Source organism: Chiloscyllium plagiosum, unplaced genomic scaffold, assembly GCF_037043375.1.
Source record: "Chiloscyllium plagiosum isolate Xiang-an unplaced genomic scaffold, Cpla_swu_hap1 HiC_scaffold_9, whole genome shotgun sequence".
NCBI lineage: Eukaryota > Metazoa > Chordata > Chondrichthyes > Orectolobiformes > Hemiscylliidae > Chiloscyllium > Chiloscyllium plagiosum.
In genome coordinates this window covers 109699617-109771705 of record NW_028270147.1, presented here as the reverse complement: position 1 = coordinate 109771705, position 72089 = coordinate 109699617, and the positions used below count along the sequence as shown (strand labels likewise).

The following is a 72089-nucleotide window of genomic DNA, read 5'->3' as shown; positions in this document are numbered from 1 at the left end:
TACAATGCAGCTGTGTGCACAATCTGCAGAGACTACGCTATAAACTTTTCCTGTTCTAAATAGTATTTTTGTTAGAACGCTGCATCTAACTGAATATTTATTCATTAAATAATCATGAGAGAGTAAAAGGTTTTGTCATTTTGCAGCAATGGAATAGTATTTCGTGATAATCCAGTTTAATTGAAGATCTCTTTGTCTTATACAATGTGATGTGAACGTTTAGATTACATGTCGGCTGTACTACATTTCTGAATGAAATTCACCCAGAATTAGTGAAATCGTTGAAAAATATTGCAGAATTTGAAGTGTGAATTATGTTTGTTGTGTGAATGTTGTAATATTGGAAAGCTAATAGAAACTAGCACGTTCTCCCAGGGTGAATTAAATACCACTGGAACTTTGTAATAATTATGCTTGTGTAAACCTTTAAAGAGGCTGTAAAAAAGAATAAGCTTTTTCTTTTGTGATCCAGATAAGCAATTAACATGTTTTAGAAGTATTTGTATATTTTTGCTGTTAGTGACATGAAAAACAAGATAATAATAAGCCCCTTGAGCCTGCTCTGTCATTCAGTATGATCATGACTGATCATCCAACTCCATACCCTGGTCCCACTTTCTCCCCATACCATTTGATCTCTTTAGCCCTAAGAACTATATCTAACCCTTGAAAATATTCAATGTGTTGTCCTGAAATACATTTTGTGGCAGAGAATTTTGTTGATTCAACACTGTCTGTATGAAGAAATTTCTCCTTATCTCAGTTCTGAATAGCCTAACCTATATCCTTTAGACTATGACCACTGGTTCTGGCCTACCCCACCATGAAGGTCAACATACCATTTGCCTTCACCACCTGCTGCACCTGCATGCTGACTCTCAGTGACTGGTGTACAAAGACACCCTTTGTTGTAACTCTTCCTTTCCTAATCTATTCAGATAATCTCGCTGTCTGTTTTTGCAACCAAAAATCTCGCATTTATCAAAATTATCTTTCATCTGCCATTCATTTTCTCAATCACTCAACTTATGTAAATCACTCTTGAAGCATCTCTGCATCCTCCTCACAGTTTCCCCTTCCACCCAGCTTTGTGTCGCCCACAAACTTAGAAATAGTAATAGTTCCCTCATCTAAATCATTCGTATATATTGTGAATAACTGGGTTTGAACCACTGATCCCTGTAGGACCTCACTGGTCACTGGCTGCCACTCAGAAAATGGCCTGTTTATTCCAGCTCTTTGTTTCCTGTCTGCCAACTGGCTCTCTGTCCATGCAAATACACTCCCCCCCCCAATCTCTCACATTATATGCTAATTTCTTATGTGGGACCTGATCAAAAGCATTCTGAAGTCAAAGTAACACCCACTGGTTGCCCCTGATCAATTCTACTCATTAGATCCTCAATTTCTGTAGATTTGCTAAATATGATTCCCCTCTTTTAAATCCATGCCGACTCTGTCCAATCCTGTCACTGTTCAGTAAGAAACTTGACTGTACGCCAATATAGCTTGTAAATGTATCTGCTTCCAGAATTTGGAAAGCAGGCACACTGCCCTCCAAAGAAAAATCTGCTGTCGCAGGCTTCACTCTTATTGCATACATTTATTGTCCACTTCTTTCATGTGATCATTGATTTTACAAACAATTTCCAAAATTCTTTAAATCCTGAAGAAATGGGATGCTCGCCCTTTGTAGAAGTGAAGGGAAAGTGTGATGCTTGCTTGACCTTTGTCTCTATGGATCAGACCTAACCAAACCTTGAGCAAGATGTGGGATGTGTCCCACAAACATTTTTTAAAAAGCAAAGATTTTTCTCTGAGATTTAAGTGTTCAATTAGGTATGATCAAAAAACCTCGCAAAAATTGAGATTTTATTTTCAGCTCCTTTAAAGAGACATGCTCTAGGCTGACAATTTTGTGACATGTGATCATTCTTTGATAAAGGTGGCTGTGTCCAACACTGCAGGATGTTGTGCTGAAGTGCGTAATTGGGTGGGTGAGCTTTATTACTGGTGTAACTTGGCACATTTTGAGATGGAATGCTACTGTGAGTTAAATCTTGTTTTTAAACTGAGGTGTCCTTGTGTAACTCAAGTGTGGAAACTGTGCTCACGTTTACGCTTTTGACTCACTTTTGCGGATTAGTATTTTTCCGTTCTGTTTTATAAATAAAGTTTTATAGAAAATGCAGTGCTGGCGAAACTCAGGTCCAGCAGCATCAGTGAAGTGAAAAAGGCGTTATATGTTTCAAGTCCAGTGACCTGTTGTTCGTTCAGACAGAGAGTTAGTGAACTTATAACATAACCTTTCTTTCTCTGCACAGATGCTGTCAGACCTGCTGAGTTTCTCCAGCGCTTTGTTTCTTTGGTTCAGATGTTCAGCATCTGTTTTGTTACATATCCTAATTGACTTGGGGAGCGAGAGGCAGCAACTGTGATAAACTAGGATAAAAATCCCCCACCATGGCAAAAAAACACATAATTCTTTACACTTTGCAAAACACTGTACTGTAAATAGGAAATGCAATTGAGCTAAATGCAAGAAGGTATAGCATCTGACTTGTCTCAAACCTCTTTCTAAACTTTGAGGACCAGGCTATCAGAATTTTGTTTGCTCGCTTCCTTTGAGATCACAGTTCACTAATGTCCCAGTACCAATCCCTGGGCCGGGCCAGGTTACCAATTGCAGTGGGTGGGGAAATCTGTGTCAGACTGAAGTTTTTTTTAAGAGCAGCATTGCAGATTGAAGTTGATGGTTTTGACTAATATTGCATCAGCAAACTTGGAGGAAATCCTTTTGAATGTGTTGATTAACTGCTCTGAGCCTATTTACATGCAGTAGTGCTGCAATGTTCACGATGTGTGAAGTGTACAAGGAGACCTTGCCCTGAATTTTGTTTGTGTTGTGAAACTATAACCCAAACAGTGTTGAATTTAAAAAGTAAGAATTATACATTTTGAGCTGCAGGTTAATGTCAGATTTTAGAAATGAATATCGGCAGCTAGCTGACACTTCCTTTCTCTCTCTCCCCCGTCCTGCTTGCATGTCCATCAGGTTCCTCACTAAACGGGAGCAGAAACTGATGCATCGGCGACGGCATGCAGAGGAGCTGCTGGAGTGGAAGCGGTGGCTCGATGCTGAGGAAGCTGCGATCCAGCAAATGGAAAAACAGGTTCTGGCTGCTTGGGACAAGGAGCTCATGGTAAAGAGAGAGGCAAGGAAGAAGATTCCCGAATCGAAAGGTAATGTTAGCCTCTGTTTCTTGTTTGTTTGTTTTCTCTTCGAGACAGTGATGCATTTACTGTGGTTCTGACCGCTTTCAAGTGCACTTTGTGATCGCTGATTGTCATGGCACATGTGAGGTGATGTATTGATGTGGAAATGTCATCAGTCTGGATTAATGCAGAAGAAGCAAGGTGTAAACCTGGCCTTTTACTTTGCCTGTCTCATTCATTCAAGGAAATCACATTTCCCAACCATCTGCCGTGATCCATTTAATCAGCATAGCTCAGATGTTGGAATTATCATCTTTCTCAATGGTACCTTGACACAATAGCCCAGTGTAGTTTCCCACTCACCCTCTCGAGGGAGGCTGAAGTTTCAGATTTTAATTCCTTTCACTGCTGGTGGTTGCATATCACTTGCAGAGTTGAGAAGCAGCAAAAGTTATAATCAGTGAGAGAGCTTGGACGTTGTTTACACAAGACTATGTGGCCACTTTGTTAACACGGAAGAATCTAATTTTCTTTGCAAGTTCCACCATCTTGCATGGTGGGATGATGACATGAGTTCTGTCACAGGAGGTTTTCCCTCTCGTTTGGCTTATTACTGTATTGTCACTGTAATTGAGGCCGACAGCCCAGAGTTAAGTCAGCATCGGTGTGGTAGATTGTCTGTTAACATCTCGTTCTGTCAGTTTCCTTTGGAATCTCTGAAGTTGAACAGTAAGAGCTGAATGCCTGTGCAAGTTTGATTTCATTGGTCTGTAACTTCAGTCATGTTGCACCTGTCTAAATTGGAGAAAGAATGTCACCAGCTTTTCAGATAAAATTGCACACCACTGAAGTATACAACAAAGGAAAGTCAACTCCAACAGGTTTGCCTGTTTCTGACTCTCCAGCTGTGTTCCTTTGCCACTCCAGCCTCTCATTTGCTATCCTCAGCTGGTCCACACCCTTTATATCTCAGCAGCATGTTCCAGCATTGAGTAAACCCAGCATTTACTAATCACAAACCTGTCTCTGTAAAGTTACATGCCTCCTGCCTCATCATCCACAACTCTCACCCAGAGACTTGACCATTCCATCCTCTTCTGGTCAGATTTCTGTCCTTATACTCCATGAATGTCAGCACTTCCAAACATCTGGAAAGAGCGCTTATTCTGAAAATTATCAGACTGTCCTTAATTGACCTTTGCCTCCCAATTTTTCAACATCTCCAATCTAATTTGCACATTTAAGAAAGCCCTTCATGATGAATCCCTGTCTCTCTTTGTGACTTTTAGTCTAACATCATCCTTCAACCTCTTGTGGTCTTCATTTCCCTTCCAGAGTTAACCTAAATCATGGCCATGGAGAGTAGCCGATGGCAGAATTCATTTCCAAATCCCATTCCTCTCCTGTCCTTCAAATGCACATCTTTTGCAAGCTTTTAGTCTCTAGCTTCTCATTTTGGCTTTTTCCTCAATATGGTTCTAACCATGCTCACCGTTACTGACTGCCCACATAGTTCTGCTGTGTGATCGACCGGTGTGTCCGGTGGTACTGCAGGTCTGAGGAATTGATGTGTTTGGTGACACTGTGGCCCCCAAGTGGTCAGCGTGTCCATTGCGTGAGGCTTTGTCAGTGGAACAGCAGGTTTGATTAAAGTTGTTGAACAGGTTGTGAGAAGTGTCGCCAAGAGTTATGCAGGTTTGCATATATCTCTTATCCGCTAATGTTAGTGTCCAAGTTGAATTTGATTGTAACGAGACCTGTTAACATCCATTGGGTGGATCTTCAACAGAAACTACGTCAGACCAGAAAAATCCAAGGGGAAATTAACTTTGCTTTTGCTGAAGATGCTGTCGAGATTTAGACACTGGTTCATGGAGTGGCTGAGGAGCTGTGCAAATGGCAGGAACTTGGCCATGATCTGGGGGATTTGTAAATACCCCCAGACTTTGGGAATTATAAATGGAAGGATGACGAGGGTGTCAGCAGAAGAGCTTATTGTGAGGTGAGACCCAGATTTTGCATTTGAAAACAAAATTATTTTTTCTTAGTTCAGCAAGAAAGGTATGGGTGAAGAATGCTCCACAGCAGCTCTGATTGATGATATGTATAACAGAGCATGTTAAAAACATTATCTCGATCCTGATGACTGTATTGAGTTCAATTCACCATTTTGCCCCTTCCCTAAAAATCCAAAGTCCCTTTCTCCTCCACTGTTTGTACTCTCCCATTATTAATTTATCATCCTCATCATCATCATACTGTTATCCATTAAACCCCATCTGTCATAACTTTGCCCAGTCTGAGAATCTGCAGATTCTGTTTCTATTTACATAATATATGGTGTCCCTTCCAGCCACTCAGTACTTTTTTTCAAATTCTTCTCTATCATTTCATTCTTTCTATTGCTGTTTCCATTGGTTGATAATACAAGATTTGATTATTATTCACCTTCTTAAAACTCTCTAGAATCTTGATCTGGAATCTAGAATTTAGAATCATGGGTCATTCCATAACTTTCAGATAAAGAAAGCCTTAAAGGTTGAACTTCTCAATCTGTGATCATGTTTGTACCTCTTTTCCTGATAATATCTTGAGAATTTGCATGATGTTGAGATTCCCAAAATTGACCAAAGTATTCTAAGATCTTTTGCAACTTAACGTGGCTTAAATTGTTTTTGTTTATGTGGCCTTTGTTCTTATCTGATTAGGCAAGAGTTTTTTAAAAAAGACTTTTAGTGCTAGTTTGAAGAGGAGTGGAGTTCTCCCTCATGGTCCTGGTCAATCTACGACATGAGTCTGTATGACTAAACGTTTACTGAACCATTTCTCTAATTTGTGGTAACTTGCTGTGTGAAAGTTTGTTGCAGCTTTTGACGATATTATAATTAGTGGCTATACTTCAAAGGTTGGGAACAACATGGTACAAGTGTGAAAAGTTATATATGTTTGCAAGTTGTTTTTGACAATTTGAGGTTAAGGTGGGTGACTTGAGCATTGGTTACAAAGTATTGTCCAGCACGCAGACCAAGTTCTTTACTATTACAACAATGCAACTTCTATTTTACTGTGGCACTGACATTGAAGTGTACACTGGATCACTCCTCCCAGTAACTCAGACTTGAAACACTGCAATGTGAACTTTTTACCACGGTCTCAAGTCAACATCAAGCTGCTCATTGTCTAGCCTGACTTCCCTTTGAGCACAGTTTGTGAAGCGTTGCACTTTGCCAGGGACTGAGAATGGGCATGTGTAAATCAGCTTTTCATTCACAGAGCAAATTTGGGACTGTTCATTTACTTTGCTTTGTCTTTATAACTCGACTCTAATGTATCTTCAGTCTGAGCTGTTTCACACAGCAACATTTCTGGGCATGTTACTTGCCTTTGACAGTGTTAGCCGAGAAACCTATCAAAATCTTCCTGCTTGGAGCCATGTGAGGCAGTGGTCAGTGGTTAGGTCATATAGCTTTGAAGCACTCATCTGTTAAATTGAGAATGATTTGACCTTCTTGAAATGCTGGGTGCGCTGTATGAATCCATGTCAGCCCCAATATTTATTGTGAGACTTCCCACAGCGCTGATCTTCAGTTAGCTGCCTACATTCAATTAAAGGCAGAACATTTTTGGAATTTGACAAAGCAGAGGTTTCTTCGAAGATGCTGTAGGCAAAGTGCTGAACTATGAAATGCAGTAAATCAATCAGTGAATAATTAATCATTTCTCAGCCAAGGTCTTAAGCAAGGGAAAATGTCAAACCTTCTCTCAATTTGGGAGCATCGCATGTTACCTTAAAGTAGTATTGTCTGTGCTTTTGGATCTCACTACTGATATTCATTTCAATTATAATTAAGTTTTAAAGCATTTCGCAGATTTTTGTTTCATTGAACATGCTTTGAGTTCCATCCAATTTTACATAATTCAGAATGGGTGAAGAATCAGAAGGTCTAAGCATCAAAGTCTTCATTGAGTAGTTTTAGGGAAGGCTAATGGATTGGGGGTGGTTTGGTCTGTACTTACGGTGTGTGCAACAGCTGCCATTTCTCCTGTGCTTCTACCCACAGATCTTCATTTCTAATGAAGTTTTAAAGTTATTTGGGTTGAACGAAGAGCAACATCAGAAGACGGCTTGGCAGAAGTTGAAGAAATTTGGCAACAAACAACGTGATCGGGTGGACCATATTTTGGTAAGTGCTTCAGTTTAGGAACTGTTCAGTTTTATATTGTACCATTGCATCACAATTATGAACACCTCATCGTACATCTAAATTTTCTATTATTTCAAATGACAAAGGCTTTATCTGTCTTTGGCTTACCTGTCTGGCTATCCTGCATTTGTCCAGAAAATGCTTCAACTTTCTGACTGAATTGAAAACTTGGCCCTCGCTGGAGTAATTTGCTGAAACTCAATACCAGCTTTTCATTAGTTGCCACAAAAGTTTCAAAGAAATTCAGAAGTACATTGAATTCCTTACTTACCTAATAAAAGAAAATTACTGCAGATGCAGGAATCGGAAACCAAAAGAGAAAATGCTGGAAAATCTCAGAGGTTTGGCAGCATCTGGAAGGAGAGAAAAGAGTCAGTTAGACTCGAAAGGTCAGCTCTTTTCTCTCCTTACAGATGTTGCCAGACCTGCTGAGATTTTCCAGCATTTTCTCTTTTGGTTCCTCACTTACCTGTCTTTTAGACCCAGTTTTACAGTAAGTACAGGTCAGGGTTCTTTGCTTAACAAGAGTTACAGTTTGTTACAAAAAATGCAAATAATTACCAACCACTGACATATAACTACTAACTAAAACTAACAACCCCTCCCACATGCATTCCTCATTACACATACACAGACAGAAAGACAGGGACAAAGTGCACTGGGTGTTTTGCAGAAAGGGAAAGACTGGGAACGTACTTCCAATGTTACTTATTGATGGCTTTTCCTGAGATAATCCTTGTGCTGATCAGAATGCTGTTCCTTGATCTTCCTTCTCCAGATGCTTCCATTGGTTTTTAGGAGGCACAGGGTGACTAGTTCAAACGTGTACAAGTCTGTAACTTATTAATTAATAGCCACAGCTTACAGCAATTGCTGAAGGGAAAAGAAGCTGGTTTTCTTCAGGCTTTTTACTGCAGAGACAGATCCTTAACTTGTGGAGATCTGGTGATTTCTCAATTCACTTGTATACAGCCCGAGCTGATCAGTTGTCTGGGAGTCAATCTCCGTTTTTGTCCAAAGGATATTTGTCTGTGGCCTGGTGACTAGTTAGCTACTTACTATTGACTGAAGCTCCCGTTGAACACAGCCCTTGGCTGCAGCTTGTCTGAAAGCCATCCAATACTGCTTGAACTGTGTGAGTAGCACTTAGTGCATGTCAGGGAACTTGCTACTGTGAAGTGCCAGCAATCCCTGAACAATCCTTGGGTTTTAAAATTGCTTTATTCCCATTTGAGTCCAAAATCAAAAGTATAGAAAAATTAGAAGGCAGTTTTTGCAGACCTTTCCAGTCCTTCCCATGTGTTAGTGTGTCACAGCACAACATGTGTCAGCAGATTGATGAGTTTAACAGGTCTGTAAGAACACCGTTATCTTCAGGCCACACCACCACCTTGACTTGGTCAGATATCACCTTTCCTTTTATGTTTACATGTTTAATCTCCTGGAATCCCTGAGTTTGCAGTGCTGTGGGAGTACCTTCAACACGTAGGCTGCAGCACTTCAAGAAAAATATCTTTCCGTGGAGAAATGGGGGGGCAACATGCATCCCAACACTGAAGTTTTAAAAAATTGGGTGCTTTATATGCCAAAAAAAATCAAATCATTGCTTTTCTTCCCTCTTTGGATCAAACACTTTCAGCTGATAGTGCATGTCCATTAGGCAAGGGTTGAAAGTCTCTGCTCTGCATCAGCTCAAGTAGTGATACCGTCAGGCCACAGCTACACAAGGGCAGAGGGCCAGCCTAAAATTAAAATGTGTAATTCAGTTACACTCACCAGCTCTTTCCTTGTGGTGGGTATTCCTTTCTGGTTGTGCGTGCTGAGTAAAACATCTCCACTCGTTTGTTATGTTACTGGCAATATTGATGATTGATCTCACTGGTTTGAGGATTTGTGGCATTGGAATCAAATTCAAAACCAGGTGGGAACAGGATTAAGCTGAAAATGTGTTGCTGGAGAAGCGCAGCAGGTCAGGCAGCATCCAGGGAACAGGAGAATCGACGTTTCGGGCATAAGCCCTTCTTCAGGAACAGGATTAAGCCAGCAGCACCCTTCAGTCTGTTCTCGTACTCCTAATCATAGCTGATTTGTATCTTAACTCTGTATATTGATTTCCTAATTGTCCCTAACTGTTACTTGATCTTACAAATATCTCTCAACGCTTGTATTGAAATGCTGTAACAGTCACAATAGTTTTTAAGGCTGGAGGGAACCCGATTATTTTAGTATTGTTTGTGTGACAAAAGGCTTCTTCACATCACCCCCTAACCAACCTAAGTCTTATTTTCCTGCATGCCCTATTTCTGGCTAAAGGAACCAGTTTCTCACTTTCTTCGCTGTCAAATCGTTTAATCATCTCAGTCACTTCTATCTATCCATCCCCTAGTCATCTTTACTCAAGAGAACGCAGGCCTCGTTTATCAAATAAAAGTAAAAAATGCTGGAAATATTCAGGTCAGACCTAATTTATGTAGCCAGTCCTTAACCTTCCCAGCCTTGGTATTGTTTTGTACAAGAATAACTAGTGACTCTCCATTGATCTTACAGTGAGCCCTCCAGAACTCCTGTCCAAGCTCTACTGCTGTGTGGGAATGGCCACTTGTGTGATACTGGACTCAAGGAAAGTGGGAGGCCTGAAGTCTGAGTGATTTCAGGGCAAACGCTGCTCAGTATGAGAGGAAAGAGCTGTAACAAATAAATCTTGATATACAAACAATAACACCCCCTCTGTTTTTCTGGCAGGTTCAAGAGCTTTATGAGGAGGAAGCCCAATGGGTGAATTATGGTCAGGATGAGCTTTGTGTGAAGATGCAGTTGGCAGATGAGATTTTTGAAGCTCTGATAAAAGACACAATAAATGTACTGAATCAGATTCACAGGCAACAGTTAAAACTCATGTTATCCTAACACAGGCCATGCCATCGGCCAACTTGTGGACTCCAGAAGGAAACCAAACCTCATGCCCCGAGCAGAAGAGAATCCACCTCGGCCTCTGAACTCCTCTCTCTGATTGAGTTTTGACATCTGGCATAGAATTTCCTCAATAAGTAGCTGGTTTGGGATATCGATCCTTACTGGCGTCAGCCGACTGGCAGGATGTGGATACTAGAAGTGCCAATCTTTCTCCCTACCTATTTATATACAACCTGATCCCATTTATTTATCCAAACTGTGTCATAGACTTGAATTCAAAGAAGTTTGCACATTCAATTTTGTTTTTTTGTATTCACACCTATGTTTACCTTTTTAAAAAGTATATCTAGTGGTGCGATGATATGTGTTTGGAGTATGCTAGCTCTGAGAGTTGAAACAATGGCTGATATCAGACACTGAATACTCCCTCTGAGTGAGGAGGACTATATCTGCATGACTGAAGTGGAAGGCAGACGTATTGAGGATTTTAAATACTTGCACTTCATTATGATAAGTCTTGATTTTATTTTTTGGTTTTAAATTATTTCAACAAGGACAATTGATTTTTATTCATGTAAATGTACTGTATTTGTGATATTCATTTTCAGGAAAAAGTTACAAATTTTGAGCAGCTTTTGAGATCACTTGCACTGATTCAGAACTTTAGAACTCTCTCTCTCTGTCTCTCTCTCTCTCCTTCAGAACTCTCTCTCTCTGTCTCTCCGTCTCTCTCTCTCTCTCCTTCAGAACTCTCTTTCTCTCTCTGTGTCTCTCTCTCTCTCTCTCTCTCTCTCTCTCTCTCTCCATACGACAGGAATCTCTTTTTCTCCCTCCTTTCTCACCACTCCTGATCATTTCTGTTGCATGGTGCTTCTGTCTGTTAATTTTCCCTAATGTTCCTCTTTTTTTAGTAAATATTTATTGAAAAAATATTATGTTATAAAACAGCAATGTTGTCAATAAACCGCCGACTGTTGTTCAAGATACAGTTATCTCTTATTTGCTTAACTTAAACCAAATCAGCACAAACTCAAATTAAATAAAATAACATTAAATTTAATTACAATCCACTAAAATTAAATTGCACTACATTGTACTATATTACATGACTCCACTCGTCGCACCCTCCATCAAGGCTCCTGTCCACAAGAGCAACAGTGATTATACCCGGATGAACTAGACCTCTCCCCACCGTCGACCCACCAACTCCCCCAGGGTCCCCGGACCATCACATACAGCCCTCGTGCCTGTATAAAGGCCCTAATCAGTACTGCTGACAGATCCATGTTGATGTAAGTTAGAAAGGGCCACCATGTCTTATAAAATTGCTCCGTTCCGTGGTGCCCCATAATCAGGTAATCTTGTAGGACAAGTCTGTGCTACCCTGCAAGACCTGGAGGCTTTGCTGAAATTCAATTCATTAGGATGTCCTTCCTCACACAATGTGTTCGAATGTTGAATAACCTCCTCCCGTGTTCACCCAAAGAGGGAAGTTTCAGTCATCCCAAAAGGAGGGAGACCAGATCCTCCCAAACTTCCATTCCCAGGATTGTCTCCAGCTCATTCACTATGGCCCCCCCCCAGGATCCGTGGATCTTGTAACAGGACCAAAAGCAATGTGTAAACTGGAAATATCGGAAATGGTTCCGATTAGTGATTCCGTATTTCTGACCTAATTGGCTAAAAGACATCAAAACCTCTCCCTCAAATAAACCTCCCAGACAGGGGATTCCTTTAAGCTCCCATGCTCTGACGCCAGAGTCCTTTGACCCCAGTCTCAATCCTGGGGCTCCCACTAACGGGGTGAACGGCAAATTGCCCCCACCCTGCCGCATTATCCTCCATGCTTTACTGTATTTATGATAATCAGACTTTTATAATGCGCACCTACCAATCTCATCTTATCCATGAACAGTAAGCTTCTGAAGGGACACCTCGCCCGGGAGGCCTCTACATCAAGCCACATCGACTTTGAGTCATTACGCACCCATTCACCTACATATGGCAACAGGGTGACGATTTGATATCTCTTCAGATCTGGGAGGTGCACCACCCCACCGTATCCTGCGGAAGTTGCAACTTGGTAAATTTAATTAGGTTGCGCCTGCAGCTCCCAATAAATGATCCAAGCCATCCCGCAAACCTCCGCAGCAGACCTGATTGGGTAATAACAAAGGGAGCATCCTCACAGGATATAACAACCAATGAAGAACATTCATTTTAATCAAGGCTATACAGCCGAGCCATGATCTGGGAATTCCCTCCCATCGCTGCAAGTCCTGCTTTACCCTCTCAAACAGCGACACAAAGTTAGCTCCATACAGTTGCTGGGAGTGAGGGGTAATAAAAATTCCCAGATAGAGGAAACCTTTCTATGACCATCTAAAAGGAAACTTCATTCCGTCCTCCATCTTCAGTACCTCCACCAATCCCCCCACAGGCAGGACTTCCGATTTTGGAAAATTTATTCTGTATCACAAAAAGCTGCTGAATAATTTAATGTTTTGTATTGGCCGGGGTATGGACTTTTTGGGATTAGCTAAAAAACAGTAGGACATTGTCCATATAGAGAGTGATTTTGTATTCCCCAACTCCCACCTTCGGTGCCATTATTTCAGGGTCTTTTCAGACAGTCCCTGCCAGTCGTTCAAGTACCAAGGTAAACAGTAGGGGCAACAGGGAACATCCCTGTCGGCTGCCCCTCCCCACACCAAAATTACTCAATTTAACCCCATTCACGATAACCGCCGCCTTGGGATCTTTATATAACACTGCTACCAACCTGGCGAAGGCCCCTCCCACACCAAAATGATCTAGAACAGCAAAGAGATACGACCATTCCACCCGATCAAAAGCCTTTTCTGCCTCCAGGGAGACCACCAAACCCGGAATCATTCTCTGCTGACATAGTTGCACTATGTTCAATACCTGCCTGATGTTGTTGGAGGAGCTGCGGCCCTTGATAAAACCCGTCTGCTTCTCTTTTATAATAACGGGCAACACCTTCTCCAGTCTCAGAGCTAACACCTTTGGTAGAATTTTAAAATCCACATTCAACAACGAGATGGGTCTATACAATCCTCAGGGTCTTTCCCTTTCTTTAAAATAAGAGCGATATTAGCCTCCATTAGAGAGGGCGGAAGACAGTCCTGGTGATATGAATGACTATACAGCTCCAGCAGTGGGTCAGTTGACATGTGTATGAGCTCCTTGTAAAATCCACATGGGAATCTGTCTGGACCAGGTGCCTTACCACCTTGGAGCTGCCTTACCGCCTCTTGCACCCCCTGTACTGTCAGAGGCACATTTAAAAGAAAGGCCTGATCTGCATTTATACCAGGGGTGTTTAGGACCATTCGGCGCAGCCATTTTGGCACGAGCGATTTTGCACAGCCCATTTTGCCGCAGAATGGCTGCGCCGAATGTTCCCACTCCGAGGCTGACAGATCACATGGAACCCTTCAGACAAGGTACACAAGGGCACAGGCCAAGCTTGCTGCAAACATTAGCCTTCCTCCTATTGAAGGGCTGGGAGCTTGTCTATGGCGGTTTCCAGTGCACATCCTCTGTGGAAACATCACAGACTTTACTGAAATGGAATGAACTGAAAGAAGAGAAGGAAACAGGAAGAATTAACCAGACAAGGGTGAGCATCAAGAGAGGTGGGAGTGTGTGGGAGATTCAATGTCATTAAAAATTCCCAACTGGGTTTAACAAGAAAAGCTCAAATCGTAATCAGGAGGTAACAAGGAGAATACTCACTGACATAAACAGAGATCCCGAGCGTCCGGTGCCTGACTCTCTATGAGGCATTGCAGTCAAGGACTGTTCATGTGTCATTAAAGGGAGACTTGGTGACATGGGGTTTTATCATGATTAATGTCCGGTGGCGGCGGGGGGCGGGGTGGGGGGGGGGGGGGGGTGTTGTCGGTGTCAGTTAAAGGTAAATGGCCAAAGGTGAAGAGGAACATAAACATACACATTTTCACCCAGAGGGTGGGGGCAGTCTTGGACTCACTGTCTGTAAGGGTGGTTGAGGCAGAAGCTCTCCCATAACATTGAAGTATTTCGATGTGCAGCTGTAATGCCAAGGTGTACAGGGCTACGGGGCCGAGTGCTGGAGCATGGAATTAGAATAGTGAGGTGGATGTTTTGACTGGCTTTGGCTCATTGGGCCGAAGGGCCTTGTTCTTGTAGACCTGTTGTAGATGTCTGACTCTGCCAGGACTCCAGCAATGTGGCTGACCCTTACCTGCCGTTTGAAAGGCTAAACAAGCCACTCAGTTTCGGGGCAGTTAGGGATGGGGAACAAATGCTGGTCTTGTCAGTGACACCCACATCCCAGAAAAGAATAGACAGCCTCAGTGTTAACACTGTCACCTGAACCTGCAGGTTTCAAGCCCCACTCCAGACTACTGGAGCACTATCCTGAGGCTGGCAAAGGCAAAGATGTCATCTGCTGGATGATCGGTTAAACCACTGCTCTCTCAGGTCGATGTGAATATAAGGATTTGAGACCATCTCAGGGAAAATCTCCCCAGTGTGCTGTCCAATGCTTCTCTTATAACCAGTGGCATTAAAACAGATATAAAACCAAAATACTGCAAATCTCTAATAGAAGCGCAATGCTGGAGAAAGGGAACAGGTGCAACCTCTGTGGGGAGAGGAGGATTAACTTTTTGGGTTCAGTGATGTTTTATCAAAAAGGCAGCAACATTTTAGTTTATTTCATTTATGTTGTCTTATATTATTGTATTTAAATCATGTTGAAAAGAACTTAGCGCACTTGATTAGCACCAAATCCATACACATCCATTCCCTCCACACTGACGCTCAGGAACAGCTCTGTGTACTATCTACAAAATGCACTGCAGAAATTCAGCAAAGGTCCTGAGAAAACACCTTCCAAACTCATGACCACTTAAATCAAGGACAAGGGCAGCAAATACATGGGAACATCACCCCAGCAAGTTCTCCTCTGAATCATTTGACTTGGAAATGTAAGGCTGTTCCTACATCAATACTGGATCAGAATCCTGGAATTCCCTTCCTAAAGGCATTGTGGGTCTGCCTACAGCACACAGTCTGCAGCGGTTCAAGAAGGCAGCTAATCACCACCTTGTCCAGGGCAATTTAAGATGGACAAAGTAAGAGTTGGCGTGCTTAAGTGAGGCTGTGATGTTTCAGTTATTCCTGGACATTGCTGTGACCACATCTCAAATACTGTGTATAGTTTTGGTCACCTTATTGAAGAAAGAATATAAATGCATTGGAGGTGTTTCAGAGGAGTTTTACCTGATTGATTTCCCCCCCCCCCCCCAGTCCTGAAGAAGGGTTACACCCAAAACATAGACTTCTCCACCTCCTGATGCTGCCTGGCTTGCTGTGTTCTCCCAGCCTCCTGCTTGTCAACCTTAGATTCCAGCATTTACAGTTTCGTCTTCTCTAATCTCTTTGGGGGCCAGGGTGAGTGTGAGAAGATTGGGTTTTGATGAAATACCCACAGACTGAAGTCAAAAGAAGCATAGCAAGAAAGGCAAGTGAATCGAATACAAGGGAGCAAATTGTGAGGGAAAACCAATTATTACCAGTCCAGCAATTGCAAAGGAGAGAGCGACAACATTAAATTGCTTCTGGTGTCATCCTCTGTGCCCTAACATTTCACAGTGCAAGCTTCACAACCTTCCATTGGCTTTGTCATTGAGAGGCAACAGTTCCCTTCCCCCTCACAGCCCTTTTTAAAAAGTCCTGTCCCAGGGAATCACTTAGGCTGGGAATATTTCACCTTTTGTGGGAAAGTTGGACAATTATTGGATGCCAATGAGTTGCTTTCTCAGCCTTCAGGGTCTGACAGAAGGATGTGTGTAGTCTGTGGATTCTGGAGATAGATCACGGAGATAGTCCTCATTCCCAACAACATCTGACTTTATTCCGACAAGAGTTTCAATTCTTCATTATAAAGTGCCCCCACCACTTTCAGACTGGACATTTCACACCAAGCTCCCATTTCCTCGCATTGGAACCAAGAACCAAATTTGCCCCATCTCAGGATTGTCCTCTGAATGTGGTGTCAGTGTGCTGATGCTGTGTTTGAATGAAAGAACAACAGTGGAAGCTGGGACTGAATCCAAGGGGTTTCTGAGCCACCAGAAGCCTCCCCGCTGTGTGAGGGTCTGTTTGGATAAGATTTCAGCCGCATTGGTTCCCACTGATACTAAAGCCCTAGAGTGAGATTATTGGAGTCACATGTGGACTGAGGAACACAACAGTCAGCATAATGAGTTGCTCTGGAATCCACCCTGAGCCCTGGATGATCCTCACTGAGATGGCCCAGGGGCTACAGAAAATGACAGCAGAAAGTGGAACCAGTTTATCATTGACTGTCCTCCCCAGCCGTGACTCGAAGATCCCCCTGGACTGAACATTCTCAATCTGACTCCAGGGACACACGGGACAATTTCATCTCATTTGAAGAGTAAAGAAAATCCAAGTCTAATTTATGGAATATTTATTTCCCAAATCCTGTGCAATTGTTATTCTGAGTAACAAGATCCTGCTGGTCATATTCATCAATGCAGGGTTCCCAGTGGCTCTTGCTCCTAAACATCTGAGTTGAATTTCTTGGCTTGGGATTTTGCTGTGCCTGAGGGATGTGTGAGCGTTGACAGGGAATTCCCATCAGATTATTGTGTTCCCCATTGTCTCCTCCAGTCTTCCTACTTTTCCCCATTTATTGGGAAAGATTTCCTTGGGGCCCTGCATTCCTGCTGTAAGTGCCCCTTCTGGACACAATGGTAGCATTGCCCTCCTGCTCCCGGGATTCCATTGCCCCCTCGATTCTCCCCCTCTTTCTCCAGGTCATGATGATAGAGGTTAACACTTCACACACCCTTTCTCTTCGGCTTCAGCTCTGGCCACTTCCAAAGCACACACGAGACAGAGACTGAATCTTCTTCATCTTTATTCCCTTTTCCAGATTGACATTGAGAGAATAAACACTGCAATTAATAGCCCAGACAGAGGAAGCTGCACAAATTCACAGCCACAATGGAGCTTGAGGAAAACACTTGTGGAGATTCTCTCAATAACATGAGAATCCTGTCCCTTTAAACAGTGACAGAACCTTAAATTGGAACTGATGGCTAAGCAGGAAGGAGATCTGGTTTACTGAAGCAGAGACTTCTGAGGTTCACATTGTTTTGTACAGCTAACAGTTTTCAGCATCTTTGAGAGGTTTTACTTGGTATCACAAGTCATCACTGCCCCAATCAAACACTCCCAGAACAAGGACAGCATGGAGTTTGATACAGAGTAAAACTTTATTTTGATTATCCCAATGATTTGCCTTAACCCTTGAACCTCAGAAGTATCGCCGAGCCAGTCCCAAGGACAGGGATTTTTAAAATTGCTGCTTAGGATGTGAGTGTCACTGACAGGGCCAACATTTATTACCCATCCCTAATTGCCCTGGACCATTGTATAGGGAATGAATTTGGCAGCTGGAAGGACTATCAATGGGGGAGCATTTTAGTGACAGTGATCAGAATTAAGTGAGATTGAGAGCAGGAATGGAAATGGAGAACCATTGGGCAAGTGTAAAAGTTTTCATTTGGGAATGAACTATTTTACTAAACTGTACAATGATTTGGTAAAAGTGAGCTGAAAGACAAAATGCAGAGGTGAAGTTAAGCAGGACCTGAGGAAAGCAAAGAGCTGACAGAATGAAATACGTCAAATGAAGTCAAGGAAATCCCAGTGATGTTTTATAATCACAGAAGGAACAAGTAAAGAATGAATGTATGAGGCCCATTCGAGAGCAGGAAGGGAACTTGTGTGCAGTGGTGCAAGATGGAGTAATGGTGCCTCATGAAATCTTTTGGTCTGTTTTCACAAAAGAGAGGAACAAAGCAGAAACTGTAGTTCAGGAGGACTGTGCGATATTAGAACAGCATCTTTCACATCTGAAAGACTCCCAGTTCATCCAAAGGAAAGAAAGATCCATGCTGTCCCAAAGCCATTTGCAAACAGTGTGGGACTTGTTTGAAATGTGGTCATTGTAGGAATGTAGGAAATGTGGAAGCCAGATTATACACAGCAAAATCCCACAAGCAACAATGAACCGAGGAACATTTTGAGAGATGTTTGTTCAGGGATAAATATCAGCCTGACTATGATTCAAAGAGAAAGTAACTGGAACAGTTGGATGGAAAATGAGGGTTTGAAAGTTAAAGGAGAAAGTAGGATTACTGGGTAGTGATGGGATTGATTGTTCCCAGAAAATAAAAGGAAAGGGACAGAGTATTGTGAATGTCATATTCTACAGAGGAAAAGTAAAAGTGCAGGGAAGCTCAATACTAGAACAAGCTTAAAGGCTTTGTATCTTAACGCATGAACCATTCGGAATAATGTAGACAAAGTGGTACCACACAAACCAAGGTAAATCAAGTTTCTGAGGAAGTTAAACTCATTAAAGAAGGTAGGGGCTCAGGAGACGTTATTAACGTATCCAGACCGAATAATAGGATAGAGAGTATGGAAAGGATTAGGAATTTCTCACAGCTCCGGAGACACAGACTCAATTCCAACTGACTGTGTGGGATTTACACATTCTCCCCGTGTCTACTTGGGTTTCCTCCCATTGTCACAAAGATGTGTAGGTTAGGAGGATTATCCATGGGAATATTAGGATGGGCGGGATGCTTTTTGAGGGTTGGTCTGTGCTGAATGGCCTGCTTCCACACTGTTGGGATACTATGATTTCTGAAGGAGATAACTATGAGAAGGAGACAGTCAATGCATGACTGAGGGTGTTGTACTTCGATGCATCGAGTATATGAAACAAGGTAAATGAGCCTGTAGTGCAGGGACGTGGCTGCAAGGGGATCAGGGCTGGGAACTAATTATCCAAGGATGCACAGCCTATTGAAAGGAAATGCAAGGGGATAGAGGGTCAAGTGTGAAGGAGGAACTGAAGGTAATCCTTGTTAGTCAGGAATGGTCTTGGGGAGACTGATGGTATCAAAACTTGATAAGTCCCCAGGGCCTGATGCTCTGCATCCCAGAGTCCTTGAGAAAGTGAGTGTAGAAATAGTGGACACATTGGTGATCATTTTCCAGCATTCTATGTACTCTGGCATAATGTATTATTTTAAAATCTTCTCTCTCTTTGTTCTTTCCCCCTTTGGGGTCTCCTGCTTTATCGGCTCGGTATTGCTTTAGTGTGAGATCCGGTATGTTTTATATTCTATTTGTTTGGTGGTTATTAGTTATTCTATTGTTCTGATTTGTTGGGTGAAAGGTTGGTTACTTCTTTTATGTAAAGATGTGTGGAGTTGAGATGAGAATGTGGGGGGTGGGGTGGTGTGGGTGTCCATTGTTCACCTGTCAGAGTGGAAATAATATGTTTTTTTTCCCAATGCTTGGGTTTGTGGCACGGCCTTAACTGGAAGGTGCTGGGATGGTTGTGAGTTTGTGAGTGAATGGCCCCTATGGGTGGATCTCTGGAAATGTGTGTTTTTGTGTGTTTATTTGGAGTAGAGGCTTTTTTTTTAGTTTTAGTAGTTTTGGTGGTGTTTGTAGGAATAGTCTTTAGATTTGATAAAGTCTGTTTTTTTCCCATTCGTCGCACATTGAATGGGCTTGTTCCTGTCGGGGGACTGCGGGCTGTAGTGTGCGGTCATGGCTAGTGATCTGTTCAGGTGGTGCACCTGGATTATAAAGGGGAGCCATTCCCCCATTAAAAGGAAAATGGTGCTCTCAATCTTAAGAAGGAAAGGGTTGACATCGCTCTACTGCAAGAAATGCATTTGACTGACAGGGAACATCTGAAGTTACAGTAGGGGGGATGTAATAGGGTATTCTTCTCCTCCTTCAACTCCAAAAGCAGAGGAGTGGCCATACTGGTACGAAGGAACCTCCCATTTCAGGTGATAGATCAAACCAAGGATGAGCATGGATGGTTCATTATTCTCAAGGTTCTGGGACATAGAGAAGTGTATGGCATCCTGAATGTTTACTGTCCCCCGGCGCATCCTCTCAAATTTTTAGTTGATGCAGTCTCTACGTTACTGGCTCTTCAGGTGCACCGTATGATTATAGGAGGAGAGTTTAATTGTCTCATGGGCTCTGGAGTGGACAGGATGCCAAGAGGTTACACCTCTGCAGTCTAGACAGTTAGTGAACTTGTGTGAGGAGTTGGGGCTAGTGGATGTGTGGAGGTGCCTCCACCCGAATGGGAGGGACTTTACCTTTTACTCCAACCCACACAAGTGCCACACAAGAATTGAAATGTTCTTTGTTCCATAAGTTTGTTTGGACTTGGTGTTAGCCTGCAGATTGGGAACATAACTATTTCGGACCATGTGTCAGTATATTTAGATGTTAAGACCACAGGTAGTGAAGGAGACACATGACAATGGTGCACGGATCCATTTCTGTTGAAGGTTGACAACTTTGTACAGTGTATCAGAAGGGAGTTTAGGGTTTTTTGGGATATCAATCAGTCACCCATCAGTGCTCTGGGAGACCACCAAAGCATTCTTAAGGAGTATGATTATTTCACAGTTGACAATGAGGAGAGCAGCAGCTGATACTTGACGCTAGACTGAAGGCAGCTGAATCAGCATATTATACCAGACCATCCAGGGTCAAATTACAACGGGTCACGGCTCTCTGGGCTGTTCTGGACTCAGTGCTCACACAAGTGGCAAAGAGAGGGGTCTGCTCAGCAAAGCACAGGCTGTTTGAATATGGGGATAAGCCAGGTAGATCCCTGGCTTACCTGGCTAGGAAGGAAAGTGCGCCATTGTCTATTGTGTCTATTAGGGAGGGAACTGGCAATGTCAGTCGTGAACTGAGGAAGTTCAATGCCAGATTTTGGGAGTTCTATGCAGAGTTATACCGGTCAGAGGGCTGTGGAGATGGAGAAGTGTGAATGGAATCCTTTTTTGAAAACTTGGACCTCCCTCGTATCGGAGCAGCCATTTTGGCGCAAGCGACTTGGGGTGGCCTGTTTGGCGCAGCCTATTTTGTTGCAGACCCATGTAGGCGCAGAACTGTTTTGGCTCAGATATATGGTTTCCAGTAGTTTGTAATTATTATTAAAATAAAATATAACCCATTAAAATGCCATCAACAATTTTGTCAAAATGTGGAAAGGAAAAGTACTCATACGATGGCTATATATACGTACTTGATAGATATGCTGCTGATAAGATAACAAAGTTTTGGAGATGTGAAAGGAAGGACATTTGCAAAGCGCGATTTCATGTTATAAATGGTGACCTCGTGAAACAAATTAATGAGCATCGGCATCTCAGGTGGAAAGAGATACCGTCATTTCAAAGATAAAATTACGAGCTGCTGAAACTGTAGAGGGAATTTTCCAAGTGATTAACGAGTGCCTAGAAAATTTGTCGGAAGCTTGCCAAGGGACGATGCCTAACAACAGAGCGTTGAAGAAAATGGTTCGTAGGACAAGGAAAGAAATTGCTCTTCCACAGTAAATCCAAGAAATTTAGAAGAACTTGTAATTACAGAAAGCTTTAAAACATATTCTGTTAATGCATGCAATGAAGAACAATTTTTACTCGCCAACAGCGGTAGCACCACCTGCAGAATTCTTATGTTGAGAAGAAAAAGGAATGCCGAGTTTCTGAAGCAATCAAAAAATTTATATGTTGATGGAACATTCAAAATTTCCCCACCTCTATTTTCACATAAGTTTGTTATTTTAGGGGAAATACATAAAGGTGTGTTCCCATTGTTGTATGCTTTACTCCCAAATAATTTACGAACAACATATGACAAATTATTTGAAATGGTTCTGGAAATACAGCCTGAATGCCGCCCTGACATTATCAACTGTGACTTTGAACTTGCAAATTTCAAAAGTTTGCAGCAGCATTTTCCTTCTGCAGAAATCCGGGGATTTTTTTTCACCTGGCTCAAAATATGAGAAAACATCTTGCCAGTTTGGGACACTTGAGTAAGTAAAACATTGACTCGGAGTTTTCTTTGAGAGCTAAAACGATAATTGGTCTTGCATTTATTCCGATTGAAAACATTGATGAAGCTATTGAACATTTGGCTGATGCACTTCCATATAAACTGCAACCACTGTTGGACTGGTTCAAGGATAACTATGTAGGTAGAAGATTACGCAGAGGAAATGGTAGGTGTCCACCGCCTTTTCCAGTTGGAATGTGGAATTTATATTAAAGAACTTTAAACAATGAGGACAGAACAAACAATCAAGCAGAAGCTGCCCACAGGAGATTACAATGTGAACTTGGAGTGGAACAGCCAGCTATTTGGAAATTTATTGACAGTTTGCGAAAAGTTCAGACAGGAAGGGACATTTACTATGAGCATCTCGTAGCAGGGCACGATATTCTGTTGAAATTAAAGAAATTCAGGGAAGCAGACACTAGAATACAAACGCTCTTAAGAAGATTTAGTGAGAGAAATGATGTTGCGTATTTACGAGGGATTGCCCATAATTTCGAATAAAAGTCATATTTTACATTTTTCGCAATTAACGTATTTCTTTTATTTTTTTTTCTTTTTACCATTTTTACTAAAAAGAATGAACATTATTTTTATTCTTATTGCTTTCATTAAGGTTTTTAACTAAGCCTGAAAAGGAATAAATATGAGCTGTGCCAAAATAGTCCTGCACCTAAATGGGTCTGCGGCAAAATGGGCTGCGCCAAACTGGCTGCGCCAAAGGGTCCTAAACCCTGTCAGCCTCAATTACAACCTGATAACATCTCAGACATTGGAAGGAAATGCTCAGGGCGCAGGTTAACATGGTGCAAAAAGCCTTTCAGCTGAAGTTTCAGTATTTGCATTCAGTGTGCATTTTCACTTGCTCACTGCTCCCCTTTTACATGACAATGAAGAAAGAACTCTTGTTGGTGCATTTTGTTTTATTGTGTCAGGATATTCAAAGCCGTGAACACAGAGCAGTCTCATTCACGGACAAGATGGTGAGGTCCCACAGACAGTAAACGAATGACGAGGCAAATCTGTTTTGGTGGCACTAGCTGATTATTGAGCAGGACACCCAAGGGAATCTCTTCAGAATGGGATCTTGTTGTGCCCCCTGAGTTGGGGGTGGGGGTGGTCGGGGTGTGGTGGTCGTGGAGCCTCAAATGATGGTGCCAAAGACTGTGCAACTTTCAGCAGTGCACCGCAGTCTCAGTCTGGATTCGCTGCTCTCGTTTCTGAGTTGGCTTTCAATCCGATGACCATTCTTCTGAGGGATAGTTGTGCTCAGAGTCGAAAAGTGTGGGGCTGGAAAAGCACAGCAGGTCAGGCAGTTGTGCTCAGGCGGAGGACATGACTTTGTCCAACTGTCAGATCTTCTTCGAGAAACTCATGGCTCACCACCGCCCTCTCCAGGACAACTAGGGAAGGGCAACAAGCAAGGATGGAGATGGGGATGGCGGGGCGAAGCCTCAAGTGCAGTTTGGGGGCACGCTTTAAGAGCCGTTTGTTAGATTTTTGAGTACAATTCATTTTTGCTGATCCCAGTGTCAATCCGAAGGACACTCCACCTTGCAGTCCGACAAACCAGCTTCACCCATGTCATGGCTCTGTTTCTGACCGAGGCTCCAGTCTTTCAAAGAGATGAAATCAAGCCTCACCAGCTTGATTATTTGAATTATATGCCATTTATTTTGATTTCTCCTGGGATGGAGCGGGCGTTGACGCGTCGGTTATTTGTTACACTTCCCGAATTGTCTTGGAGAGGGCGGTGATGAGCCATATAATATCTGAGAAGCAAATGATAGGTCATTCCCTTTGGAATCCATGGGAGTGACTGTGGGTTTATTCACGGCTAATGGAAGGAGTCATTACCCATAATCCTCAGTTGTATTGCAAGTACTCTATAGTTACTAGAAGGCAGTTGTTTCACTGTGCCCAAACAATACAAAGTCAGAAGTCACACCAGGCTCTAGAACAACATTTGAAATCACAAGTTTCCGAAGCACTGCTCCTTCATCAGGTGTATCCCAGTCCACCATCGGCATTTCCACATTACAGAACAGTCTAAGTAAACTGGGGCTCTGCGAGGATCTGACCGGCTCCATCTGGAGAATCGGGGGAGGGAGGGAGAGTACAGCTTTCAGACCAGGATACTTATCGCATCACAATGAAAATGCCCTGCGTGAAATGATATATCAATAAGATGTACTTTGGTGTGATTTTTGATTGTCTTCACAGTATGCTGTTTTGTTCATTCTGTGATACACGGAGACTGTCATTATTGGGTATCACAAGGTATGTTTCCTCCATTAAACAATTTCAAAAACATCCTCTCCATCTTGCTTTACTCCTCATTGACAGATGTAGTGAAAGAGCAGATGTGGTTCAATCCAGACAAATGTGAGGTGATGCATTTTGAAAGGTGATGTCCAGGTGGGAATTATACAGTGAAAATGACAGAATCCTTTGGAGCATTGATATACAGAGGGATCTGGGTGTGTATGTTCACAGATCACTGAAGGTGGCAGCACAGGAAGGTAAGGCAGTAAAAAAGGCTTATGGCATGCTTGCCTTCATTGGAAGGGGTATTGAGGGTAAGGATAGACACGTTATGCTGCAGCTTTATCGAACATTAGTTAGGCCACACGTGGAATATTGTATACAGTTCCGGTCACCACACTTTCGAAGGATGTGGATGTTTTGAAGGTGGTGCAGAAAATGTTGACCTGAATATTGTCGGGTATGGGAGATTGTAGCTCTGAAGAAAGGTTGGATAGACTCGGTTTGTTTTCTCTGGAATGCAGAAAAATGAGGCATGACTTGATAGAAGTTTGTAAAGTTGTGAATGTTATAGATCGTGTGGAAAATATGAGGCTTTTTCCCAGGGTCAATTATTGGGGAACAGAGATTCAAGGTGCAGGGTGGGGGTGGGGGGTGAATTTAAAAGAGATGTGGGAGGCAAGTATTTTACACAAAAGGAGTTGAGTACCTGGAACACACTGGCAGAGAAGGGGGTGGAAGCAGACACAATAGAATTACTCAAGAAATACCTGCACTAATGCATGAATAGGAAGGGAATAGAGGGATATGAATCCTGTAAGTGAAGACAGTTTCAGTATGGAAGGGCAAAATGTGTCAGCACAGGCTGGGAGGGCCGAAGGGCCTGTTCCTGTGCTGTATTGTTCCTTGTTCTTTGGTCCCTGCTGTTGAATTGGATTCTCGGGAGCCAGCTCCGTATGAAGAGCCTGTTCTCATTCTTTTGTTGGAGTTCATGGGGCAGCTGCTGCTTCCTTGCTCCGTCACTGATCAAACCAACAATGTGGAAAGCCTCTTGATATTTTAAATACGCTGTCTGCAGGAAAATATTTGGCCGAGGTTTTAATATTGTTTAATAAGATAATGACGTCAATACACCAGTGTTGTTTACGGCTCGGAACATTTCACATCATGGTCCAAGATTTAAATGGACCCGAACTCGTAATAATACAGTTTTCAATGTTTCTCTCCCCTGACGTGTTATGAAGAGGTTTTGACAACGTGTTTTGATGAAGACAGTGCATCATCAACACCGTTTGGTGGAGTGGGTGTCTGTTTGAATTCTCGCTTGTGATAATACAGTTTTAAATGTGTCAGTGTTACTTTCCTCACTCTCTGGGCGGTGTCGCTGTCACTATCCCCACCCCACCCTTCCCTCTGGGAGTGATAGCATTTTAGCATCCTTTCTGTCTGAGAATGTCCCTGTTCTTGTCCCCCCTCTCTCAGGGACTGGGTGGGTGTTTCACATGCACCTGGTTTGTTAGTTCCATTTACTCTCTTGTGAAATGGATAATCCCTGTTTTACTCTGGTAACAGTGAGTTAAAGCCCGGCACAGTTCACCCTTCATCTCTATCATATCTCAGGGCCTAAGGTTGGTCAGTACTGTCTGGGCCCAGAAAAATCCCACCACTTCTCGCAGTTTTCCCTCTTCCCTATCTTTACTGAACACCTTGTATCCAGGAATCCCCAGTCCCGCCCGATCTCTGTTAGAGCCACAGCATCAGATTTCCACTTGGCAATCTGTGTCTGTAACTCCCCAACACTATTATTGACCCATTTCAGTCTGTTTTCCATCAGTCAGGGTCCTTAATTGGCAAAGGCTGCATTTAACGAATCTTAATGATTGTGGAGACCTGGTGAGGTTGGGGAAAATCAGAAGGATCAGTTGCACTATTTGCATTATGTACAGGGTCCGGGACGCAACAAGCGGTACCTGGGATGCCAGGGGGCCCGTTGTGCTCGGGTCTGGGACTGAGGAGCCTGTAATCTCTGGTCGCTGTCCCTGATTTGTGGGTCCTCTCTGATGGAGACCATTGTGAAATCCATTGTCAAGATCGCCACCTCGTGGACTGGAGAAGCAAGAACATGCAGTGCCCGTGGGCACAACCTGAATGTGATCAGAGGACAAGGTCAAAAATCATACGACACCAGATTTATTAGAACAACAGGTTTAGTCGAAAACATAATCTTTCAGAGCCTCGCTCTTTCTTCAGATGCTCAGAGGAGCAAACAAGGTGAATTTAATCAACAGAGAAAACAAACTCTGCTGTTCATTTCCTTCTCAGTTGACTCCGTTCTCCTAAATGACATGAACAAGAGACAAGGCAGGAATAAAGAATATAAGGACACCACCAGTGACCTCCTGAAATTCATAAGAAATCTCATCCAGCACTTTGATGAAAAGTAAGAGTATGTGAACAATACTTAGTGACAATATTTTCCTGTTTTTTTTTTCAGTTTTTAGCATCGATTCAAAGCAGAACGAGTCTTTCTTTCTCCTTCCCTCCTTGAAACTCTTACTGAGATGATCAAACCCAGCCACAGTTCATGTGACGGGTTGAGGGATTGCCTAATGATTGAGAGAGGGGACTGGGTCAGGATTCCCTAGAATTCAGAAGGCTGGGATGAGATTTCACTGAAACATTTCAAATTCTCCAGGGTCCTGACAGGGTAGATTTTGGAAGGATGAACCCCTATCTGGGGATTCTAAAGCAGAGTCCCAGTCTGGGAATAAGGGGTTAGATATTTCGAGCAGAGATGAGGAATGGGTGGCACAGTGGCTGGCGCCACTTCCTTACAGCGCCAAGGACCTGGGTTTGATTCCATCTTCAGGCAACTGTCTGTGTTGAATTTGTATGTTCTCCCTGTGTCTGAATGGGTTTCCTCTGGGTGCCTCAGTTTCCTCTCTTAGTCCAGAGATGTGCAGGTTAGTTGGATTGGCCATGGAAGTGTAGGGTTAGGAGAGGGGGCTGGTTCTGGGTGAGATGCTGCTTGTACTTGATGGGCTGAATGGCCTTCTTCCACACAGTAGGGATTTTATGATTCTATGTTGCTGTGGGTCTGGAGTCATATGTCAGTCAGTATGGGCAAGGACAGCAATCTGATGGACATTAGTGGGCCCGACAGGGTTCTCCCCCAACAATGGTCGTCATTAGACTCTTAACTCCAGAGTCTTTTTGAATTTAAAATTCCACTCCATGCATTGCCAGGATTTAGATTAGATTCCCCATAGTATGGAAACAGGCCCTTCGGTCCAACAAGTCCACACCGACCCTCCGAAGAGTAACCCACCCAGACTCATTCTCCATATTCACCCCTGACTATGGGCAATTTAGCGTGACCAATTCACCTAACCTGCACATATTTGGATTGTGGGAGGAGACCGGAGCACCCGGAGGAAACCCATGCAGACACAGGGAGAATGTGCAAACTCCATAAAAGGCAGTCACCCGAGGCTAAAATCGAACCTGGGATTCTGGTGCTATGAGGCAGCAGTGCTAACCACTGTACCACCGTGCTTCCCCACGGTGATCCCAGGGCCCCCAGAACATTACTTGGCTCTTTGGATTAAGAATCTAGTGAGACTACCATTAACTCATTGCCTCCCCACATGTGTATTATCGCTATCTTGAATTTATTCAAACGCCTAAGCATCGATGAGTATCCCAAAGATTCAAAACCCTCTGAGTCAAGAAATTCATAGAATCCCTACAATGTGGAAACAGGCCATTCAGCCCGTACCGCCTCTCCAAAGAGCATCCCACCCAAACTCACTCCCCTATAACCTTGCATTTCCCATGGCCATTCCACATAAACCGCACGTTTGTGGACTGTGGGAGGAAACCAGATCACCGGGAGGGAACCCAGGCAGACACAGGGAGAACGTGCAAACTCCACACAGTTGCCCAAGGGTGGAATTAAACCTTGGTCCCAGTGCTGTGCCACCCCATTTGATTCTGGGCAATAAATGCTGACATAGCAAGTGATGCCTAATCCAATAAATTAATTAAGAAAAGATCAGTCAAGTTTTGGATCGGACTTTGGTGGGTTACTCCCCACTTGCCTGGATGGATGCAGCTCCAAAAACAATCAAGAAGCTTGTTATCATCCAGTACAAAGCAGCCTGCTTGATTGGCACCACATCGATAAACATATACTCCCTCCACCACTGATGCTCAGTAACAGCCGTGTGCACCATCTACAAGATGAACTGTGGGAATTCACACCAAGTCTCTTGAGACAGCACCTTCCAAACCCACGATCATTTCCATGTAGAAGGACACAGAACACCACCAAAAACAAGTTCACCTCCAATCCACATAGAATCTTGATTTGAAAATGTATTACTGTTCCTCCAGTGTCGCTGGATGAAAATCCTGAAATTCCCTCCCGAAGGGCATTGTGGGTTTATCTACAGCACATGGACTGCAGCAGTTCAAGAAGGCAGCTCACCACCACCTTGCAAAAGGCAGAATTGTGGCTCAGTGGTCAGTGCTGCTACCTCACAGCACCAGGGACCTGGTTCAATTTCACCCTGGGACGACTGTCTGTGTGGAGGTTGCACATTTTCCCATGTCTGTGTGGGTTTCTTCCATACAGTCCATAGATATGTTGGTTTGGTGGATTAGCCATGCCAAATTGCGCATAGTGTCGAGGGATGTGTTGGCTGGGTGGGTTGGCCGTGGGAAATGCAGCAGTATAGGAATGGGGTAAGTCCAGATGGGATGCTGTTCGTTGGGTTGGTATGGATTGGATGGGCTGAATGGCCTGATTCTACACTGTATGATGATTCCATGAGTCACAAGGGCAACACAGAATGTGTAGTAAATGCTGGCCTAGACAGCAATACCCATGTCCTCAGAGTGAGTTTTAAACAAAAAGACCATCTGCACTGCTTACTATTACATCAGCCTTTGTGTCAATGTGGAACTATGATTCTCATTAATACATACAGTAAGTAGTTAAGGCCTCACCACAGAATCCTTGTGGAACACCACTCGTCACTTTCTTTCTCTGTCGTACGTCACAAAACCAGCCTCCTAACCAAGTCAAACGTTCATCTTCAATCCCATGGGTTTTAACTTTAGTCAGCAGACTGTTTAGTGGAAAATTATCAAGTACTTCTGAAAGTTGATAAGACTATGTGCCCATTCAACTAATTTAGTTAATGCATTTGGTTCATTTGTCAGAACCTACCCATCACTAATCTATGTGGGCTATTTGTAATTCTCTACATATTCATTCTCTCGGTTATTAATTATAGATTCCAATGAAACCCCCAAAAGAGATGTTAGATTGACCAGTATATCATTTCCTTGGTTCCCTCCCTCATCTTTCTTAAACCCATGGAGTTACAGCAAGACATTTTCCAAACTAAAGGAATGGTTGCTGCTTTGGAACCTGATGGGAAAAGCTTCTGAAACGTCTTCCCCCTCTTCCTTTAAGCCCCTGAGGTCCTGGAGATCTGTCAGCCTTTAGAGCTGTTCGCTTTCCAATGCTGTTTTCTGGCACGTATCAAGTTTCATGAATTCCAGTCTTCAATTCATTACTAACCACCCTGGAGAGGAAGCTGCATTATCCCGTTCCTTGACTGTGAGGACTGACACAACTAATTATTGTACATATCGGCCATTCCCATAGTCTCATTCATGGAATTTCCAGTTTGTTTTTAAAGGGCTCACATTGCACTGGAGCCCCCTTGATTTTCTAATTTTCGTGTAAAATATTTGTGTTATTCTTGTGACCCCTTGCAGGTCTCTTTCTCAATCACTTTTCTGTAACTCTTGCTTCCTTTTTGTCTTCCTTTGCAGTTCTTCATATCTTCCTTCAGTTGCCTGAATTCTCACTGATATTCCCATATTTGAGTGTTCCGAACCTTTTGTTTTCTGTTTTTTCCCCTTATTTTGTCAGCGACGATGTATAAACAAGTGGAGACGTGGTCCGTAATGAGCTGAATTCATCTTTAAACATCTCCCCATCTCATTGAGAGTCTGATCTGACAATTTTGGCTGACAGCAATCTCTGTTGTGTTCTGTTTTCTGGGAGGTGGGTGTCACTGGCATAGATCAGCATTTGTTCCCCAAGACTAGTTACCCTTGAACTGCTGGCCTTGCTGTGGCCTCTCAGAAGGCACCCAAGAGTTAACCAGGTTGCTGTGGGGCTGGAGTCACATGAAGTCCAGACTGGGTAAGGCTGAGGCTGGACAGCAATCAGGGATCATTATCGTGGTCACCATTAATGAGGCTTGCTTTGTGATTTGAATTCAAATTCCAGCACTTGTCTCTGGGGCCATAGTACAGTTTGATATATTGTGGCAGGACCAGGTTTTGTAACTCACCTGAAAGACAACAGCTCCCTCAGTTTTGCAGTGTCAGCCTTGTCTGTGTGCTCAACATAGGAATTAGGAGCGGGAGGAGGCAATTCAGCCCTTCGAGCCCGCTCCGCCATTTAACATGACCGTGGCTGATCTTATCCTGGTCTCAACTCCACTCTCCTGCCTGCTCCCCATCGCTCTTTATCTCACTTTCCATCAGAAACACATCTTTCTTGAACCTGTGGATTGATTCTGCCTCCACTGCACTCTGGGGCATTGACTTTCACAGATTCACAACCCTCTGGGAGATGTAGTTTCTCCTCAGCTCAGTTTTGAACCGACCTCCTCTCACTCTATATCGATGACCTCTTGTTCCAGACTGTCCCGCAAGGGGGAGCATCTATTCAACATCCACCTTCTCAATCCCCTTTCCCATTTTCTATCCCTCAATCAGATCCCTCCTCATTCTTTTGAACTCCAGTGAGTACAAGCCCAAGCTATTTAACTGCTCCATAGTAGGACAGCCCTTTCATCCCTGGGATCAGTCTGGGGAACATCCTCTGAACAGCCTACAGTGCCACCACATCCTTCGTCAAATAAGCAGACCAAAATTGGACAAAATACTCCAAGTGTGGCCTCCCAAATGCTTTCTATATGAGCAAGTTTATAATATATGATCAATGCTTGTTCAGATGGGCCATTGGATAAGGAGTGGTGGATGGAGATAATTCAGATAAATGTAAGGTGTTGTATTTTGGTAAGGCAAATAAGGACAAAGTCCTGGGGAGTGTTGCTGAGCAAAGAGACCTTGGAGTGCAGATTCACAGTTCCTTGAAAGCGAAGCCATGGGTAAACAGGGGAGTGAAGTTGGTTCCTGAAGAAGGGCTTATGCCCGAAATGTCGATTCTCCTGTTCCATGGATGCTGCCTGACCTGCTGCGCTTTTCTAGCAACACATTTTCAGCTCTGATCTCCAGCATCTGCAGCCCTCACTTTCTCTCAAAGATTGATAGCTGAAAATGTGTTGCTGGAGAAGCGCAGCAGGTCAGGCAGCATCCAGCGAACAGGAGAATCGCTGTTTCGGGCATAAGCCCTTCTTCAGGAATCTCTTTGAGGAGAAAGTGAGGTCTGCAGATGCTGGAGATCTTTGAGGAGAAAGTGAGGTCTGCAGATGCTGGAGATCTTTGAGGAGAAAGTGAGGTCTGCAGATGCTGGAGATCTTTGAGGCGAAAGTGAGGTCTGCAGATGCTGGAGAGCACGTCGATTCTCCTGTTCCCTGGATGCTGCCTGACCTGCTGTGATTCTCCAGCAACACATTTTCAGCTCTGATCTCCAGCATCTGCAGACCTCACTTTCTCCTCAAAGATTGATACACTTGACTTTATTGGTCTGTGCATTGAGTATAGGAGTTGGGATGTCATGTTCTGGCTGTCCCCCAAAGTGGCCATTGTTGAGGACACCTTGAGAATACAGGGCTCAGTTCTGTCTTCCTGCTCTAGGAACAATGTTGTTAAACTTGAAAGGGTGGAAAAATGATTTGTAAGGATGTTGCTGGAGTTGGAGGGTTTGAGCTATAGGGAGAGGCTGAATAGAGTGGGGCTATTTCCCCTGAAGCAATGGAGGCTGAGGGGTGACCTTATAGAGGTTTATAAAATCATGAAGAACATTGATAAGGTGAATAGCCAAGGTCTTTTTCCCAGGGTATGTGAGTCCAAAACTGGAGGCCATTGGTTTAAGGTGAGAGAGGAAAGATTTTTAGGGGATCTAAGGGGCAACGTTTTCATGCAGTGGGTGGTGCGTGTATGGAATTAGCTGCCAGAGGCTGTTACAATTACAACATTTAAAAGGCATCTGTAAGGGTTTATGAATAGTAACGGTTTAGAGGGATATGGGCCAAATCCTGGCAAATGGGAATAGATTAATTTAGGATATCTGGTTGGCATGGATGAGTTGAACCAAAGGGTCTGTTTCTGTGCTAAATGATTGTCTAGCTGAGTCTCTGTTTTAACTAGACAAAGCTTCTGAGACAGCAGTGACAGTGCTCCCACTGACCAGGTTCCAGTTTGTACAGGGCTCCACTCTCAGCTGGATGGTTGGGAGTTGGAGCTGATTTTAAGCTGTATACTGGAGAGGGGTAAGCAACCTTTTTGATCAAAGCCTCCAGAAATGTGAAGGTGACATTTATGAGCAATTCAGAGCAATGATCTCGTCAGTAATTTTGACTCCTGGAGCCTGCTGAGTACTAAAACTCAGCATTTAGGGATTGCTGAGAAATATGTTCATTGACTTGGACATTAATTGTACTTTTCAGGTTCCACAGTTTAATGAAGAGCCCAGAAAATTATAGCTTTGGGTTATTTCCCGATCTCAGTGTTGCTGTCTACAAGGCTGTGAAGGACAGAGTGGAAGAAGTACTTTCCAAAAGAATAGAGGCTGCTGATGTCTTCAAAGGTTTGCCATCCCTTGAGTGGATATGAGACAGAACCACATGCATGCTTCAGGGCTAGAATGGAAAGAAGGAACTTGCATTTGTATCACAGAATCCCTATAGCGTGGAAGTGGGCCATTCAGCCCATCAAGTCCACATTGCCCATCTGAAGAGCACTCCACCCAGCCCCCTGTGCTATCCCTGTATTTTCCAATGGCTAATCCACCTAGCCTGCATATCCCTAGACACTATGGGCAATTTAGCATGGCCAATTTACTGAGGCTGCAGATCTTTGGACTGTGGGAGGAAACCAGAGCACCCAGGGAAGGTCACACAGACACAGGGAGAATGTGCAGACTCAACACAGACCTGCCTGAGGTGGGTCCCTGGTGTGGTGAGGCAGCAGTGCTAACCACTGAGCCATGGTGCACCCAAATGTATGGCACTTTTTATCACCTGAGGATGTTCCAAAGCAGGTTACTGCTGGAGATGTGGGCTTGGAACATGAATAAGGTTACATTTGTGCCACGCAACTGCCAGGCAATGACTATCTCCAACAAGAGAGAATGTAACTATCTCCTCTTGATGTTCAGTGGCTGTGTGGTGTGTGAACATATTGCCTTTGAGAAAATCCACCCCTGTGTATGCACTCCACTTACCAGTTAATCATCTGTGATCCTGCAAACTGCACAGACTGAGATCAATTCACAGAATCCCAACAAGTCCACACCGGATCTCCAAAAGCATCCCATTCCCCCACTCTATTACTCAACATTTTCCCTGACAACTGCACCTACCCACACATCCCTGAACACCATGGCCAATTTAGCATGGTCAATTCACCTGACCTGCACATCTTTGGATTGTGGGAGGAAACCGGAGCACCCAGAGGACACCCACACAGACCCGGGGAGAATGTGCAAACTCCACATACAGTCGCCTGAGGGTGGAATCGAACCCAGGTCCCGCGCGATGTGAGGCAGCAGTGCTAACCATTGAGGCTCTGTACTGCCCATTATTGCTTGCTGTAATGTCTGCTTCATGACTTGTAATGTGCTTTATTGTTTAAGTAAACCAACTCAGAGTTAATGGATTGATCATGGGACCAGTATCTTTACATGTCACAGTGAAAGGCTGGGGAACACTGTGCAGATGAGGCCTATTGCACAAGCAGTTTAATCTGCAGGTAGAAAATACGAGCGACTGTCTCCGATCGTGAGAAAATGTATGAGGCAACATATGGACAAGGAACAAAAGTAGGCCACTCGGCCCTTTGAACCTATTCCCACATTCAATAAGATTGTGGTTGATCTAATTTAAACCTCAACTTTACATTCTCCAATAATGTTCCATCCCTTCAGTCATCAAGAATCTACCTCTGCCTTAAAAATATCTAAAGATTCTGCATCCACTGCCCTTTAAGGAAGGAAATTCCAAACACTGGCAACCTTTGAGAGTAAAAACATGTTTCCTAGTCTCTGTTTTGAATGGACTCTCCCTTAATTTTAAACTGTGATCCCTGGTTCTGGACTCTCCCACAAGAGGAAACATCCTTTCCACATCCACCCAGTCAAGGCCCCTCAGGATCTTGCATGTTTCAATGAAGTCTTACCTTCAGTTTCTCCTCACAACACACCATAACGTTCTATGAGCTTTCCTGATGACTTGCTGTATCTACATACTAACCTACTGTGATTAATGCACAGAGACCTAGATATGCTTCCGGGGACACAGGCTCAAATCCCACCGTGGCAGATGGGGGAATTTGAAATCAATTTTTAAAATCTGCAGTTAGGAGCCTAACAATGACCATGAATCCATGTCGATTGTCAGGAAAGCCCATCTGGTTCACTAATGTCCTTTAGGGAAGGGAACTGCCATCCTGACCTGGTCTGGCCTACATGATCTTGCACGTGGCAATCTATTTTACGCTCCATAGAAACATAGAGGATAGGAGCAGGAGTAGGCCATTCGGCCCCTCCAGCCCGCTCTGCCATTCAAAATGAGCAATATACTGTAATCCCTCTCTACTCCCATATCCCTTGATTCTTTAGCCACAAGAGCTATCTCTACCTCCTTCTTGAAAACATAATGTTTTGGCATCAACCACTTTCTGTGACAGAGAATTCCACAGGATCACCACTCTCTGGGTGAAGACATTTTTCCTCGTCTCTGTCCAATAGGGTTTACCCCTCAACCTTAAACTATGAGCCCTGATTCTGAACTTCCCCATCATTGGGAACAACCGTCTTGTCTCATCTGGTTCCAATTTATAGCTTTCTCCAAGATTCCCTTCCTTCATTCTTCTCAACTCAAGTGAACACAATCCTTACCAACTCAACCTCTCGTTATACGTCAGGCCTGCCATTACAGAAATCAAATGGCATTCAGTAATTAATATTAATCAGCTCATTGTGGAACACAGACTTTGAAGGTCAGGGTTTGAAGATAATCATTGCTAATTCTGAAATTCAGGTTTCTGTTGCAGTAATCTCAATGGAATTATTGGATACAATCTTACAACAGCAGAAATATGGGAGGTGTAAATGGAGGGTGCAGACAATGGCTGTGGATGCTGGGTGCAGACAGTGGGTGCAGACGGTGGGTGTAGATGGTAGTGTAGACACGAGCAAGGCTTTGCATGGTGACCAGACAAGTGGCTGTGTGGAATCACACAAAGAGCAGCCAGTGAGCCTGACACAGTCAGGGACACCCCCTGGTGCTGAAGGTCACATTGCTGCTGACAAAGGTCGCATTTCATCTGAAACTGCACTTCCTCCCTACACGCTCCCCTCTTGTCCCCACATGCCTCATTACAACTCCTGGAGATGCCAACCAGCACCCTGTGCCCTCGCTCAGTCTCCATTGACCTTGTCTCCATTAGCCTTGACCCTCCTTCCAAGCACCTACTTGGGCCTTCACTGAAGCTTGAGCCATTTCCTCTGACCCTTGGTGATAGGTTTGCTGTCTTGGAACAGCCTAACCTAATCACCATTAACTTGCACTGCCCTCTCAGCATGAAGCATAGATTGATACAGCGCAGAAGAGGCCCTTTGGCCCATTGAGTCTGCACCAACATAGTTACCATGAAAGGCACTCTAATCCCAATTTCCTACACTTGCCCCAGATCCTTAAATGTTATTCTATTTAAAGATTGTGAGGTTTCCACCCTCCACTACCTTCCCTGGCAGAGGGTTGTGTGTTTATAGTTTATATCACCTCAGGCTCATGGAGATTAACAAAAGCTCAACTCTTTGGGCTTTTTTAATGGATGGCAAGGTGGCTCAGTGGTTAGCACTTCTGCTTCACAGCACTAGGGACCTGGGTCGATTCCAGCCCCAGGTGACTGCTTCTGCACAGTTTGCACATTCTCCCTGTGTCTGTGTGGGTTTCCTCCCACATTCCGAACATGTGCAGGTTAGGTGAATTGGTCATGCTAAAATTGCCCATTGTGTTCAGGAATGTGTGAGTTTGGGCCTCTTGGGGCTGCAAGAGTTTAACCTCCCTCATTCAGACAGCTCCCCTCCCTGTAAGGTAATATTGCTGCATTTAGTTTAGGGCTAATTGACCATTGAAATATGACTATAGCTCACCAGCATTAGCTGAGCAGGCAGCCACTACTGCAATGACCCTGGCTCCAGAAAATCCCCTTGTAATCAGGCAACACATTAGGGAACACAGTGTGCACTGACTCTGAAGTCCCTCCCTTACTGAGAATACACTCTCAGTATTCACCTTTCTCAGCTACCATCTCAAATTCACGGTAAATTCTGTGAACTATGATCCTGCCCTGCTAGCTACCAGATGAAGGAGCAGCACTCCGAAAGCTTGTACTTCCAAATAAACCAATTGGACTCTAACCTGGTGTTGTGTGATTTTTAACTTTAGCCATCTCACTGAGGTACCATCTCAGACTGAATTGTTTTTCATCTGAGATTTGAGAAGATTAAAGCCTAATCTTCAATCCCCATCACAAAACCCATTCTCTATCCACCGCTAAGAGATAAATACCTCAGAGTCACCTACAGGCATCACAGAGTAACACACTCACACTCAGTGAGATACCGATGATCAGAACAGAATAACACACACACTGAGAGAGCTAGACATCACTGGGTAACATGCTCACACTCCATGCTGCCTGTAGGTGTCTCTCTGAGCGTGAGCAGGTTACGAAGTGCTGCCAGTCAGTGTCTCTCCTCAGGCAGCTGAAGAAATTTGGCCATCTTAATGAGCTGCCATCTCAGACTGAATCAGCTGAACTGTTTTTCATTCATGATTTGAGAAGATTAAAGCCTAATCTTTAATCTCCAGCACAAAGCCCATTCTGTATCCACCGCTACGTCTGGACCAACAGAGTGAGGAGGGAATGCCTCAGATTGGAATTATTGAGTCCCAACAACTTACAGTTTCTGTTCTGTTCATAACCTTGACAGATTCCAGATCAAATGGATCATTTAAAAGTGATTGCTGATTGGCTGTCTGTATCATCAACAACAGAATGACATGTAATTGATTGACAGGCAAAGTAGCCAATTGTGACAATAACCTGCTGAAATGCAGCCAATCAGCTCAGGGCAGCAGTCCATTTCCAATGTACACAGCCCTCCCCTTCACTGTGTGATCATGTAGCATTGCCCTCGAAGAAGGACATTGCTTGTCACTGGCCACTTGGGTGTTTCCTTTCTTTCTCTTGGTGGAAAGTGAATAAAGATTTGTACACCTTGTGTCTTTCACTGTGTCCCACGCATCTTTGAAAGTTTTTACTTGGCATCACAAGACAATACTGTTCCCATCATACACTCCCAGGACAAGGACAACATCAGATTTTACACATCATAAAACTCTTTCTAACCTGTCCCAATAACCTGCCTTAACTCCTGAACCTCAGAAGTGTCTCTGAGCCAGTCCTGAGAAGGAAGAGAATTGAAATTCAGTGCTGACAATGACCTTTGACCTGCCAGCTCAGCCCTGTTCTGTTTTAAGTTGTGTCTCCTCTGTGGACTGTCTCAAACACTCTACACACATTCTGATCTCCTGATGCTCTTGCTGAGGGGTGAGGGGAGGGTCACGTGGGTGAGGGCACAGGAGAAGCAAGCGTTGGAATCCCAGTCAGACCCAGAGAGGGTCAGCAGGCTGCTGACACTGTAGGTGCTGTCCGAAGCTCGCAGGTAGTTGCTGGTCTGAACCCCGTCCGAAATGACTGCACCGTCCTTCTTCCACTGCACCTCCAGCTCATCGGGATAGAAGTGATTGGCAAGGCACACCAGGGTGGCAGTGCCCTTGGCATTGACCTGCTCTGGGGAGGGGGGCAGCAGGGTCAGCTTGGGCTGAGAGTTGTCACGGCCTGTAAGACAAGAGAAACAATTTTAATCCCTGCCATTCGAAGGGATTTCAACTCTTCGAACATTAACTGGTAAAACAATCCATTTGAACATTTGTAGTCAATACCTAACAAACCCGACAAAAGAACAGACATTGTTTAAATTGCTTCTTGGGATGTGAGTGTCACTGGCAGGGCCAGCATTTATTACCCATCCCTAACTGTCCCCGAGAAGGTGATGGTGACACAGCAGAGAGAGAAGGGACAGTTTTAGACCATCGTTTATAGAATGAATGTGGGCAGCTGGAAGGGCTATCAATGGGGGAGCATTTCAGTGACAGTGATCAGAACTCAGTGAGATTGAGAATAGGGATGGAAATGGAGAACCATGGAGCCTGTGTAAAAGTTTTCATTTGGAAATGAACCATTTTACTAAATTGTGCGGTGATTTGGTAAAAGTGGACTGGAAACAGCGACTGGACAGGAACTCAGTGTCAGGGCAGTGGAAGGCCTTGAAGAACGAGACAGAGATTGTTCAGAATCTGTTCCCACAAAGAGTAAGGGTGGGGATGTACAAATCTAGGCTCTCAGTCTGGAATGTGTCAAAGCAGGCAGAGTAGGGCAGACCAAACAGGGAAGGTGATGTTGGTTATCTGGTGGTCAATCCTGCAGAAAGCTGAGAGGAGGATAGAAAATGCAGGAGTGAAATTGAACAAGACCAGAGGAAGGCAAAGAGCTGACAGGATGAAATGGAATAACAGCATTTACAGTACAGAAGGAGGCTATTCAACCCATCATGTCTGTGCTGGTTCTAGAAAGAGCTGTCCAGCCAGTCCTACTCTCCAGACTGATCTCTGTTGCTCTCTAACTTCATCAATTTCAAATATACACATTGAAACCTTCAACAGAATCCACCTCCACCATCCTGTCAGGCAGCATGTTCCAAATCTTAACAACTCTCTTCGGAAAGACATTCCCCCCCATCTCACTCCTAGCTGTCTTGCTGACCATCTTGAAATTTTTACCCATAGTTACAGACATACCAACGCATGGAAACGGAATATCCTCCTTAACGCTGTCAAAATTGTTCAAAACAGTGAACAACTCAATAAGATCACCACTTAATCTTCTCTGCTCAGAGCAGAATAAGCCCAATCTCTCTAAGCTTTCCTTGTATCGAAAATCCCTCATTCTGGTATTATTCCAATACCTGGTATTATTCCAATAAAACTCCTTTGAAGTCTCTCCAGGGTTTTAATATTGTTCTTTAAATAAGGTGCTCAGACCTGAACACAATCCTCCAAATCTGGTCTGATCAGTGATTTATAGAGGTGGAGCATCAGTTCCTTGCTTTTATACTTTATTCTCTATTTTAAAACCCACAGATCCTGTTAGCTTATAACTAACAATGCAATAAGGGGTTAGAAGATAAAATACGAGAAGATGAAATGCCAGCTGGTAATATAAAAGAAGATTGCAAGACTGTTTTTTTTTGTCGAAATATAAAAGCTAAGAGGAAGGCAAGACTGGATGTTGGACTGCTGGAAACTGAGGCTGGAGAAGTACTAATGGGGAACAAGGAAATGGCAGAGGATCTGAATAGTGACTTTACATCAGTCATCACGGTGGAAGACACCAGTAGTATACCAGAACTTAAAGAGATTCAGGGGCAGAGATGTGAGTAATGGTTATCACTGAGGAGAAGGTGCTGGGGAAGCTGAAAGTTCTGAGATGGATAAATCAGCCGGACTGGATAGACTACACCCCAGAGTTTGAAGGAGATAGCTGAGCAGATTGTGGAAGCATTGGTGGTGATCTTTCAGGAATCACTGGAGTCAGGGAGAGTCCAAGAGGACTGTAAAATGGTTAATGTAACTCCACTGTTTAGGAAAAGAGGGAAGCAGAAGATGGGAAATTATAGGCTGGTTAGTCTGACCTCAGTCATGAGTAAGATTGTAGACTTCAGTTTAAGGATGAGATTGCAGGGGAGCTGGAAGTGCATAGTCAGGTCGGCTGTGTCAGCATGGCTTCATCAAGGTGAGACCTGACAAATCTGTTCGAATTCTTGGAGGAAGGAATGAACAAGTTAGATAAAGGAGAGCCAGTGGACGTGATCTCTTTGGATTTACAGACAGAATTTGACAAAGTGCCATATAGGAGGCTACTGAAGAAGAGAAGAGCCCATGGTGTTAGGGGCAAGGTCTTGGCATGGATAGAAGGTTGGCCGCCTGGTAGAAGGCAGAGAGTGGGATAAAAGGACCTTTTTCAGGATGGCAACCGGTGACTAGTGTGGTCCTGCAAAGGTCCGTGCTGGGACTACAGCTATTTACCAAAAATGAATGATTAATTTATGATCTGGACAAAGGATCTGATGGCATTGCTGCCAAATCTGCAGGCAAACCAAAGATAAGTGGAGGGACAGGTCGTGTTGAGGAAGTGGAGAAGCTGAAGAAGGAGTTGATCAGGCTCAGAGAGTGGACAAAGAAGTGGCAGATGGAATACAATGTGGGAAAGTGTGTGCTTATGCACTTTAGTAAGAAGGATAAAGGCATAGACTGTTTTCTAAATGAGGAAAGGATTCAGAAATCTGAATCACAAAGGGACTAAGGAGTCATAATCAGGTTTTTCTTAACGTTAGCATGTTGGTTCAGTTGGCAGTTAGGAGCACAAATGCAATGTCAGCATTCATTTCCAGAGGGGTAGAACACAAGAAAAGAGGTGTACTGCTGAAGCTGTATACTGCTCTGGTCAGAACACAATTCATGTATTGTGAGCAGTTTTGGGCCATGTATATAAGGAAGAATGTGCAGGCATTGGAGGGTGTACAGAAGGGTTTTACAAGAATGATCTTAGGGATGAAGGGCTTATCAAATGAGGAACAGTTGAGGACTCGATGGAGTTTAGAAGGAGGAGGGGAATCTCATTGAAACTTACAGAATACTGAGAGACCTGTCTCGAGTGGACACGGAGAAGATGTTTCCAATCGGGGAAGAGACCGGGACATGACGGCACAGCCTCAGAGTGAAGGGAAGACCCTTTTCAACTGAGATAAGGAGGAATTCCTTCTGCCATAGGGTTGTGAATCTGTGGAACTCACTGCTGCAGAAGGCTAGGGAGGCCCTGTAATTGAGTGTACTTCACACAGAGAGGTAGCTAGGATCTGAATGCTTCCCATCATGAGAGCAGGAAGTGTGGTCAGTGACAGCAGTTGGAGCTCCGGGTTTCGGAGCTTGAGCAGCAGCTGGTGTCAGTGCGGAGCATCCGTGAGGCTGAGAGCTCCGTGGAGAGCACGTTTTGAGATATGGTCACTCTGCAGTTTCAGAGTATGCATGGAGAGAGGGAATGGGGGAGCAGCAGACAGTCCAAAAGGACCAAGCAGCTAGTACAGGAATTCCCTGAGTGCATCCCACTCTCCAACCAAGATTCAGTTCAGAATCCTGATGAGAATGATGGTTCATCTGGGGAGTGCAGCCGGAGCCAAGTCCATGGCATCACGGGGGGCTCAGCTGTACAGGGGGGGTGGAGGGGTGGGGGGCACAAGGAAGACTGGAAGAGCGATAATGAGAGGAGATTCGAGTGAGGGCAATCGATAGGTATTTCTGCAGCTGCAGATGGGAATCCAGAAAGAAATAAGTTGATTTGGGAAACTCAACATGGTTTTGTGAAGGGTAGGTTGTGTCTCACAAACTGATTGAGTTCTTTGAGATGGTGACCAAACAGGGGGATGAGGGTACAGTGGTTGATATGGTGTATATGAATTTCAGTAAGGCACTTGATAAGGTTCCCCACAGTAGGCTATTGCACAAAATACAGAGGCATGAGATTGAGGGTGGTTTAGCAGTTTGGATCAGAAATTGACTTGCTGAAAGAGGACAGAGGGTGGTGGTTGATGGAAAATGTTCATCCTGCAGTTCAGTTACTCGAGGTGTACTACAAGGATCTGTTTTGGGGTCATTGTTGATTGTCATTTTAATAAATGAGCTCGATGAGGGTGCAGAAGGATGAGTTAGTAAATTTGCGAATGACACTGAGGTCAGTGTAGTTGTGGATAATGCCGAAGGATATTGTAAATTACACAAGTGTATAAATAAGCTGCAGAGGTGGTCTGAGAGGTGAAAAATTGAGTTTTATGCGGATAAGTGTGAGATGATTCATTTTGGAAGGTGCAACAGGAATAAAGAGTACTGGGCTAATGGTAAGATTCTTGGTAGTACAAGTGAGCAGAGAGATCTCGGTGTCCATATACATAGATTCCTGAAAGTTGCTACCCAGGTTGATAGGGTTGTTAAGAAGGCATAAAGTGTGTTAGCTTTTATTGGCAGAGCGATTGAGTTTCGGAGCCATGAGATCATGTTGCAGCTGTACAAAACTCTGGTGCGGCCGCACTTGGGGTATTGTGTACAGTTCTGGTCACAGCATTATCGGAAGGATGTGGAAGCTTTGGAAAGGGTTCAGAGGAGATTGATTAGTATGTTGCCTGGTATGGAGGCAAGATCTTATGAGGAAAGGCTAAGGGACTTGAGACTGTTTTCATTAGAGAGAAGAAGGTTGAGAGATGACTTAATTGAGACAAACAAGATAATCAGAAGATTAGAAAGGATGGACAGTGAGAGACTTTTTCCCCAGATGGTGATGGATAGCATGAGGGGACATTGCTTCAAATTGAGGGATGATAGATATAGGACAGATGTCAGAGGTAGTTTCTTTATTCAGAGAGGATTAGGGGAGTGGAATGCACTCCCTGCAACAGTAGTATATTCGCCAACTTTAAGGGCATTGAAATGGTTATTGGATAAACATGTGGAATGAAAATGGAATAATGTGGGATATATGGGCTTCAGATTGGTTCCACACTTTTGGTGCAACATCAAGGGCTGAAGGGCCTGCACTGAGCTGTAATGTTCTGTGTTCTGTGTTCTTTGAATAATGAAAGGGCAAAAGATTAGCTGGGACAGAATAGGGCCCCTTAAGGATAAATGAGGTCACATCTGTGTAGGCCCAGAGAAGACAGGTGAGATCCTAAAGGGATATTTCATGAATGTATTTACTGGGGAGAAAGACATGAAAGCTCGGGACCTCAGGGAAATAAATAACGATGTCTTGACAAGAATCCTCATTTCAGAAGAGGAGTTCTTAAAATGCATAAATTTGATAAATCTGATCTATGACTCTAAGTGTATCCCAGGACATGGTGAGAAGCTAGAGAAGAGATTGCTGTGTCCCTTGCTGAGATATTTGTATTATCAACAGCCACAGGTGAGGTGCTGCCTGATTCGAGGTTAATGTTGTTCCATTATTGAGGAAAAGCTGCGAGGAAAAGCCAAGGAACTACAGGCCAGTGAGTCTAACACCAGTGGTGTGTAAGTTGTTGGAAGAAGTTCTGAGAGACAGCATCTATATGCATTTGGAAAGGCAAGGACTGATTTGAGATTGTCAGCATGGCTTTTTTTGTGGAAACTTGTGCTATTGTTGTTCACCATTTATATAAATGATTTGGATGTGAAGAAAGGATGAATCGTTAGTACATCTGTGGAAGACATCAAAATTGGTGGCACAGTAGACACTGAAGAAAGTTATCTGAGAGCACAATGGGATCCTGATCAATGGGCCATTGGGCTGAGGAATGGCAGATGGAGTTTAATTCAGATAAATGCAAAGTGCTGCATTTTGGTAAGACAGAGGAGATGGGTGAGATCTTAAACGAATATTTTTGCGGCTGTGTTTACTGTGGAGAACGACATGGAAGCTAGGAAACTTGGAAAAATCTCTGGGATCAAGTGTATCTCAGAATACTGTGGGAATCTAGGGAAGAGATTGCTGGGCCCCTTGCTGAGATATTTGTGTCATCAACAGCCACGGGTGAGGAACCAGAGAACTGGAGAGGTTGGCTAATGCTGTGCCATTATTTCAGAAAGGCTGTAAGGAAAAGCCAGGGAAATATAGACCAGTGAGCCTGATGTCAGTGGTGGGTGCATTGTTTGAGGGGATTCTGAGGAACTGAGGTTTTTTGAAGCGGTGGCAAAGAAGATTGATAAAGGCAGACATTTTCAACATGGATTTCAGCAAAGCATTTCACAAGATTCCACATGATACACAGGTTAGAAAGGTTAGATCACGTGGGATCCAGGGGATCCATTTGGATATAAAATTGGCTTGAAGATAGGAGACAAAGAATGGTGGCAGAGAGCTACTTTTCAGACTGGGGGTCTGTGACCAGTGGTATGCCACAAGGATTGATGCTGGGTCCACTGACTTTTGTAATTTGAAAGCATGATTTGGATGTGAATGTAGGTGGTACAGTTAGTGAGTTTACTAACAGTGTATATTATACTATGCAGTATATAGTAAAGAAGATTATTTTAGAGTACAGCAGGACCATGATCAGATAAGGCAATGGGTGGAGGAGTGGCAGATGTGTTCCAAAAAAGAGAAAGTGAGATGCTGCATTTTGGAAAGCCAAACCTGAGAGAACCCATACAGTGAATTGTAGGGCCCTGTGGAGTGTTGCTGAGCAAGGTGTTGGTCATCTGTTGCTGGGACTGGTGGGTTTGAGCTATCGGGAGAAACCAAAGGTCATTCCAGTGGTGAGGAATGTCAGTGATGAAGGTGGATCGGAGAAGTTGGGACTGTCTTCCTTGGAGAAGAGAAGGCTGAGAGGAGGTTTGTTCAAGGAATTCAGCTTCACGAGAGGTTTGGATACAGTAAATAGGGAGAAAATGTTCCAAATCAGGAAAAGGATTGAGTGCGAGAGGCCACAGATTGAAAGTAATTGTTCAAAGAAACACAAGTAAAATGAGGAAAAAACATTTTCAGCCAGTGAGTGGTTCAGGTGTGGAATGCACTGCCTGAGAGTGTGGTGGAGTCAGCTTCAATTGAAACATTCTGAAGGGAATGAGACTGTTATTTGAAAAGGAACAATGTGCAGGGTGACAGGGAGAAGGCAGGAGAATGACACTCAGTAAATTGCTCATTCAGAGAGCTGTTTCAGACAGGATGGGCAGAATGGTCTCCTTGTGCACAGTAACAATTCTGTGATTGTGTGGTTGAGCAGAGTTAAAGCTGGGGGAGGTGGGAGCTCGGTGTCTCACTGTGCCGCTGCTGCTGCTGCTGAGGTCAGTGAGATCAGAGACTGGGACAGGGAGCCAGAGCTCACATCAAACTCTGCCCGTGTCCATCACACTGAGACTGGCAGGAGGCTACTTACTGATTTCACTCCATGCTGCAGGAATGGGACCACAGGCTGCAAATGGACAGAGCTCCTCCACACGGTGAGTAAAACTGACTGACTTATATCTTGCTGCTTAAAGGGGCAATGGAACTAAAGAAATACAGCTGGACACCCTGTTAGACACAGTGCTCCTCAATCAACCATTTCATTCACTGCAGCTCCACACTTACACCTTCAACAATTGGAGGGTGGTACAATTGCAACACTTAAGAGGCATTTGGATGGATTATGAATAGGAAGGGTTTGGAGGGATATGGGCCAAAATACAAAGTAGTTTCCAAAATACAAAGGGATCTGGGATTGCTAGTCGAGGATTCTCTAAAGGTAAACATGCAGGTTGAGTCCGTGATTAAGAAAGCGAATGCAATGTTGTCATTTATCTCAAGAGGGTTGGAATATAAAAGCACCTTTGTGCTACTGAGACTTTATAAAGCTCTGGCTAGGCTCCATTTGGAGTGCTGTGTCCAGTTTTGGTCCCCACACCTCAGGAAGGACATACTGGCACTGGAGCGTGTCCAGCAGAGATTCACACGGATGATCCCTGGAATGGTAGGTCTAACATACGAGGAACGGCTGAGGATCCTGGGATTGTATTCATTGGAGTTTAGAAGATTAAGGGGAGATCTAATAGAAACTTACAAAATAATACATGGCTTGGAAAGGGTGGACGCTAGGAAATTGGCTCTGTTAGGTGAGGAGACTAGGACCGGTGGACACAGCCTTAGAATTTTTTTTTAGATTACATTACAGTGTGGAAACAGGCCCTTTGGCCCAACAAGTCCACACTTACCCGCCGAAGCGCAACCCACCCATACCCCTATATTTACCCATTATCTAACACTATGGGCAATTTAACATGGTCAATTCACCTGACCTGCACATCTTTGGATTGTGGGAGGAAACCGGAGCACCCAGAGGAAACCCACGCAGACACGGGGAGAATGTGCAAACTCCACACAGTCAGTCGCCTGAGGCGGGAATTGAGCCCGGGTCTCAGGCGCTGTGAGGCAGCAGTGCTAACCACTGTGCCACCGTGCCGCCCAGAGGGGATAAACTCAGAACAGAAATGCGGAGACATTTCTTCAGCCAGAGAGTGGTGGGCCTGTGCAATTCATTGCCACGGAGTGCAGTGGAGGCTGGGACGCTAAATGACTTCAAAGCAGAGATTGATAAATTTTTGATGTCACAAGGAATTAAGGGCTACGGGGAGAATGCGGGTAAGTGGAGTTGAAATGCCCATCAGCCATGATTGAATGGCGGAGTGGACTCGATGGGCCGAATGGCCTTACTTCCACTCCTATGTCTTATGGTCTTATGGGCCGGGTGCTGGCAGGTAAGACGAGATTGGATTGGGATATCTGGTCGGCATGGATGGGTTGTACCAAAGGGTCTGTTTCCATGCTGTACATCACTATGACTTTATGACTCTATAATTCAGCATTTGTGTTTAGAAAGTTTCAGTGCTTAATAACAGAGGATTGAGGTTAACTTACTCAGTCTGAGCTTGGTTCCTTTACCGAACGTGTACCACAGTGAGAGCTCCCAGTGCAGAAGCTGTACAAAAACCTCTCCTCTCTGCTTCCCTCCATCACTCTCACCCTCTTCCTGTCCAGCTCTCATTTACCCTCAGCCTCTCCCTGCCCCTCTCTGTCTCTCCCTCATTCATGTCTTTCTTTCTCTCTGTTTCTCTCATTCTGTTTCTCTCTCTGTGATGTGTCCAGCTGGGCTCGGACGGTTTGTGAACTATATTTTTCATTGTCAAATCTTGCAGCTGTTCTTCACATGTGGCCATGGAGTGTAAGGGGGAAACTTGAGGCCTTCAGTGAGCGGTGGACACCACAGGGACTGGAGTGTGTCATGGACAGTGACAATCCCAGCATGGGGTAATTTGTTCAGTTTCATTTATATCTAACTATGTGTATTGGTGGTGGAGGTAGGGTTATGTGTCTATTATTACATACAACATGTAATTATGAATGTGTCAATACAGGAGGTGGTGCTGTGTGTTTTGAGGTTTTTATACGGCTCTGTATCACTGGAAAGGTCTGGTGTAACGCTGCATACAGTAATAGTCAGCGACATCCTCATTCTGAACGTTGCTGATTGTCAGGGTGTAACTGGTCCCTGACCCACTGCCGGTGAATCGCTCAGAGACTCCTGTGAATCGAGTTGTTGCATCATAGATCAGGAGAGAGGGTTTCTGACCTTCTCGCTGCTGGTACCAAGCAAAGTAGCTGCTAATGTCTCCACTGGCCGAACAGGTGATGGTTGTGGTCTGGCCCAGTCCCACTGACAGCACCGGGGGAGACTGGGTCATGATGATGTCCCCACTGATACCTGAGGGGTCAGAGAGAAACACAGTGAAGTCAGAACTGTCACAGAAAGAGCCTGTCAAATGAGAGATTGTTGGAGACACTGAGCATTCCTCTGGTTTCAGCATTTTCCCTTCAATCACAAGTCAGTGGAATTGAAGAGAAATGGAGAGCAGCTAAAGATTCAAGGTGGAAGGAGAGAGATTTGTACCTGCGACACAGAATGCCAGGGGCCAGATCAGCTGGATGTGTGAAATCATGGTGTGTGCTCCTGTCCCTGTGCCTGGTCCCTGATAAACTCTCCCTTCACTGGGCTCTACTTTATAAAGCTGCAGCCTGTGAGAGTCTGACTGGGTGTTCTTCAGTATGTAAATGGCATCAGGCAGAGAGAGCCACATCAGCCCCTCACACTTCCTCTTCTCTCTCTCTCTCTCTCTCTCTCTCTCTCTGTCTCAGAGAGTCATTGATGTGAACAGCACTAAATGAGGCTATTTGGCCCATTGTGTCTGTGCTAGACAACAAAGACCTTGACAACTAATCCCATTTTCCCGCTCTTGTTCCATAGTCCTGGAGGCTACAGCAACACAAGGGAATATCTAAACACTGCTACAATGTCATGAGAGTTTGTGACTCAACCAGCCTTTCAGGCAGTGAGTTCCAGACTCCCACCACCCTCTGGGTGAAAACAATTCTCCTCAACTCTCCTCTCATTCTCCAACTCCACTGGGCCTAGACTCACTCGTGTTCGGAAGGATAAGAGGGGATCTGATTGAAATGTATAACATTCCAACAGGGTGGGGCAGGGAGGAGGTTTCTCCTGGTTGGGAATTCTGGAACCAGGGGACCCAGACTTGGGGGATACAAGGTTGACCATTTAGGGCTAAGATGGGGAAACATTTCTTCACTCTGAGGGTAGTCAACCTGTTAAATTCTGTACCTACAATGCAGACAGCTATGGAGGAGAGGGAATTGAATGTATTTCAGATTATTGTTTTGCCTTTTCACAGCATGAAGGGAATGGGGAGAAAGCAGGAATATGGCTTTGAGGGAGAGGATCAGCCATGATCATACTGAATGACAGAGCAGACTCAAAGGGCTGAATGGCCTACTCCTGCTTCTAGTTTCTGTGTTTCTGTGTCTGTGTTACCTTCAGTTTCTGACCCTGGTTTTTGACCCCTCTACCCATATAAAAACTGCCTTCCTGTCGAATCTATCTGTGCCCCTCATAATCTTATAGTCCTCTGTCAGGTCTCCACTCAACCTTCACAGCTCCAAGGAAAACAACCCCAGTCTTTCCAATCTTTCCTCATCTCTCAGACCCTACAGCCCAGGCAGCATCCTGGGAAATCTCTGCACCTTCCCGAGTACAATCACTTCCTTCCCACAATGTGGTGACCAGATCCTGTCTCTCTCTTTTTATCACTTTCTCTCTTTGTCACTCTCTCTCTTCCCATTCTGTTTCACATCTGTCAATGCTATCTCTCAGTCTCTCTCTTTGGCACTCTTAATCTCTCCCATCCTCTCTCTCTCTCTCTCTCTCTCACACACACACACACACACACTTTCAACCCTACCGTCTCTCTCTTGATTCCCTTCACTCTTAGTCTCACATCTTCCTGGTCTCTTTCTGTCTCTCTCTCCGTCCCTCTCAGTCACGCTGTCTCCCACTCTATTTCTCGCCCCATATCCTTCAACCTCACCATCTCTACTTCCAGGTCTGCATCTCTCTCACTCCCTCCACACATCTCACACTATCACAGACACACCTCCCTCTCTCTCTTTCTCATGCATACACTTTCCCTCCAACTCTCATTCTGCCTCTCTTCCCTCTCTTTCTCACAGTATCCCAGGTGGTGACAGTTAATTGCAGGGTAAATCTCCCTCTGCTCTGGCCCACTCATGGATGTTAACCATTGACCCCAGAAGCATGTCTTCTCCAGGAGTAATGCCCCATTTCCCACATTGACCAGGCATTAGCCTGTCTCATGATGATGGACAGATTCTTGTTAAACGAAGGGCAGGTCTGTGCTGTTGGCCTGTTCTCACTGGGGATTGGTTTGGACACAAAGCGCATTCCATGAAGGCCCAGCAGAGAGAGGAGATCCTCAGGCCATCAGTGTGAACTGGGGGTACAGGACAGGTTCTGACCCACTGACCCATCCCGCCTATTCACAACATGACCTAATCCCTTCCCTTCTCCTTCCCCTTCCACGGTCAGGTTCTGGGTCAGGGTGTTTTACTGGGAAGAGTTCAGGACCATCACACAATTGCAACAGAAAGGAACTGAGTCTGACACCCACCATGGTGTCCATGATGCACTGGACTATCCAATGGAGACCAGTAAACATAGGCCTCCTTCCCACTGAATGTCCAGCAGAGACCAGTATATATGGATCTCCATATCATTGGATCATCCAATACATATCAGTAAACATGAACCTCCATTACACTGAGCCCGACAATAGACACCAGTAATCACAGGGCCACAGCCCATCGGATGCTCCAATAGACTTCAGTAAACATGGGTCACCATCTCACAAGACACTTCAGTAGAGGCCAGTAAACTAGGGCCTTCTTTGCCCTGGACCTTAACAATGGAGACCAGTAGACATGCATCCTGTTCCCACTGGATCTTCCAATAGTGACCAGTAAACATGGGCTTCCTTACCACTGCACCCTCCAGTATCTGAGCTTCAAACCCCACATCCTCTCCATCACTACGTCAGCCCCTTGACCGCAGAAACCCTTATTCCTGTTCATCCCACCTCCTAACTCCATAATTCCGGTGTGCTCTCTCACCTTCCTTCCACCCGCTCCATAAAGCCCAACTGTCTGAAATGGAGTGGTCCCTTCCCTGTCTCACACCAAGGAGGAAATGGGCAGATATTTACTGAGTAATGGAGTAAAGGATGATGGAAAGTTGTCAGGAAAGTGGAGTTGTGTCTGAGACGGGATCAGCCATGATTGTATTAAATGGTGGAGCGGGCTCAAGGGGCTGAATTGCCTGCTCCTGCTCCTAGTTCTTATGTTCATCCACCACCCTCCCCCATTCCTCATACTGCAAATTTGTGAAACATCCTGGAATGTTTTGGATATCGAAGGTGCGATGTGAATTCAAAATTTGTGTTGAATTAATGTGGGGACAGAATTATGCAGGGACTGTGATAGCTCCTGCAGTTGAATATCCTGCTGGCAGGCTTCGGCCTTCCACCTACAGAAAGGGAAAGACGGGGAGGTCAGAATGTGATGTTGGGATCAATGGCATTGTCCCCCAGCAATGTGGTTTACCCTTAACTGCCCTCTGAAATAGCCCAGCAAGGCTCTCAGTTGTATCAATCGTGACGACGTCTCAACAAAGAAATGAAACCAGACGGACTGCCTGACATCAATTTCGACACAGTAAAGGTATTGACAGAAACAGCCCTGTCTTCCCTGCTCCATCCTCCTTACTGACATCTGGGGGCAAGTGCCAAACTTGGGAGAGCTGTCTCACAGACTAGTCACGCAACAGCCTGACAGAGTCATACTCACAGAACCATACATTTTTTTTTAGATTACATTACAGTGTGGAAACAGGCCCTTCGGCCCAACAAGTCCACACTGACCCGCCGAAGCGCAACCCATCCATACCCCTACATTTACCCCTTACCTAACACTACAGGCAATTTAGCATGGCCAAATCACCTGACCTGCACATCTTTGGATACCTCACAGACAATGTCCCAGACACCACCATCACTGTCCCTGCATGTGTCCTGTCCCACCAGAAAGGCAGACCCAGCAGAGCTGATGACACAGTGGTCTACAGCCAGGAGGGAGTTACCCTGAAAGGCCTCAAAGTTGACTCCGGACCCCATGAAGTCTTATGACCCCAGGTTGAACATGGGCGAGGAAACCTCCTGCTGATTACCAGGTACCTTCCTCCCTCGGATGATGAATTGGTCTCCTCCATGTTGAACAGCATTTGGAGGAAGCACTGAGGGTGGTGACAGGCACAGAATGTACGCTGGGTGTGGGATTTCAATGTCCACCACTGAGAGTGGCTCGGCAGCAGCATTACTGATCGAGCTGGTTGGTTCCTAATGGACATAGCTGAGGGACTGGCTCTGCAGCTGGTGGTGAAGGAACCAAAAAGATGGAAAAATGTACTTGATCCCATCCTCACCTCAGCTGTAGATGCATCTGTCCTTGACAGAATTCGTAAGAGTGACCATAACACAGTCTTTGTAGAAACAAAGTTTGACCTTCACATCGAGACTACCCTCCATTTTGGTGTGTGGTACCATCTATCTCCTATTGGACAGACTCCAAACAGATATTGCGATTCAAGGCAAGAGCATGAATGTAGATCATTGCCAACAAGTGCACAATCTCAACGTCTCATATACTGAAGCAGTCCATGTTCAAATGCAGCAATATCTGCACAATACCCAGGTTTCATCTGAGAAGCAACATTTCCCATTGGTGCCATGCAAATGCCAGCCAATGACCATCAGCAATAACAGACAATCTAGCTATCGCCCCTTGACAGTCAATGCTATCACCATCACTGAATCCCCACTATCAACATTCTGAGGTACCATTGACCAGAAACTCAACTGGACTCACCACAGAAACACAGTGGTTACAAGAGCAGGTTAGAGGCAAGGAATACTGTATCGAGTAACTCACCTCCTGATTCCCCCAAAGCCTGTCAACCAGGTCAGGAGTGTGATCGAATACTCCCCACCTGCCTGGATGGGTGCAGCTTCAACAACATTTATAGATTGATAGTGTCACAGAGTCGTACAGCACAGAAACAAACCCTTTAGCCAAACGTTTACATACTGACCAGGTTTTCTGAAGTGAACTCGTCTCATTTACATTAGGCCCATATCCCTCTCATCCATTCCTGTCTATGTCTATTGTATCCTATGTCTTTCTTATCCACTCAAAAAGCTTCATACCATCCAGAGCAAAGCAGCCTGCTTGATTGGCATCACATCCACTCTCACCATCACCGATGCTCAGTAGCAGCAGTGTGTATTATCGATAAGATGCGCTGCAGAAACTCACCAAAGATCCTCAGATAGCACCTTCCAAACCCATGGACAAAAATAGAAATTGCAGGAAAGCTCAGCAGGTCTGGCAGTATCTGGGGAGAGAAATCAGAGATAACATTTTGGATCAAGCATGAAATATTAATTCTGATTTCTCTTCACAGATGCTGCCAGATCTGCTGAGCTTTTCCAGCAATTTCTATTTTTGTCTCGGATTTACAGCATCTGCAGTTCCTTTGGTTTCCTTTCAAACCCACGTCCATTTCCATTTAGAACAAGAGCAGCAGATACAGGGGAACACTGTGAGCTACACGTTTCCCTCAAAAAAACTTAGCATCCTGACTTGAAAATATATTGCTGTTCCTTAACTGTTGTTGGGTCAAAATGCTGGCATTCTCTCCCAAGAACATTGTAGGTCAACTAACAGCTTATGGACTATAACGATTCAAGAAGGCAGCTTCCCATCACCTTTGGGATGGTACTGTGGCTCAGATGGTTAGCACTGCTGCCTCACAGGTTCGATTCCAGCCTCGGTCAACTGGCTGTGTAAAGTTTTCATATTCTCCCCGTGCCTGCGTGGGTGTCCTCCCACAATCCAAAGATGCGCAGGCCATATTAAATTGCCTGTAGTGTTAGGTGCATTAATCATGAGTAATGGAGCTGGTGGGTTACTCTTTGGAGGGTCGGTGTGGACTTGTTGGGCCGAAGAGCCTGTTTCCATATTGAAGGGAATCTAATCTAAAATCCTCAAGGGCAACTAGGGACAGTGTAAAAAATGCTGGCCCAGCCTTTGAAGCCCACTTCCCACGAGTGAATATACAAAACCAAATGAAGTGTCCCTCAGGAGGAGAGAGAATGTTCAGGGTCCTGAGCTCCATTTCCCAGCCCAGGCAGTTTGTCTCCCAATGAATGAATGAGATGCCAATTTGGAACCAGCTTCAGGGCAGTCTCATTCTGTGGTCCCAGGTCTATAAATGGGAATTGGAGATTGAGCTGAAAAGGAAAGATTTGCTGGGTTATGGGGAGAGAGAGGAGCAGTGGGACTAATTGGATCATTCAAAGGCACGATGGGCTGAATGGCCTCCTACTGTGCTGTAAGATTCCAGGGAGTTCAGACAATTCACAGTTTTCTTCCGACTCAGTAACAAACGTCCAGCTGCTCCGAGCTCCTTCTTTCACTTCCTCTATTGGTGAAGTTTCAACCTTGCGCTCTGACAGTCTTTGCAGTTATTTTTTACACTGGGGCTTTCTGCTGTGGTCAGAATCTCTAATAATAAGTGTCCAGTCAGTGACCAATCACAGCAGCTAAGAGCAGTCAGGACCGAGGAGCCAGGCTCACTGGGAAACACATTGGGAAGATCAAAGCCATCCTCTTCAGCTCCCGGTACAAACTCCATCCTCTCCCTGAGCACTTTGTGCTGCTCAACCAAACTCTTTACAATTTTAGCCTCATCTTTGAGGTTGATTTGAGCCCCATATCCTCCACATCACAAAGATCAGCCACCGAAAATCTCAGCAATGTCATGGGGACTCCAAACATGACCATTCCAATGTTATCCTGGTTATAAATCACACAATACCAGGTTATAGTCCAACAGGTTTATTTGAAGCACTAGCTTTCGGAGCACTGCTCCTTCATCAGGTGGTTGTAGAGAATAAGATTGTAAGACACAGAATTTATAGCAAAAGTTTCCAGTGTGATGTAACTGGAATTATATATTGAAAAAGACCCGATTGTTTGTTAAGTCTCTCACCTTTTAGAATGACCATGTTGGTTTCAGTTCTTTCATATGTAAATTGTAAAACGTTTTTTAAAAGTTACATTCTCTAGTGAACATTAACAATTGGCTCAGATAAGGTATTGAAGGTGTTAACTCCCTGTGAGGCTGTCTGTGCCACAATGGTCAGACAGATTCTCATTCAAAAAACGGATATACAGAATCTTACATGGATTCATGCAGTTTTTGAGCAAAGTAAGATCTAATTCTGCAAATACAAATTCACCCCACAAACTTATATGTGTGTGTGTGTGTCCGTTTACCTGTGTGTATGTTGTATAGTGCAATGTTGGAGGTGCTGGTGTTGGGCTGTCGTGTACAAAGTTAAAAATCACAGAACATCAGGTTCTAGTCCAACAGGTTTATTTGGAAGTAGCAGCTTTCGGAGCGCTGTTCCTTCATTAGGTAGCTGTGGAGAATAAGATCTGATTCCATGTTTGTTTTGTGGAACATTCTTAAATGTCTTCCGGAATTCCCTATAGACAACAGCCATTGCTCCCCAGTCCAACACCGGCATCTCCTAATCAATGTTATCCTGGCCCACATCACAACGGCCGCCACACCTCAGCTCATCCCAAACTCTGCTGTCAGTATTTGAACTTTCACCAAGTCCCCCACCCCACCCCACCACGACCACCCCCATCCTCACTGACCGACATAGGCTCCAGGTCCAGCAACACCTCAATTTTCAACTTCTCATCCTTGTTCTCAAATCCCTCCCTGCCCTCCACCCTCCCTATCTCTGTAACCTCCTCCAAGCTGCCTCACTCAGTGTGGTCAGCAATCTTAGAGACGTGCCTCTCTGCTTCTTCATCCAAGTCATTGAGAAATATCGTGAGAAGCTGAGGTCCCAGCACAGATCCCTGGGAATACCACGATTGACATCACTCATTGGAAAACACACACGTTATCCCCCCTCTCTGTCTCCTAACTCCGGACCCATTCCTGACCCAAGGTAAATGCATTTCTCAAATTCCATCTGATTCCATGATTTGGAGGTGCCGATGTTGGACTGTCAAATACAAAGTTAAAAATCACAGAACACCAGGTTTTAATACAACCGATTTATTTGTAATCACCAGCTTTCAGAGCGCTGCTCCTTCATCAGATGGTTGTGGAATGTAAGATCTGACTCCATGTTTCTTTTGTGGAACATTCTTAAATGTCTTCTGGAATTCCCTACAGACAATAGCCACCAACATTCCCTTATATCACCCATTAGGGAGCTCCTAACAAAGTGTAACAAGGTTGGTTAAAGATGTCTGAACCTTTGTAAATCCATGCTGACTCTCTCGGAGCAGTTCATGTTTGTCCGTTATTCTCTCTCTAAAAACAGACTCAATCACTTCCTGACAACAAACATTCAACAGAGATGTTCATTGTGAATGAGGTTAGTAAACAGCTAGCACTGACATGAGGGGCTGAATAGCCTCCTCCTGTGCTGGAGCCTTCTCTGTCTCCTTGACAGAAATATTTTACAGATTAAAACTAAAGACCAACAGCAAATTTAAAAATACAAATTAAAAACTCCTCAAGTAATTTCCACATACAGGGCCAGGCGATGTGGAGTAATTGTACGTTGGGGAAGCTGGTGGAGCCCATTGTAGCTCAGAGTGACCACGTCTGCAGCAAGTGTCGGTTGCTCAAGGCACTCCAGCTCAGAGTTGATGATCTGGAGTCTGAGCTTCAAACACTGCGACACATCAGGGAAGGGGAGAATTACCTGGACACTGTGGTTGGGGAGACAGTCACACCTTGGACTGGTTTTAAAGTTTCGCAGAGTGGGGGGAGGGGGGAGCGGGGAGTCGGGGAGGATCCATTTGTTGTTGTGTGTGTTGGGACCAACAACCTCAGCAAAAATAGGCAAAAGGTCCTATGTGGGCAATATCAGGAAAGCTATCAGAAGTATATATCAGATTAAACAGATAGAGGGAAATAAGAAGGAGGTGAATACAGCATCAGTGCTGAGGAACAGATTCCAGTGAATGGACCAAATAAGAATACAAATGCACAGAGTGTAAGGAGTAAATTCAATAATCTGCTCGCAGAAATTCAAATTTAAGATTTGGCTGTAGGATCAATTACTGAGACATTTTCGCAGAATCATTAGGATTGGGAACTAAATATATCGGGTTAGAAGGTTCACAGGATGGACATGGGGAAATGGCAGAAGAGGTGGAGCAGCTTTATTGATTAGAAACAAAATGACTTCAATGGTGAGGGAGGTTATAATGAAGGAAAAGCATTCAGTGCAACTGAGGAGCAGGAAAGGATCTAAAACTGTAATAGATGTTGGATACAGGCCCCCTGGCAGCAGCTCTGAGGTGCTGGATTATATAAATGCAGGAATTAGACAAGTGTGTAGCAAAGCCAGTGCATTATTAATGGGGAAGTTTAACTTTAACTTAGATTGGGAGAGAGACAAGCACTCTGTCAGAAAGCTAGTGAATTTCTGGAGTGTATCCGGAATAGTTCCAACAGCAATAGGTTCTGGATGTAACAAGGGGACAAGCAATATTGGAATTAGTAATGAATAATGAGCCAGATTTAGTTATGAAACATTTGTGCATGAACATTTATCAAATAGTGATCATAACACGATCAAGTTAAACATCACATTTGAAAGTGAAAAGCATGAATCACCTGCTAGAGTTTGAGATTAAGGTAAGGGCCGACTTTAACGAGATGAGACAGAGACTGTCCACAGTAAACTGGGAAAATCTGCTCATGGGTAAAACAACTGAAGAGCAGTGGGGAATGTTGAAAGAAACATTCAGCACAAAACAAAACCAGTTTTTACCTGAGAGGGAAAATCTCCACTTCTTCGAACAAACAACAATGGACAATTAAAGAGATAAGGAAAAGAATAAAACTAAAAAAAAACTTACAAAAAAGCAAGTAAAATGACAGATTCTGCTGAATGGGAAAGATACAAAGGGCTACAAAGCAGCTTTGAAGAGCTACAAAAAGGGATTCTGAAAGGAAATATGTAAGGGATAACAAAATTAATAAGGAGAAATGTTACAGTTCCACAAAAGGGAAGCTGGGAGGTCAGGAGCAATGTTAGCCATTAAAAGTGGGGGATATTGTCAGTGACACTGAGGAAATGGCAGCCATGTTAAATAAATACTTTACCACAAGATTTGCAGTAGAAAAGAAGGAGGACTTGCCTGAAGTCCCAAAGGAATTAACAGAGGATCAGGGACAGGGACTGAATAAAATTAATGTCAGTAAAACATCTGTAATGAGGAAAATAATGGAACTAAAGAATGACAAATCCTCAGGACCTGACAGTTTCCATCTGAGGGTGATAAAGGTAGTAACAGACCATATTTAGACACCCTGACTATAATCTTTCAGAGTTCCCTGGATACAGGAGTCGTACCTCTGGATTGGAAAATTGCAAATGTCACCACATTTATCAAGGATGTGAGAGAAAATCCAGGGAATTACAGGTCACTAAGCCAACGTTTGTGGTGTGGAAATTGTTGGAGTCTATTATCAAGGATGAGGGTAACTGAAGACCTTGAAAATGGTCAGTTAATCAGGTAGAGTCAGCATGGATTCATGAGAAGTTGGTCATGGTGAAAAACCTCACTGAACTTTGTTGAAGAGAAGATGAAATTCCTGGACACTGTAATGTCTATGGATGTTGTTTATATAGACTTCCAGAAGGCATTTGATAAAGCCCCATGTAAGAAACTGATAACTAAGGTAGACATCTGCAGAATTGAGGCTAAAATACTGACACACTTGGAAATTGGTTGAGTGACAGGTGACTGAAAATAGGGATAATGAGTAAGTGCTGAAATTGGCAGGATGCGACCAGTGGTGTCCAATAGGAACGTGTGCTCACACCTCAATTAGTTACATTATGTATCAATGACTTTAATAATGGCATAGAAAGTCCGATATTCTACTTTGCTCATGACACAAAGTTAGGTAGCATTGTAGATAGTGTTGACAGACTCATAGCGTCATACAGCATTCATCCAGGGCAGTCTTTAACAGTGTCTAATTTGTCTTTGATTTACAACTCCTTCACCTCCATCCCTCCCTCTCACTGTCTCTCCCCACCCACTTCCCTACCTCAGCTGGATAGATCTCACTCTGAGTTCCATCCCTCTTTCTCTCTCCATGCTCCATCCCCCCCTCTCTCAGTGCTCCACCTCTCCCTCCATTTGAGCTGCTGGGAGTCTGATCTGAGCCAATTCCATTGAATCCCATGAAGAATAATGATGGGATATTTGGAGTGTGACTTTGATTATGTAAATGTGAACCATTGCAGCAAAGTCATTACAGATGGTTTGTACAGACAGCAAAGCCCAAACCAGAGCATTGTGTCAATCAACACAGAACCAATGAAAGCTTCAATAAGAACAGTTATTAATGTGATTCTCGGAGATGTGTCATTATTCTAGTTACAAATGACTCTTTCCCAGTGAAGGGGTCCATCCTGCTGAATATTAGATACAGCTGGGCTTTGGAGAAATGTTGACAGATTGAGCGTAATGTGGTGGAGTGTGACCTTGTTCACTTCCACAATAATCATTCAAATGTGACTGGAGCGTCCTTAAGTCCAAATTACAACATTCATCATTGGGTGTCATCCATTAGGTGTGACAAATACAGAAACTCACTATCAGTGAGTTCTTATCAATATCCTTTTAACAACTCAATTTTAGGTAAGAATGATACACTACCTACCCTGTCTGTGCAATCTTCTTGTCTGGGAATAGGGAATGAATTTGTGACTACATACACTTTCCTGGAGTCTACACAGAATCAAATTGAACAGTTTGGTTCAGGAGCCAATATTACAGGAGAACTCCAATTACTCCAATCAACTGATTCTCCAACATGGAAGCCCTCTGTTACGTTGGCCTGTTTCTGTTAGTGTTTGTTTTATTGTGTCTGAATTACCAAATCCATTTCACACTTGAATCATGTGGTACATCGAAATGTATCAATACAAGTCCACAAGATAACGGAGCAGAATTGGGCCATTTGGAACATCAAGTCTGATCCACCATTCATTTACAGTTGACAATGTTTCTCAACCCCAATCCCTGTAGATCTTGATCCCTTGACCAATCAAAGAGCCAATCTATCTCTATCTTAATTCACTCAATGACCTGGCCTCCAAGGCCCACTGCAGCAATCAGTTCCACAGGTTAACAACACTCTGGCTGAAGAAATTCCTCCTCAACTCAGTTCGAAAGGTCGTCTCTTCACTCTGAGGCTGTGCCCTCGGGTCTTCAACTCTCCTATTATTGGAAACATCTTCTCCATGTCCACTCAATCCAGGCCTCTCTGCATTCTGTAAGATTCAATGGCATTCCCTCTCATCCTTCTAAACTCCATCAAGTACTGAACCAAAGTCCTCAATGACTCCTCATACAAACATCTTTGTATTTTCAGAGCAATACCGCTAAATCTAGCTGTTGATCTTTCTCCACATACAAAAATACAGTGTCTGAATTCTCTAATATCTCTGAATTTGTTCACCTAATAACAGGCAGTTCACTTTGGGAATTGTCCAGTTCTTTTTCGATCTTAAGCATTTTCTCATCCCCTCCTTGATTATACTCACTACTTGACAAACCTGTACATGTCAGGATGGTTCCTCAAAACTTGGGAGAGGAATTAAGGATGCTGGTTTTGTGTTGAGGTTTACCTACAACTTGACAAGTAGGACACATTTTATAAAACTGCACCACATCTTTATCCAATTGTGGCTCAGTAAAATTGCTGTTTCTGAATGCCTGTGTTTTCCAAATCCCCATGTGACCTGCCATGGGAGCTGAAAATGTGTTGCTGGAACAGTGCAGCAGGTCAGGCAGCATCCAGGGAACAGGAGAATCGACGTTTTGGGCATAAGCCCTTCTTCAGGAATGAGGAAAGTGTGTCCAGCAGGCTAAGATAAAAGGTAGGGAGGAGGGACTTGGGGGAGGGGCGTTGGAAATGCGATAGGTGGAAAGAGGTCAAGGTGAGGGTGATAGGTCAGAGTGGGGTGGGGGCGGAGAGGTCAGGAAGAAGATTGCAGGTTAGGAAGGCGGTGCTAAGTTCGAGGGATTTGACTGAGACAAGGTGGGGGGAGGGGAAATGAGGAAACTGGTGAAATCCAAGTTCATCCCTTGTGTTTGGAGGGTTCCTAGGCGGAAGATGAGGCGCTCTTCCTCCAACCGTCGTGTTGTTGTGGTCTGGCGATGGAGGAGTCCAAAGACCTGCATATCCTTGGTGGAGTGGGAGGGGGAGTTGAAGTGTTGAGCCACAGGGTGGTTGGGTTGGTTGGTCCGGGTGTCCCAGAGGTGTTCTCTGAAACGCTCCACAAGTAGGCAGCCTGTCTCCCCAATATAGAGGAGGCCACATCGGGTGCAGCGGATGTAATAGATGATGTGTTTGGAGGTGCAGGTGAATTTGTGGCGGATATGGAAGTCTCCTTTGGGGCCTTGGAGGGAAGTGAGGGGGGAGGTGTGGGCGCAAGTCTTGCACCTCCTGCGGTTGCAAGGGACGGTGCCGGGAGTGGAGTTGGCGTTGGTGGGGGGTGTGGATCTGACGAGGGAGTCACGGAGGGAGTGGTCTTTATGGAACGCTGATAGGGGAGGGGAGGGAAATATATCCTTGGTGGTGGGGTCCGTTTGGAGGTGGCGGAAATGACGGCAGATGATACGCTGTACATGGAGATTGGTGGGGTGGTAGGTGAGAACCAGTGGGGTTCTGTCCTGGTGGCGGTTGGAGGGGCGGGGCTCAAGGGCGGAGGAGCGGGAAGTGGAAGAGATGCGGTGGAGGGCATCGTCGACCACGTCGGGGGGGAAATTGCGGTCCTTGAAGAAGGAGGCCATTTGGGTTGTACGTTTTTGGAACTGGTCCTCCTGGGAGCAGATGCTGCGGAGTGAAGGAATTGGGAAAATGAGATGGCGTTTTTACAGGGGGCAGGGTGGGAGGAGGTGTAGTCCAGGTAGCTGTGGGAGTCGGTCGGTTTGTAGTAGATGTCCGTGTTGATTTGGTCGCCTGAGATAGAAATAGAAAGGTCGAGGAAGGGGAGGGAGGAATCTGAGAGTGTCCAGGTGAATTTGAGGTCGGGGTGGAAGGTGTTGGCGAAGTGGATGAATTGTTCAATCTCCTCCGCCATGGGAGTCTCATGTACTCCTTGCACTATGATAGCTGGGTGGGACCACTAGCCAATGTCTAACCAATCATTCTTCATCTGTTGGTCTATGAGGGGGTCTCCAATTCCTCATCAGCATTCCATTCTGAAGATGATAGCACTCTGCAATTCCTTCAGCCTTGATTTCAGTATTAACTGACTATGTTTATTTATTTCATTCAGGATCTGCTTTTTGGATCTGCTGTAATTAGGGACATCATAGCAAACACTCCACCTGGAATATCTTCACCCTTTCGGAAAGTTTCAGCGATCCTTTCACTTGCCTGTGGTGTCACATCACCCCTTATTGATGGATTGTGTTTAACCATCGCCCTGGTTACCTCACACGAAGGAGAGAGACCAGGAACCTATTCCTGTCATTGTTCTGTTTCTTGGCCCTCCTTGGACATTCTGTAATTATCGGGGAAGTTACTGCCTTTAGTCCTGACAAATCATTCCCCAGAAGGAAATCAACTCCCTCAACAGGGAATGTTTTCCCCGCTCCGAGAATTACTTCTCCTGAGAACAAATCACATTCCAGTTGCACTTATACAATGAAAGTGGAATATATTCTCCACCAATCCCATTGATTAATACCTTAGCTCCCATCAAGCTCTCTGGAGGGAAAATCAATTCTTTCTCCAGTCAAAGTGATTGTGTTGCCCCTATATCTCTCAGTTTGGTTCTGGGTTTAGCTGAAGAAAAGGGAATCACCATTCCTTTTGATAAAAATCCTGTCCATCTCTCATCTACCTTACAACTTCCTTTATTAATGACAGAATTCACCTCCAGCCTTTTTGTTATAGTTACAGCTACAACCTGCTCCGTGGGATTATCTGTCTGTGTTCCCTTCTCTGACACATTTTTACTAACTCCACTAAGTCCCATGGGTCTACCTCACAACTTCCAATATTCCAAACACAGATGGCCCACCTAATTCCCAGAGAAACATTTCAGCTTCTGATCATCACTTCCACCCTCAGCAATGTCCTTCAGAATCTGAGGAGGAGTTCTTGGGCTGGTCTCTCCTGTCCATTCTCTCCCCTGGCTCCCTGCCTTCCTTACACTCACCCAATTTTTATTTTTCTCCCATTTCTTGGTCTTAAAGGAAAAAGGTTTCTGGAGCAGTCTCCCATCAGGTGACTTCTCCACCTCCTGATGCTGCTTGGCTTGTTGTGCTCTTCCAGCCTCCTGTTTGTCTACTTTGGATTCCAGCATCTGCAGGGTTTTGGCTTTAACGAAGTCTATAATCATCAGCCATTGTAGCTGCCTGTCTTACCGTTGTTACTCTTTGGTCTTCCAATTCTGATTCTAGAAGGGAAGCAAGTTTTAAATTCTTGTCAAAGAATAATTTCTCTGAGAGCATTGTAAATAGTCTCAGCCTTTAATGCTCTTGTCCACCTGTCAACATTATTTTGTTGAATTCTCTCAAACTCAGAGAGAGAATTCTGGATGCCTGTGTTTTCGTAATCCCCAAGTGACCTGCCATGGGAGGTGTCCAGGCTGTTTCTGTAAGTTCTGAAACATTTGCTGTATGTTTCCAAGACCAACTCATATGTGCTTCGAATAGCCATTTTCACCTCCTCATGATCCCGAGAACATTCCTCTGACAGGGATGCAGAAACCTCTTGTGATTCCCAAGTTCGTTTTTGCATGGGGAAGCGCCCACCTTGATTGTGTTGCTGTCTTGACAAAAGACATGAAAAATGCTTCCACATCCTTCTCTTCATTGTCATAGTATCATACAGCAAACAAACAGGCTCTTATGCCCACCATATTGATGCTGATCACTTTACACCAAACTGCACTAATCCCCCTCCATTTACGTGCACTTGGTCCATAGCCTTCCATGCCCTGGCATTTTATGTGCTTGTCTGAATGTGTCTTAAATGTTGTGAGAGGAGCTGCCTCCACCACCTTCTCAGGCAGCACATTTTATATTTTTTCCACCCTCTGGGGAAAAGAAATCCCCAAATACCCTCTAAACCACTTTTTCATCATGTTAAGCTTATTCCCTCTGGTAATAGACATGTCTGCCATGGGGAAAAGATTCTCATGAACGACTTTGTCTACGCCAGTCATATTGTTGTATACCTCAATCAGACTCCCTGCATACTTCCTCTGCTCCAGAGAAAACAAACCCAGTCTATCCAGTCTCTCCTCATAACTAACACTTTCCATCCCAGGGAACATCCTGGTGAATCTCCTCTACACCCTTCCAGTCCAATCATGTCCTTCCGACAGTGTCATGACCAGAACTGTACACAGTGTTCCAGATATGGCCTAACCAATACTCTGTAAAGTAACAACAAGACTTCCTTACTCCTACATTCTACACCCTGGCTAATGATGGCAAGCATCCCATGTGCCTTCTTCACCACCCTGTCTAGCTGTGCTGATGCCTTCCGGGATTGATGGACTTGTACACCAAGGTCCCTTTGTTCCTCACTACTCCCAAGGTACATAAGAACATAAGAACTAGGAGCAGGAGTAGGCCATCTGGCCCTTCAACCCAGCTCTGCCATGTAATAAGATCATGGTTGACCTTTTCATGGACTCAGCTCCCCTTACCCATGCTCTCACTATATCTTTCAATTCCTTTATTGTTAAAAAAAAACTGTAATAGCTTTAAAACTTTTCCTGAAGTGGCGCCAATTTCTTTGTTGGGCAAAGAATTCCAAAGGTTTGCGACTCTCTGGGTGAAGAAGTTCCTTCTCAATTCGGTCCTAAATCTTCTCCCCTTAATTTTGAGGCTATGCCCTTTTGTTTTAGTTTCACATGCCAGTGGAAACATCCTCGCTACTTCTGTCTTATCTATTCTCTTCATAATTTTATATGTTTCTCCATGATCCCCTCTCATTCTTCTAAGTTCCAATGAATATATCCCAGTCTACTCAGTTTTCTCTCACAGGCCAACCCTCTCAACTCCCGAATTAACATAATGAACCTGCTCTGCACCCCTTTGTGTGCCAGTACATCCTTTCTCAAGTAAGGAGACCAAAACTGCGCGCAGTACTCCAGATGTGGCCTCACCAGCATCCTGTACAGCTGCAATATAGCCTTCCTGCTTTTAAACTCAATCCTTTTTGCAATGAAGGCAAAATTCTATTTGCTTTCCTAATTGCTTGTTTTACCTGCAGATCAAACCTCTGTGATTCATGCACAAGGACACCCAAGGTACATGCCTTTAATTGTGTATAACCTTCCCTTATTAGACCTCCCAAATTAGATCACCTCACACTTATCAGGATTAAATTTAATCTGCCATTGCTCTGCCCAATTTACCAGTTGATTTATATCAGACTGTAGCCTGAGTCCTGGTAATCCAAGATGGCAGCTGACTAGGACGCTTCGTCTGTTTCATTTTCTTCTTTCTATTCCACCTTTTTTTGCCTTTTCTTTTGTGTTTGTCTTTTGTCCTTCTTACTTATTTACTCTCCTGGCCATGGACTCCCAGTCTCAGACACCTGGCCTCTGACCCAGTGCAGCCCCAGTGAGGCGGCCTCTGGGCTTGGTGTGGCAGTGTCCTGGCCTGGCAGGGAGACTCTTGGTTCAACATGGTGGCTTCTCTGTTCGATGTAGTGCCCTCTCAGTTCCATGTGGTGGCCTCTCGGTCTAACATGGTGGCCTCTCAGTTCGATGTGATCGCTTCTCGGCCCAGCATGCTGGATTCTTGGCCTAGCGTGGTGATCTGTCAGTGGCTCAGCGTGTTTATCTCTTGGCCTACAGGGTGGTCTCTTGCTGTATATGGTGGTGTCTCAGCCCGGCCTGGCCTCAGCATGGACTTCTGGTCACAAGGTGATGACTCAAAGTATGATCCCATGGCAGCTAAGTGCTTAAGAAAGACTAATGATTGAATTTCCAGATTTATTTCTTTATTTTCTTCTTAAAAACTTAAAGGTCTGTAACATGTAACCTTTAACTTCATTCTTTCTTTCTACCTTTCCTTTAGATTCTGTACCTCTATTCTTGTCCCTAAGATGGCACTGTGCAAGGCGATATTACATACATTTCACTGTCCTCCCATACTTTTATACTTGAGTCCACATGACAATAAAATAAAAATCAAATCAATATCAACACCACCAATTTATGTGGCATCTGAAAACTTTCTAATTAAACAATCTCAGTGAAATCATTACAAACAGAAAGTATCACAGCCCGAATCCCTGTCATACACCACTGGTTACAGGCTTCCAATCACAAAGACAACCCTCCACCATCACTCCTTGCCTCATATTTGAAAGCCCCTTTTGGATCCAATGTGCCAACTTGCCTCGGATCCCATGGGCTCTTACCATTTGGACTGCCTTCCATGAGAGGCCTTGGTCAAACAAATCAATACTGGCATCCCTACCTATCCAAGTATTGGTTAATCCTGTACTTCAGGATAATTTCCCTCACACTGACATCAGACTAACCGGTCTGGAATTGCCTGCCCTATCCCTGCTGCCCTCTTGAACAAAGGAACCACATTGACAATCCTCCAGTCTGGCACTTCACCTGTGGCCAGTGAAGTATTAATCAAGGAAAAGGCAATCAAACTTTAAGACAATGAAATGAAAAATACAGTTAAGTTAAACCTAAGGATGCGATGGAGAAATGAACCCCTTCTCCCTGTTATTTGAGAACTATAAAACAATTACATTTGTGTTTTGAATTCTTTTGAATTTGTGCTTTAGATTAGATTAGATTCCCTGCAGTGTGGAAACACGCCCTTCGGCCCAACCAGTCCCCACCAACCCTCCAAAGAGTAACCCACACAGACCCATTTCCCTCTAACTAATGCACCTAGCACTATGGGCAATTTAGCACGGCCAATTGACCTAAACTGCACATCTTTGGACTGTGGGAGGAAACCTACGCAGACACAGGGAGAGTGTGCAAACTCCACACAGACAGTCGCCTGAGGCTGGAATGGAACCTGGGACTCTGGTGCTGTGACGCAGCAGTGCTAACCACTGAGCCACAGTGCCACCCCACATACTTTCTGTCAGAATGTTTTATCTTCATTTCTTTGTAAGGAGGTCTTATTACTAAATCTGAATCATCAGCATTTGTGCTTATGCTCCACAGATGCTGCAGACCAACTGCATTTCTTCAGCAGCTTTTGTGTTTGTTTCAGTCTGAGATCTGTGTTGTCCAATAATACCAGCAGTTGGGATGGGAATAGTTGGCTAGCATTGTGATTATCACTCTAGTTAGAAATTGGTACTTTGTATTTGATGAATCCAACAAATCCTTGCACTGTTTTCACATCTGTCAGTCACCACATCACTGCTACTGTTCTTACCTTTCCAGCTTCCAGGCAAATCCTTTTGCTCTCAGTGTATGTATGACTTAAGTACTTAAATTGGGCATCTTTAATTGCAAACTTTCTTGTTCAGCTTAATGACTCTTTCTTTCTTGTTCCTGACAATGTAGACACTTAATTTCTGCACTGCCCTTATCTCATTCCATAATAACTATGAAACTTGTTTTTTTTCAACTATAATAATTGTAAAGAATGATATATTAATCTTTGTGGCATTTAATGGATATAACTTTCGCTGGTTTCTCAAAAGTGCCGGTTCATAAGGTGCAGATTACAACAAAATTTGCTGCACATCTTTTATAATGGACTCCCGTATTTCTCCCACTACTGATGTCAAGCTAACCGGTCTACAAAAACTACTGTGTTCTCTCTGTCTCCCTTCTTAAATAGTGGGGTTATGTTAGCCACTCTCCAATCCATAGGAACTGCTCCAGAGTCTAGAAATTTGAAAGATGACCACGAGTGCATCTATTCATTCTTCTGCCACTTTTTTAAGTATTCTGGGGTGAGGGGATCAGGTTGCCAAAGATAATTTATGGCCCCGCTTGCCCTCCTTTTTGTTTAAGCACCTCCCCAAACTTTCTCTCCTCCTGAAGGGCCTCCCTTCTTGTTGATGCTCTGTCCCTGATATTTGCTTCCTTCTTTTCCTTTCCCAAACTATCCATACTCCTAGACATCCAGGATCCCAGGAGTTGCTGTCCTTGCCTTTCTTTCTGAGCTGGCCCTAAATTCTCACTGTCTCACATTAAAAAGATTCCCACTTTCCGAATGTCGACTGACCTGCAAGTAGCTGCTCCCAGTCTATGTTTGCCAGATCCTGTCTCACGACATTGAAATTGGCCTTGCCTCACTTTAGACATTTAACTTCTGCACTACCCTTAATCCTTCCCATAATAACGATGAAAGTTATGGAGTTTGTTGACTATCTCCAAAATGCTCACCCACTGACTCTCCAACCATTTGATCGGCTTCATTACCGAGGATTGGGTCCAGCACTGTCCATGTTTAGAGGGACTATCTATGTACTGGCACCAAAAGCTCTCCTGGATGGACTTTAAACATTCCACTATTAACACAAAGGCAATCCCAGTTCATGTTAGAGAAGTTGAAATTCCCCACTAATATAACCTTATTCCTCACATCTCTCTGTGATTTGATGACATATCTGCTCCTCTCTGTCCACCTGACTATTGGGAGGCCTGTAGTATAATCCCAGCAAAGTGACTGTCCTTTTTTTATATCTAGCTCTACCCAGATGGCTTCATTTGAAGAGCCTTCCAAGAAATGCTCCTTCAATCCTGCAGTGATGGTCTCCTTTATCAATAATGCAATACACCCACCTCTCTTGCAATCCCTCTATCCCACCTGAGACTTCTCTACCCTGGAATGTTGAGCTGCAAGTCCTATCTTTCTTCAATCATGTCTCAGCAATTACAACAATATGATATTCCCACGTACTGATCAATGCTCTCAGTTCAACCGCCTTACTCGTCAATCTCCTTACATTAAAATATATACAGTTCAGCTTTCTGGTCCTCTTATGTTCTGGATCCTGTCCTAGTGGTTTTCTGTGTAGCCCTTACTCTCCCATGAAGGGAAACATCCAGCATTTACCCTGTCAAGCCCCTTAAGAATTCTGTACATTTCAATGAGATTACCTTTCATTCTTCTAAACTCCAGTGATCAGATTCCAAACCTGTTTGACCTTTGCCCATAAGACAATCGCTCCATACCAGGAATCAGTCAAGGGGACTATCTCTGAACTACTTCCAATGCAGTTCCTGTCCTTTCTTCAATAAGGAGCCTGATACTGGACACCATACTCCAGATGTGCTCTCACCAAGCCCCTAACCCTAACCCCTGTACAGCTGCAGTAAAATGTCCCTGCATTTAGATTGCAGTCCCTTTACAAGGAGCACCAACACTCCATCTGCCTCTGGATTCACTTGCTGTAGCTGCCTACTAACTTTGTGATCTTGTCCCCCACATTACACTCCATCTGCCCAATATTTGTCCAAAGCCCAGCTGTATCTAATATTCAGCAGGATGGATCCATTCACTGGGAAAGAGTCAATTGTAACAATGCTCTGGTTTGGGCTTTGCTGTCTGTACAAACCATCTGTAATGTTTTTGCTGCAATGGTTCACATTTACATCATCAAACTCACACTCCAAATATCCCGTCATTATTCTCCAAGGCTGAAGAATACGGCCCTGGCTGATCCTTTCCCTGCAGCAAGGGATCCAGTGGAATGTCATCATTCGAATCCATATTTGAGAGGAACAGGTCCACTCAAATCTGGATATCAGTTTTGGGAATGTGCTGGAATGCTGGATCTGAGAGTGGAGTCTCCTCCAGAATTGGGAAAATGGAACAATGAGAATTCCAATCAGACAGAGCATTGTCTGGGAGGAAAGAAGGGAGGAGCTCTTTCTCTCTTTCTCTCTATCGCTCTCTCCCTTTCTCTCTCTTTCTCTCTGTCTGTCTCTCTCTCTCTCTCTCTCTTTCCCTTTCCTTCTCTTTGTCTTTGCCTCACCCCATCTCTCCCTCTCCTTCTCTCTCAGTGTCGATGCTGACTTCAACCTCTGAAGGAGTTATCTGTGGGTCAGTGTTTAATCGAAGGGGCTGGGTGTCAGTATATTTTCGATGCTGTAGGGTTTATGAGCATGGGGGGAGGGGATTCAGGCTCCATTCTTTGACGTCAGACAGTGATGCCTGACCCAGTGGGTCAGACTGTGATGCTATTGTTTGCTGGCACTGACACTATGATATTGATTGCAATGTCACTCAGTGTGACAGGAGGTTACGTGGCTTGATCAGTGGTGAGGGAGGAGCAAACTGAACAAGGAGCTGCAATCATTAGTCATGTTTGAAACCCTTCACACAGCCCTTACCTTCCAGAAACCAGGTCCCAAGTTCGATTCCAGCCATGAGCGACTGTCTGTGTGGAGTTTGCACATTCTCCCATGTCTGTGCGGGTTTCCTCCCACAGTCCAAAGATGTGCAGATCATGTGAATTGGCCATGCTAAATTGTCCATAGTGTTAAGTGCATCAGTCAGAGGGAAATGGGTCTGGGTGGGTTACTCTTCAGAGGGTTGGTGTGGGCGTGTTGGGCCAAAGGGCCTGTTTCCACACTGTAGAGAATCTAATCTAAAAAAAAAGTTCCATACAAGTGTTATCATGTTCTATTTTAAATAAAGATGAAGACCAATTATAAACTTATTCTGAACCTTTCTGCACAAATGAATTCTCAAATATATCTCAAAAATGTTGGTGTCCCCAAGGCTTTTCCAGAGCAAGGTATTGAAGGAAATCAGTTTTTGGAGGGAAATGGTTCTGGAAAAAATAAAGTTTGTTAAATCAGCAGGGACAAATAATCTATTTTCCAGACTACTTCAGGACATGGTTGTAAAGTATTGGAAACATTGTTGGTTATCTGTTTGTGGAATAGTCCTGCAGAGTGGAGGGCAGCTAAAGTCACACATCAATTGAAAAGGCGGGAGAGAGAGAGAGAGAAAATAGAGAATTTTTGACCAATTAAATAGACATCAGCAGTGGAGAAAGTTCATTACAAAATATTTTATTGCTTAGCTCTGAGAAAACAGTGACAGAATTGGACAGAGTCAGCATGGCATTTTGAAAGGGAAATCATGATTAACAACTCGACTGGAATTGTTTGAGGATGTAGCGAGTAGATTTGAGAAGGGAAAGCCAATGGATGTGGTTTGTTTGGACATTCGGAAGGCTTTTGATAGGTCCAAGGTAAGATGTTAATCTGTAAAATTAAGGCTGATGTGAGTGGGAGTAGCATATAGACATGCAGAGAGAACTGGCCACCAGACAGGAAACAAAGAGACAAAGTAAATAGACCTTTTTCAGAATGACAGGTAGTTACTAATGGGGTATCATAGGCCTGGATCCCAGCTATTCACAAATATACATCTGAATAATTTATAAGAAGGAACTTAAAATGATATCTCCAAGTGTGTAAATGGCACAAATCTGGGTGGAAGGGTGAGCTGTGAGAAGAAGGCAGATATACCACAGTGTGATTCAGAGAAGTTGGGAGAATTGCAGATGAAATATAATGTGAGGGTACCCAGTTTAATAGTAAAAACGGGAAGGCAGATTGTTATCTGAATGGTGATAGATTTGGAACGGGGAGGTGCAATGAGACCTGGGTGTCCCTGTACATAGGTCGCTGAAAGTCAGTGTGCAGGAGCAGCAGGCAGTGAAGAAGGTAAATGGGATGTTGGCCTTCAGAGTGAGAGGATTCGAGTACAGGAGCAGGAATGTCTTGCTGCAATTGTACAGAGCCTTAGTGAGATCACACCTGGAGTATTCAATTCCAAATTGGTTCAGTGACAGGAAACAGGGGATGAGGCAGAAAGCTGTTTGTGTAACTGGAATCCAGTGTGCAGTGGGATACCACAGGGGTCACTACTGGGTCTCTTTTCAGTTGTGATCTATAGAGACAATGTAGATGATAATGTGACGGGGAATGATAAGTAAGTTTGAAGATAATATGAAGATTGGCTCGGTGAAAGAAGGAGGTTGCAGGA

The 72089-nt window shown here is 44.2% G+C and overlaps 1 gene segment (V, D, J or C); it reads right to left on the bottom strand.

Moving 5' to 3' along the window:
• Positions 1–38182: 38182 nt before the first annotated feature.
• LOC148149243 (immunoglobulin kappa constant-like) lies at positions 38183–70506 on the bottom strand. The segment is given in 3 exon segments: positions 38183–38729; positions 48139–48270; positions 70421–70506. Coding segments are annotated over 3 exon segments (498 nt in total).
• Between the last annotated feature and the right edge of the window lie 1583 nt (positions 70507–72089).